At 40.2% G+C, this 62,727-nt stretch overlaps 1 protein-coding gene and 1 pseudogene across 3 annotated transcripts in view; both read right to left on the bottom strand.

The window, feature by feature from the left end:
* Window positions 1–3,423: 3,423 nt before the first annotated feature.
* LOC308196170 (cytosolic phospholipase A2 epsilon-like) lies at window positions 3,424–44,552 on the bottom strand (annotated as a pseudogene). The gene is made up of 25 exons (XR_013956133.1): window positions 44,150–44,552; window positions 43,104–43,830; window positions 41,363–41,397; window positions 40,078–40,202; window positions 39,295–39,396; window positions 38,849–38,935; window positions 32,654–32,729; window positions 21,708–21,844; window positions 20,845–20,973; window positions 20,143–20,183; window positions 19,527–19,569; window positions 19,041–19,104; window positions 17,947–18,116; window positions 17,724–17,822; window positions 17,078–17,115; window positions 15,668–15,803; window positions 13,897–14,033; window positions 13,279–13,504; window positions 11,700–11,814; window positions 11,114–11,251; window positions 9,796–9,903; window positions 8,532–8,720; window positions 7,496–7,662; window positions 6,780–6,966; window positions 3,424–4,246 (listed from the first exon to the last, which is right to left on the bottom strand). The product of XR_013956133.1 is annotated as a cytosolic phospholipase A2 epsilon-like (transcript).
* Window positions 44,553–52,198: 7,646 nt separating this feature from the next.
* The window catches only part of LOC308196175 (cytosolic phospholipase A2 epsilon-like), a 17,873-nt gene continuing 7,344 nt past the window's right edge, over window positions 52,199–62,727 (bottom strand). Inside the window, exons 6-21 of one of the 2 annotated variants that reach the window (XM_080594843.1) lie at window positions 62,417–62,457; window positions 61,685–61,727; window positions 61,208–61,274; window positions 60,846–61,015; window positions 60,617–60,703; window positions 59,565–59,602; window positions 59,150–59,285; window positions 58,266–58,402; window positions 57,609–57,831; window positions 56,801–56,915; window positions 56,283–56,420; window positions 55,389–55,496; window positions 54,498–54,689; window positions 53,830–53,996; window positions 53,267–53,453; window positions 52,199–52,744 (exon numbers count right to left, since the gene is read on the bottom strand). In XM_080594843.1, the coding sequence (XP_080450969.1) occupies window positions 52,536–52,744; window positions 53,267–53,453; window positions 53,830–53,996; window positions 54,498–54,689; window positions 55,389–55,496; window positions 56,283–56,420; window positions 56,801–56,915; window positions 57,609–57,831; window positions 58,266–58,402; window positions 59,150–59,285; window positions 59,565–59,602; window positions 60,617–60,703; window positions 60,846–61,015; window positions 61,208–61,274; window positions 61,685–61,727; window positions 62,417–62,457 (2,058 nt within the window). In that variant the 3' untranslated portion in view covers window positions 52,199–52,535. The remainder of the gene's footprint in view (window positions 52,745–53,266; window positions 53,454–53,829; window positions 53,997–54,497; window positions 54,690–55,388; window positions 55,497–56,282; window positions 56,421–56,800; window positions 56,916–57,608; window positions 57,832–58,265; window positions 58,403–59,149; window positions 59,286–59,564; window positions 59,603–60,616; window positions 60,704–60,845; window positions 61,016–61,207; window positions 61,275–61,684; window positions 61,728–62,416; window positions 62,458–62,727) is intronic. The other variant, XM_080594844.1, reaches the window with a different exon arrangement.

The following is a 62,727-nucleotide window of genomic DNA, read 5'->3' as shown; positions in this document are numbered from 1 at the left end:
CAAGGCGGAGCCGCCCGCATGCCTGGCGAGTTTGGCTGCTGACGGCCCCGGGAGAGCTGCGGGGCGAGCACTGCGCTCGGCAGCTATTTTAAACACGGGAAATTCCTCCTATAGCGCTCATGGTTGGCTGGGGGACGTGCGTAACGTATCTGGCCGTTAGTTTTAACCTTGATAATATGTGTAGCTCCAAGGGTGGAGCACCTTTTCCAGCGGTTTTGCGATAGATTTTAATGGAATACGATAGCACGCTCGCTCAGACACTGTTAGTTTTTCATTTTCCATTATTTCATTTTACATAAATTCATTTTTCACATTAGTGATTTACACTGGTACATTCATTGCATTAGTTCATTAATTTTACATTAGTAAAATGAATGTCACTTCTCTACTTAAAAAATGAAAGCTTGGGCTCCCAGATAAAAAAAAAAAAAGTGGACATTTTTTTGCTGAGTCTGTGTGTAAAAACGCTGTTGGAAATAAAACTTTTGTGTCGCAGTCTTACCTCATTGCATCTTTTGCAATATCCTTACATTCTCAATCCCTTTTTGCTGGTCCAGCACACCTCCTGAGTCACATTTTTAGCTATTTACCTCTCTTCCTTCTAATTTCCATCATGAATATTACCTTATCTCCATGTGCTCTTGCTCTTTTCTTAATGCACCAGCAGGTTTAGATGTGCCCTTTCCCTGTCTGCTTCCTCCTCATGCTGTTCCTCAAAGAAGAGAGGTTAGGCTTTAATACTGCTCAGCCCTGAGCTCAGCCACCCTGTCTTTTCTTGGCTCCTTGCTTCACATTTTATTTAGGGCTGTGCATGTGTTTTGCAATGCTTTGTTGCAATTTCCATGCTGAGTCTAAAGATTTTATACCACTTCATGTAGGGTATGTTGGCCAGCTTCCTCATTTTTTGAAATACCCCTTTTTTGTAGTTTGGTTTTGTATTCCTCTCATTTTTATGACTTTTCCCCCTTCCATCTTCCCCCTGTTACCTCAGGGCTCTTTCAGCCGACATCATTACAAGTAACCTTTACAAATTGCATCATTATAAGTAACCTTTTGGTTTCCGTAGATGCACTGAAATGGCAGATGCCAAGACACTTGCTTTCACGTGAAGGATTGAATTCATTGATGCATTCAGGCTTCTATTAACTTTTTTTTTTTTTTTGTCTGTTTTCTCAGTATTTCTGGACATAGAGTGATTTCCCTCTTCAAATGGTTTGTGGCTGGGTGTAAAGCAGTCTATGTAACTATCATCAGCATTACGGGGCAAAGAGCAATACCGTGTGTTGCTAACATGGTGTAGTAATTTCTTTTTGAACCAGTCTTGTGTCACCACATTTTCAGCAGTTCCAAATACTCCAGAGCGTTTATTATTTGCAAAAATATCTGAGCTGTGGAAAACCTAAGTCTGGGTTCAGGCCACCTGCCCACTAGTCTTATAGCAGCCAGCATCTGGTGACTGGAGAGTGTCACAGAAAGAGGGCAAGAGTGTTGCAATTCTTCCTCAGGCTATCCTCTCAGCCTCTGCGACCTGGTGATTCAGTGCAGGGCCGAGGCAGATGCAGAACCCATGTATTTTTTAGCCCTTAAAGACTGCCCAGTGAATGCACCACTAATTATTTTTTTTTGAACCTACATAAACATTTATCAACAGCAATATCCAGAGGCAAAGTAGTCTATAGCATACTGGCATGGTGTGTGAAGAACTACTTTACTTTGTTAACTTTGAGTCTGTGGCTTGCCAGTTTTGCTTTTTCCCCTTGGGTCCTGTTTTAAAAGAGAGATGGTTACCCCTTTGGTTACCCCTTTCATTCTCCTCTATATTCTTGTTGAATACAGGGAACTCAAAGCCATGAATTATTATTTCAGTCCCACTGTGTACTTTTTGAAATGGGGCAAAGTGTCCATTGTTCTCTGTGACCCTTTCGTGGTAACTGGAAGGCTGCAGGAAGAGCCAGGAGGTGTTTGCACTCACACATCTAGCTCTGCTTGTCTTCAGACTTCCTGCCTAGATGCTTCCTGCTGTCAGCGGGAGAATTTGCCCTTCAGACAATAAAGCTCCAACTGTATATGGGTAACTGGGAGTGCTTCCAGATTCCCAGGTCTGGCTGTGCCCTTTGGTTATGTCCATTCCAATATTGCGATGAAAGCCAGCATGCATCAGCACGACTGCCACCTTCACCCTCTGGTTTCCATGGGAGGAAAACCCTGGGCACAGAGCCCATACAGGAGCTGTGCAGGCTCCTGCAGCACACTCCGAGAGGTAAGCGTTCACTGACCTAAGTGGGAGACAGAAGGGTTACATTTCTCTGCACCACCTGGGGAAGACCCTTGACTTTGAGGGCTAAGGGATTTCTAAGACTTCCATTTTCAACCTACAACAATAGGATCTCTTGCTAAAATAAACTACAGCAGAACAGACGATCAGGAAAGCCTGCAGGAAACATATCAAGGGGCTGCAGGCTGGTAGATACATGTCAATCAATAACATTGAATAAATAATTCAATAACATTGAATAGCAGTTAAACTTACCTTAGAAAAAGAATAAACAGAGACCTGGGATTCCATCTGTCAAAGCACAGCACTCCAATTGTGTTCAGCACTGAGAACAGAGCAACGCTGAACTTAGACAACTAGAAACTCATGCCTCTCTCCCACCCATCAGAGATGCTCTGTTTTGCTCAATAATCAAATGAACTCTTCCTCTCTTTCTCTCTTTCTGCGTATTCCTCTCAAATCTATTCCTGCATAATATAATGGAGAGGCTTATAAATGGCTTATATTTTGTTTTGCAGATAACTTTAAGTTCCTGGACTCTCTCCACACAGAATAATGTCTTTCTCTGCATTCCAGGAGAGCCTGATTCCCACTTCTCACAGGTGGATGAGCACTTTACAGAGTTCAGATGAGGTTCCAGCTCCTTATCTAAATGGTATTAGACCTGCTATATCTGCTTCAGAAAAACAGACTGCTCATATGAAAGAAGCCATGTTAATGCGATGACCAAAACATAAAAGAAAGTCAAAAGTTAATAGTCTGCTAACTTCCACTGGACTGCTCTGCAACAAGTTAAAAAATCACATTTGGGTGATATTAAGAATACAATTTTAGATCAGCTGTGCCTATGTTTCTCATGTCTTTTCAAATGTAATATCTCAAAAAAGTTTAAACTTTTAAATCTTCGATGTGTATCAGTAACACATATCTGGTGTATTGAAATAAATTAGTCAGTTCTTCTAGAGATGATCCTTAAATGATCCTTAAACTCAAATGATCCCAGGATCCTGAGACACTTCACATCTAGGCCTGGAGCAAGTGTTATTTCTTCTTCAGTACTTTTTCAGCAGCTATGCAATAAGTTTGCATGTTGCTGAAGTCACCTTTCTGGTACAGGAAGAAACTCCTAAAAGAAATTGCTCTAACATATATTTGCTGCAAAAAAATGTTTATTTCCTGTAACTCTGACTCAAAAAGAAAGTGTTTTATTATATAAAGTTTAATATTTATTTACATTCACGTAAAGAATCCTTAGCTTACAAATAGCTGTCTTCTTGTTTTTCACTTAGAAACAGTGGATTTTGTTCTCTGTTACTGGACTTACAATCCTCTCTTTTTATAGCACAGGTAGAACACAAACACTGCCAGCATCAACTTCCTCACCATCTCTTGTCCACAGAGTTCAGCCTTGGCCTGAAAGGTCACTTCTGCAATTGAGAGCGTGGCACAGCTTCACCTCGCCACTCTCCTGGAGTTGTCAACGCGGGAAGCACATTAATTTATTAAGGAAAAGCTCTGCTTTCTGTGTTTATTTCCTTCACTGGCAGACAGGCCCTAGCATTTCTGATGACAAACAAAGCTTTCTTAGCATTCTTTAGCTTTTCTCTTTCTAATCAAGATCCTTGTGATTTTTTTTCTCTTAACAGGGCTCACAGATATTTTATTTCATATTCCTTAGGACTGTGCTGTTGGCTAGATGCTGGGATTCCTGTCTCTTGGGCACGCACATACCCTCACCACCAGGTGGTTTCTGCAGTGGCTGCTGTTTCTTTTGCTGCTTTTTCCTCTCCACTGCTGTACGCAAGGCCTGAATAATCAAGTCTTTATTATTCTGGACATTGTAGTAACTTAGGTTCACCAGCTTGTCAAAATCTTCCTCTGAATAACTCAGATTGTTTATGTAGTATGGACCACAGGTATTGGCAACATCAACGTCACCCTCTGCCATCTCCGAGGGACTACGTTTCACCCCTAAGGGACAAACAGGGACTTGGTTAACAAGCAAAAAAGTGATTAGGGTCAGGGTGTTTCTTGGGCATGCACACACTATTGATCACTTCAGTGGTATTTCATTGTTGGGATATTTGATTAACAGCAGGATGTGGAGAAGCTGGTGGTGGTGAGGGGAGCAGGGGTTGTTCTCGGTACTTGTAGAGTTGCTAGGACAAGTAGAGCAAGTACAGTAGCTCCTCTTTTGAGCACGGGGTGTGAGGCTGCATTCCACACTACATCATCCTCCAGCCCTGGGGTGAGCCAGCAGCCTAGTACCCAGGTCACCTTCAGTGCTGATGCACCCCCAGCCTCCCCTTGCTGCCACCTTCCAGACATTGCAGCACCTTACATTTCTATCCAAGGGGGCAAGAATATTGCATTTACTCTTCCCCTCTTTCCTCGCCTTCTCCCAAAGCAGGTAAGTGCAGCAAGGACATCATTGCAGCAGAGTTTCTTTCCAAGCAATTTTCTGTTCCTTCTTTGTCTCCACATCTTATTATTTCCCTTACTGCTGTAAATATGTGCAGTTCTGTGGTTCAGACTTTCCAAAGGCAGTTCTCCCTTTTCAATGACCTTACAGATTATCTTCAATCCAGCACAATCTGCTACAATGACTCTTGTTGCATTCTGGGAAGAATTTGTAAAAGATACAGAAAACAGACCTAAAAAACTATTCTATTGTCTAAACTCAGAGACTTCACAGAGCCATTATCTTGATATAACCCAGGAGCAGATGGCATGAATATTTACCGTAATTTCCTTGAGCTACCTGCTACTATAACTACAAGCCTTATGTAAGGTCAGAAATGAGACTGAACCTAGTAGTCCCTGAATCACTGAATTTTGGAAGGGACACTGAAAAGACTTTTCATGCCCATTTCATTATCCCAGCATTATCAACTCATATATCACTGATCGAAGCAAAATAATTAGGCAAGTAGTCTCACAAGCGTCATCTCTTCAAATTCTAGATCCATCGTATATGATGATTTCAAAACAAATTCCATTAACTTATTTTAATTCACTTAGCAGTAGAGAGCAGATCCAAAGCTAATGCAGAATGCAGTGCAGAACTTCATTTGCAAGCTCTCACAGAGCAAACATTTGTAGGGACCTCTGCAGTGGGTTGTTGGTACTGGGAGAAGAATATCCACAGCTTATCTGGGGATCACAAATCTCAACAAATTTATGGATGCAGAATATATAATGCGCATCTCCTCACTTTTTTTAGCGTCTTAATAAGTCACCATAAGTCAGAACAGCAGCTGATCTCAGCTGCTATGATCTTTCAAGGTCCCTTCCAATCCCTGACGTTCTGTGATTCTATGACATGTTGAGCCCTTCTCAGCTCAGCTGAGACTTCAAGTGTGATGGTCAGATAAGGACCTGTTCTCTCCGTTTAGTCTCAGCTTGCAGCCACCAACTGAAACAGTCAGGCTCGCTTCAAGTGTATGCATGTAAGTATACAGATCTCATGCAGGTCTCCGCATACACCTACACACCTACTAACACCCCTTTTGAGACTTCCTGATGATTTATGTTGCCATATAGCACCTGCACACCATCTGACATACAGGTAGGTAGCAGAGTTAGGAACAACATCCCTAGGTTCTGCTAATTATTGAGTTGAGAGGGGAGGTAAACTCCCTCACAGAGTTTACAGAGAAGTTAATCCACAGAGATAATCCTGCTCTAGTTCTTTCTCCTTTTCTCTCATTCTAATTCTTACTGCAAAGGACAACTGCAGAAACTAACCTCTCAGGTATCCATCTATTGGTTTTCAGTATGCTGTGGGGCTTTGAAGTGATTAAAAAGTAAGTGTTCTCATAGCATGAGTTAGGGATTTTAGCATCTGGAGAAGCAGTAACTGAGACTTTTGGCACCAACAGGGGTAGTATGTAGATCTGGCATACGGTACCAGAATTTAGGATTTGTCTGTTTTGAAGTGACTGGCAATGTTGCTATTTAAACTCTCTTAAGTTTCAAAGTAGGACCCACTGAAGCGAACAGAAACTGTCTGCACGTCTCAGTGCTATATTTTAATTGCTTCACCAGTTCACACTTTTGTTTTCAAGGTTATCTGCGTAACAGTAAGCCTGGAAATGATTTTAAACAATGAAATCTTTAGATTCCCAAGAGTATTCTCTAACAGGAAAGGATGAGAAGTATGAGAGGAAATAGCACTGCTAATTTCTGCCATTGCAGATAAACAGAATACACTTTTCACTGTTTATCTCTAGAACCTACCCATGAAAAGCCAAAAAAAACACACACACAAAAAACTCAAACCTGAAGAGGGGCATTTATGCTCAAGGCTGATCCCAGCTGCTGCTCTACTGTTAAGGAAAATTTATGTATTTAATCTCCCTGATACGGTTCAGATCTAAGCAAAGGGAGTCTGAACCTGCAAGTTGTTTACAGGATGGTCTGAACAACAGATATTGTACAGTAAAAAAAAGAGAAAATAGAAGGCTACTGCCTCTGATGATATGATGGGTTGCTGTAAACTTACCAGGTGCTTTGTATTCTTTGAAGGTGTCATTTACTAGAGGGAAAAATATCACAATAGGGGTCTCTGGACTCTCCTTGTCACCAAGGATGTAGCATTCCTTCAGATTTGGTGTTTCCTGATCATCTGGCACCTCAGTAGGGAAAGGAATTCCTTGGTTTGCAAAGTATTTAGAGGCTTCTTTCAGAGGCTGGTTTGCCATAATAGGAAAACAAAACAAAACAAAACATCAGAACATACCAGGAATACTTTGAATTTGACCAAACCCAATTTTGCTGGGATTGCTTGTGGAGTAAGGGCCAAGTTCTGGCAGATTATGGCATGTACCTAATTTAGGTGTTGTAGACTGTATATGGAACCAAGCTCTGGAAGGCCAGGCAGCAGGTGGTCTGAATCACCCCTCTGCTTTTCAGAATGGGTGTTACAGTAGTTGAAATAATTAAAATTTTAAATGTGTTTAGCTTTATCCATTCTACATCTAACTGACTGCAGATCAACAAAAATACATTTAGGTATAAAATGGGCAGATTCAGTTTACTAAGTGCCTACTTACTGATAATAAAGTACTGCTCAATAAATGCACATGACCCTGGTAAAATGTTAGCTTATTAATGCTGCACAGGTACTGAAAAGAGAGTTTCTATGAGTAGAGGATTGGCCATTCTGGGAACTGAATGATGAAGCAGAGATATCAACAAAGAAGAATGTACAAGGCTCACCCCTGTCTGGGAACCTGAGCTGTAGTTGAAATGCAAAATGACATCCATTTTCCTTTCTGGTCTTGTAAGTGGTGGGTAACTGGTGGCAAAGGCAAATGCAGTATCAATCAAGATGAGGTAGTCTGTTGCTCCTGTCAGGTGGTTGGGCCGAGAGTCAAGCTCACAGTCTAGAGAAGAAGAATTAGTTTTTGAGAGGAACTCAATACAAGAGATGCATGGGTATGCTGAAGGAAGTCAATTGTTGCCAAAAGGAGTATTATCTTTTTGTATGTTTCAGACCAATAGCTGATAGCTACTGTACAGTCATTTCTGGATTCTTCATCTGACTTCCTATTTCCACTATTTACTTTGCCATTTCTTTTGCTTTCATGTAAGTAAAAGGGGTTAACTTGAGGGTCAGGAGAACAGAATTAATTCCATCCCCTAGTTTTGTGTGACTGAGGAGGAGAAATTCTTTAATAGGGAAAAAAATTAAAATAACATCTCACTGTCTCAACAGGCTGAATATTGAAAATGTTTGATGCTGGGTATGCTGTGAGAACAGGCACAAAGATGTTAAGGTAGGCAGCCACAGCTCCTTGGGGAACATAGAAGATCTGGTACCAGACCCAGTACAGGTTCCCAAATGGTGCAACAGAGAATACTGTTATGAACATTATATCTTGCTTACAAGTAAGAAGGTAACGTGAAACAAGGCTCCATCAAACACCCCTTGAGTACTGTCTGGGCAAGAGACACCGTATGATGGCACTAGTCCCATGCCATAAGCATGTAGGCTGGCCAGCTTGCAGGCATATCAGCAGATGTATGCCGATTGACTGATCAGGGCCTATCAGTTGCTAGTCTTCACGAATTTTTTAGGAACTTATTTTTGAAGCCTCTCCTACTGACTAATTTCACCTTTTTCAGTGACAGTTTCAAATATTATGAGAGAATGGGAACAGAATTAAAAGCCAGCTTAATAATCCCTTCAGCATCATTTCATTTTTAAAGGATAGTTCAATATATACCTAAAAGCAGGATGTTGTTACCATACCTTTCCATGTAGAAAACTGGCTCTCTAGGTAGTTGTTGTTCATCTGGAGGCCCTTTAGGAAGTTAGGGATTTCTGAAGCTGCTGGGCGTAACATGACGACATCTCGGAAAATGTCTGAAAAGCTGTCAGTGGGACAAACCACTCGAGTCTCCAGCTCATTTGGTCTTGTAGGGAATAGGGTTTCATCATCTGCAAAAGAAAGGATAACAATTATTTTATTTGCTATCACTGTGGAGGTCAATCTATGCAATCATAATCTGCTTTAACATGTTTGGGAAAACTTTGACTTCTTGCTCTTTTCATTACCAGGATTTCCACAGATCTCAGTTTTCAGCTAAGTTTGAAAAAATTCATTTCTTCTCAGTCCATAGTGTTAAAAGCCTTGCTTGTATTGTAAATGAATCCATTTCTTCTACTATAAATTACTTTGCTTTTCTTTGATTTTACCTGCTACAATATCCTGCATTTACCCTATATTCCTTTGCTACCTCATGTTACAGATAATCTCTCCATCACACAAATAAAATAGGCATAAGCACAATGTCTCTTACTAGCAAATAAAAGCTCCTTGTTTTAACAATCAGAAACTAACCCCTACACATGCAAGAAGATAAAATAAATCACCCTTTTTGCTACATTCCTCTTCCTTCTCATCTCCCCTCCTCCTCCCCCCCAGTATGTCTGTGTTATGTTTCCCCTTGAAATCCTACCCTGCAGATCTTTCTTAATTTGGTAGCAAGTTTTGCAGATCTCATCCTTATGAGTAATTTAGAATGACCTACAATAGTACTTAAGTTTGTCTTTGTGCTTTGTAGACTCCAGACAGACAAGAATGGTGCTTTCTTTTCTTTTTGTGAAGCTTCATGCCACAATCCAGGTTCAAAGAGACAAAATAGAATCCTGTGGATCACCAGGGGAGGCCTCCAAGCTCTCCTACTATATATTTTTTCCTACTATATTTTCTCCTACTATACATTTTTTCCCCAGTTTTACCCCTGTGCTCTGAAAATAGCTCGTATGAAGGCCATTTCCCTTTTTTCCTGTGACAGATCCCATGGATTCTTTTCCTCACACAACTAAAATGATTACCATGTGGTAATACATAGCATGAATTTCCTCCTGGTTTTTCATGTGGATTACAAAAAGCCCAGAAGAGGGAACTCCACAATAGCTTTGAAAAATTCAGTGAGACAACAGCAGCACATAAGAGAAAAAAGAAAGAAAAGGAGAAACTAAAACAACATTATTGTATAAATTAACCCACCTATGTTGGTAATTTTGTCTTGGGTCCATTTGTGCCAGAAGTCTTCTGAATGAACAGATATATACCAAGCATCCATAAGATTCAAAGAAAATACACTGCTCCAGATCCCTGTGGTATAGAATATATTTGGCAGAAAGAAAACCAGTAAAGACCTAGAAGCATTTTCATTCACAATGACCTTCGTTACCTTCTTCATTCTCCAGCAAACTTTTCTCGTTACATTATCCTTGCGGGCAAATAAAAAGGTACTATCTTTCTGAATCAGTATATGAATGCATAATGTATGTAAAGAATTCAACTTATTGGTACATATGAGCAGGACTGGTAGTATTTTCAGTGTATCTGCTAACACCTTCATTTTTGTTATGTGGCAAATAACATTGTGTCAAGTAAATCTAATATTTTTACCTGCCCTCAACATTTCCTATTCCCAAATTCCCAGTATTGATAATTCTAAAGGTTTTACTTATTTGGAGCATAGCCCCGTTACAGGTATGCAGTTATCACGAAGGCCTTGCAGACAGAAAACATTCAAAATTCCTGCAGCAACGAGGAGGCTGACTTGAAGGTTTTGAAAATAGGAAGTGTAAATGTATGAATCTTTTGATTTCTCCTCTGGTTTGGAGGGTGGGGTGTATCTGGGCTATATTCTTGAGTTCTTCCCTCTACTAACTTACATTAAATGGTTAAAAAAAATTAAATCAAGTAGTGAACTTAATGGCAGTCCAGGCTGCCACCTACCTGCAATCTTTCAGGCTAATAAAACAACCACTATGGTTAGATGTGATGGGTGTGCAATGGCACCTCCCTGTACCCTCCAAACAATGCTTTTGCAAAGAAAAAAAAAGTATTTCTTACTAATTTTATTGTTCTCTTGCACGACAGAAAAATGGTATCTATTAGGATCTGCTGGCAATCCAAAATGGAAGTGCTATCCTAGAGTATTAATCAGTGTTTGCTGCAGCAGCAACATTTTGGATAAAGGACTGTATTTTAGAGTCTCAGTCTAAAAACAGACTGATGATTTGAATTTACTGCAATGTTACACAACTTTTGATGCTGTCAAAGATACATAAATATTATGAAGGCCTCATGTCAATAAACATAACCTTATATGACATCAAATAAATCTGTTCAGCTGAACACAATTGCAGAGAAAATAAAAAATCCTGCAGATGATGACCTGTTATCTACTCTAATATTTCACCATATTCTTTTGGCAGACAAAAAAAATACTAACTGCTTCATTTCAGAAGAGGGATTTGCTCAGGATAGACTATAATAAATTGCATTTTGTTTCCCTAGATTGACAAATCACCTTCCAAAAAGCAGATTCTCGATTCTGGGATTTTCTTCATCAGATGACCCATGAAGAACTCACTACCAAAATCTTCTGCGCGAATGAAGGCACCATATTTCAGGAATCCTACCTCGTAAGGAGTGAACTCTACCCATTCTGAAACGAAAAAGCACATGACAGACTGATTACAGCAGCAGAGGCTCAAAATAGTTGAATAAAACCTGATACTAGCCAATTTAAGACAGACTGGTTTCTGAGCTAACATACTTTGAAACAGCCATTTTCTTCACTCTCCATTTCACAGTGTTGGATATGAAGAGTAAATTGTCCCCCTACATCTACATATGTCTGCAAAGTTTAGATTTCTGACACTTTCTACAGAAATGCTTAGCAGGTAATTTCATATTAATATCCTCCATCATCCTGTTTTTGATCCTGTATACAGATAGATATAATAAGGCCTTCAGAAATTTAACTATTAAAAATTTACTCTTCGGTGGATTGGCCCTTTAGAGGATTTGTGCATTGAATCAATTTGTTTACCTAGTCCTAAATGGAACCCTACTGAGATTAAAAGTTAAATGCAATTCAGGAGTATTATTACCTCTAAAGTCCTGGTCGCTGATTTTATCCTTCACATTGAGAGAGAGGTAGATGGGCAGGGGATTCTGACCCTGATTTAGTGTCTGCTGCTGATCTGTGAGCTTATGGGAGTCCTCCTGTTTTGAAGAAGGACAGTAGCTGAGGACAGTCAGATGACACAAAGAGCCTCCCACCTCACCTAAGCCTGGGCTCTGACAAAGAAGAGCATACCAGACTCTGACTAGGATGTTCCCCACCAGTTTAATTCAGAGAGATGCTGTGATCCCTATCTCTGACCCTCCTCTGCCTCAGCACTACAGCACACAAATAGTCCTTGTGATATGAATACTCTAAGTTCATATGCTGAAAAAAGTATGATATTCCAGCAGTAGGTAGAAAATAGTTATTCATGTTATTTATTCCATGAAAAAGAAAAAAAAAAGAAATATTTGAAAAGCATTCTTGGCATGGACTATTTCATTCAGAAAGAATGAAATTCATTCATTCAGACCTCTGTCCTTACAGCCCAGAAAACCCTCTTTTCCTCAGACCTCTGACAGAGCCAAAGCTCAGTCAGAGTTAATGTTCAGCATGGCTTGACCCTTACTGCATCTGCTGTGGAGCATTTTGTGCGGTTAGAGAGGGTAGAAAAAGCAGGATGGTTTGGGAGCGGTGCCAAGGCTTGAGAAGGAGCTGACCTCAGCTCCTCCTGAAAGGGGCCCTTTCAAGAGCTGCAGGTGCCCTCCCCTTGCTGGAACAGCCCTTGGAGGGATGACTGTGCCATCAAGGCCACCGGTCTTCCCTCAGCTGATGCCGGTCCAGGGGGCAGGGCAGTGGCACTGCAGGGACACTAACTGTCCTTTGCTGAACCCACCCCTACGAGGTCTCTCCCACTGTGCTATGTGGTTGAAATTTGGATATGGTGGGGTTATTCATAATACGGTGGGAGTATTTTCCGAAGTATAAACGGGAAGGAAATATTCATGAGTACTAACTAAATCAGTATTTTGCCTTTTGGTGGAAATGGTTACAGGGTGATGACCACTAATGACTCAGATACTTTCTTTAATTTTCATTTGCAATTTTTCTTTGCCTTGTCACACCGTATAGCGTTTTTAACAAGAACAGCAGGATTCTCATTTAAATATTTACATGTGAATTCACTTTAAAGTTGTTCATACTAGAAGTTTTCCATTATTTGTCTTTATTGTCACCCTATATATTCCAGGTGTGATGTTAAGGTTTATGTAATACAGTCAACAAACACAAAGAATGACACTGTCAAGGCACATACTTTTTGCATTTATCTGAAAACCAACCAACCAATCCAACTTCCCCCTCCTTTTCTGTAAGGGTGGTCAGACACTGGCACGCATTGACCGAAGGTGTTTTGGAGTCTCCACCTAGGCAGATATTCAAAACTTGACTGGACAAAGTCTTGGGCAACTTGCTATATAGCTGACCCTGCTCAAGCAGAGGCATTGGACCAGATGACCCCAAGAGGTCCTTTCCAACCTCAAACACACCGTGATTTACAGTCTGCCCTCACTGATACGTTCTCTAAATATGCAAATCTGAAGAGAAAAGCACTTCTCTTGTACCTTTTCATGAAACATGGTTTCAATGATGAGTCCCCACAGGTCTGTGAAACTTATCTGATGTCCTTCCTGTTTCCGCTGGCACAACTCTTTCAAGTAGTATTTCAGACGATCCGGGGCAAAACAAGTAAAGAACTTATTTTTAAGCACATGTCTTCGGACATCATTGAGTGTTTCCTTAAGGTCCTTTTGGGACCAGTCAGGATCCTCATACAAGTTTGCCATGGTCCTAAAAAAATAAAGAAACAGAACGAAAAGTGTGAATTCTGAAGCTGAGCTTTGGAAAGTTGTGGAGGGTTTTGTATGATGCCTTGATTTACATCACAAAGCGCACGTGTGTGTGGTACCATCCACATCTTTAATCAGGACTACTTTAATTCCAGATGCTAGCAAATAGCCAATGAAGGAAATGAGGAAAAAAATCACAGCAGTAAAATGAAAGCCCTTTCTTGATACTGGCCAAAAATATTATGAACAATGATGGCTTCTGATTTTGCAGATAATAACCACTAAATATTTAACAAGGCTCCAACTAACACCTCACCACTCTGACTCTTTGGATCACTTCTCAACAACATGTATAGAAAACTCCTATGAAAACTCTGCAAATGTTGGCCTTACCATGTTGTGCCAGATAAACCAGTGATGTATGAGACACAGTCCAAAATATTCAGTTCCTGCACACTCAGAAGGTGAGCGTACATGGCTGTCAGAGCTCTGGTTCCACCACCCGTTGTCATGATTGCCACCAAAGGTACCTGTTCAACCCCAAAAACACGTGCATTTAATGAGGTGGTGGGGGAAACGAGATAGATGTCAGTGATTAGAAAAGAGAGCATTACAACACTGATAAAGTAATAAGGATGCTGCGTGCCACTGGTCTGCAGGGGCAAGCAAGGGTTGAATTTATAATGGGGCATAGATGGAGTAAGAGATGCCCAGAAAGGTTGCGGAGTCTCCATCATTGAAGACCTTCAAAAGCTGCCTGGATGTGCTCCTGGGCAACCCTCTCTGGGTGTCTCTGCTTGAGTAGAGGGGTTGAACCAGACGGCCTCCAGAGGTCCCCACCACCCTAAACCATTCTGTGATTTTTTCCTCTACCAAGCAGCTGTGCAACAGGACATGAAATCCGTCATCTCAGACATCAAAATTTCAGTGCTCTGTTGTAAAACCAATAGCACAGATGAGCACAAAAGGGCCCCTCCTGCCATCTGAACCAGATTTTTACCAAATACAATAGACCAGAAAACAAGGTTGTTGTCTCTCAGTTTCTGTGTTAATAGTAATAATCTCTCTGTTACTGAAGTTTGCTAAAGCTAATTCCTACTACTGCATAACTATTTCACAGACCATACTAGATGTATTATGACTGGTGGGTTTAAGTAAGCATAGACCAATTCAGACCATATGAGACAAGAAGCTGGCGACCCCATTCCCTTTTATAACTTCTTGAGGGAAAGAGGAGCCATATTCACCCTTCCTACCATGTATGTACACAAAATATTAGGTATACAATTGAGTTGTAAATACTTTTTTTTTTTTTTCTGTGATGATACAGAAATCCAGGGTCTGGTAGTCTTAGGGGAAGTTTAATATTTAAATATGAATTAGCTCAATTAACAGTAAAGACAGACACCATACACTGGGGTGAGTTCACATCTCATTGCAAATCAGGAGACTCTAGGAGGGTGGTTCTGCAGGGAAGTATGTGTGCCTCTAAATCTGAGGGGAAGGAAATGGCAGCTTCGTGCTAGCATTTAAAAGCGATGTCTTGTGTGTGAAAGGTCCAGCTGTGCAAAAAAAATTGCTGAGCTCAGTTTGGGGCAAAACAAGGAAAACTTGCCATCTCTGCATCTGAGTTCAGGCTTCACAACACAGTCTTGGGGCTATCATTAAAAAAGAGAAAGAGAAGCCTGATTTTTCCCTGCCTTAGGTGCTCTGCTGTCACTCCCATTTATCAAGTAAGTATATGCTCTAGCTGCAGCAGATGTTAAAGTTAGACTAGCAGCATGCTCTGCTCACAAAACAGGAACCTAAATGCCAGCACAAAATGCAAAACAATACAAAACGCAGTCTGAATTGCGAGAACTGCTCAATCAATGGGTTAGGTCTGGCAGAGATGATTGTGAATCCTAAAAGGTTTGGCTTCAGTCCTGAAAGCACCTAGCCCACCTCTGCATCATTCTGCAGACTGCTATTCCATGCAAAGATGGATCCTGTAGGAACAAGGCTACATGTTTTTTTTATTGATCTTGCCAATGAGTACTCATTTCTTCTCTAGAATAACAAAGCCAGCTATAGCTTGCATAAGAAACTTCCTGATCTCCTGGAAACAGTGAAAATTGAACAAAAATGCTACATTTTGACACCCAGCTGTGGAGAAGTCATCTACCTCATCATCCTGCAAGTCTTCCTCCAACTGAAGAACGTCCTTCAGAGCTGCTGCAACAACCTTCTTCCTTTTGCAAATGAAATCCTTTTCCTGTGTACACAGGTCAAATCCCAGGCGTACGTCTAAGTCTTCCTGGCTGGAACACAGCATCAGGTACCACATATCATGCTTATAGTCTAATTCAGTAATTGAATGGCTTCTACTTCAGAAATAGACATGCTTCACCATCACATCTATACAAAGCAGAATAGGAAAGGATGAAATATTTGAGTTTGTTCCTAGAGAACAACAGTAAATCTTCCTTTGGACTGGGGAAACTTCCCCACCCCTCCTTACTGAAGATGCCTGAAATTAGATACAGCTGCAACTAATAAAATTGCTCCATTTCAGACATGAAGCCAAAAGCCTGAAGAGGGCAGTATTTTAAAGATGGCTTTCAAACGCACTTTAAAAGTTGTGCAAACGTCCACTGATGCCTGTGAAGCAAGGACTGAAGCCACAGACTTTCAAGTTCATTTTTCCTGGGGGTGTTTAAAGTCATTTATGAGTATTTATAAGTACTACAGTAAGAGTTTGGAAGCTGCTATGAAAATCTTTCATAGGTGGGGTAGGGGAGAGACCTTTAAATGACAGCTGTAAACTGCATGTCTGTCTCATAGAATATACGCTGAAAATAGCATGATAGAAGATGCACCCAATTTTGCAAGAGAAAAGAAGCTTCTAGAAAACATAACACATTCATCCTCTGAAGTTTACTAAGGCTTTAAACATACATAATGCATTTTCTTTGTTTAAAAATAAGCAATCATTTGATTGAGTTAATTTGCATTTATCTCTTTGAATAGCTGCTTAAAATATACTTGGTTACATTTATTGTGTCAATTTTTTCATATCCTAGGGTCAGCCAGGTACTCTGGCTTTGGTCTTCTAGTTCCCTGGTCTGTGCTTGGGGAACAGAAGTGACTTCTTTCGATTAGTTTTGAAATGCTGATTTTCTTGCAAATCAACATTTGGAAATAATTTCTAGAGGTTTCAGTGAGTGCCTACAGTGGGCCTTAGTGAATAACTTGGATTACAGTAAGATACCAACAGAAAATTTGTGTGTTCTTGATAAAAGCCTTTTCTTCACTCAAATAGTCCCACAACATGAAATTAGAGGGCCTGAAAATCTCTGTATTGTGTACTATGTCTGTTTTATTACATAGTCTGAAATGAAAACAAGCCAGCATTCAAGGCACAGGTGGCGGTAACAAAAGAATTGCAATTTGACTGGCAACTTTCCAAATGCAAAGGGACGTGGCTTAGTTGTGGACTTGGTAGTATTATGTGATGATTGGACTCAATGATCTTACAGGTCTTTTCTGACCTAAATGATTCTATGAATCTGTAAAGACAAATAAGATATCTTACCATTTTTTCAGCTTAAAGTGGAAATCAAATTTTCTGTGCTGAAATCAGAAAGGAAAAATAACAAATATTGATATTTTGTTTAAAACAGTCCGGTTTCCCCAATCAGAATGAGACACAGTTCTTTTAGGTCACCGTTACATCTACAAAGCTCCGAACTTCAGTAAGCTTAACTACACAAATAAGTAAGAGAAGAGCTACAGCAGTACACCTCCCTGAAATGCTCCACCATTAAACACTGGTCTAGAAACTGCAGTGTTTCACAAAACAATGTGAGATACAAGGAGAAGCCCAAGAGGCTGCGCATCCCAAAAGCATGGCTGAGGAGGCTGTTTGGTTTGCCTCCTGGGGGGGGCTAAGCCTCACACCCCAGTCCCAGTGGCACCCAGTGACCTCAGCCTGGGTAAGAACATGAACCATACAAGGAGGGTGAACAGCAGCTGAGGCATTTTTCTTCCTCCTTCTCTCCTGGATTTTGTATTTCATTTTGCTCCAAACAATTTACTTCATTGTGCATCACACTATATACAAGGGTGGTTAGAAAACAACTGATTCTGTATCAGAGAGGTGATCTTCAGTTTCTTCACCTATGGAACTAGCAACAATTTTTGGAAGTTTGTGAAGGAGCCCCAGTGACCAGCAGACATACCTCACCAACTACTTCCCACTCAGAGGGGAGAGACTTCAGAGGGAGAGTCAGGGGGATGCTGCTTCTGCTCCTCCTTGCTCCGCATGACACACAAGCACACTGAAAAGGAGCACGGAGGTCCTTTTGGTTAAGACAGAAACATTCTTCTCTTGCTGCCTACTCACACATAATGTTCAGTTTACAGCACTGTCTGTGTTGACTACCATGTTGAGAGGTAACGTACAAAGCTGGGAAACCTCCTCTTCTTTGGGAGTGTGACATCCAGTGAGGGCTGCTTGTATTTGGCGTAGTGGAAGAAAGTGGGATCTGGGATAGGGGAGCAGGAGCCACAGCCCAGTGAAACTCTCTGGGTTTCTTCAAATGATCCTCTCACTGTAAACATTAGCTCATTCTCTAAAACAATGAGATAAAACACACACAAAGTTACCTTTAATTGCAAGAAAGAGACAAAGGGAAAAAGGAAGAAAAATGTAGATTTGAACAATCCCCTTCTCCTCTTTCTACATACTTGGAAAGCTGACATCTGAAAGTGATCCAAGACCCAAACACTACAGGTGGTTTTATCTTTATAATGGGCTGAACAAAAAGCTGGACATGAGTGTGATGTGAGTGGCAGCGAGTTTTAGACTGCTGCACTTCTATTGCAGCTGCATCATGACACAGTAAACACAGCGAGGTACCTTCCTCTGCAAACCATCCTCATCCCAGGCCAAGTAAGGAGCAACAGAAGATCTCAGTCCCCTAAAATAAGATTACACTCTGCAGTAGATGGCCCTGTTCATCTGAAGAGACCAGCTAATCCTGCTGGAGTGTGTTATGCATGCTCTGAGATTGCCTACCAGATCCAGACCCTCAGGGGAGGTTGGTAGAGGAACTTCTAGATTCTGGATCTTGACCAGGGTCAGGCGTGAGCCAGCTGCTGAGCGGCTAACCCCTGCAAAAAATGAGGTGTTTCTGTGCATGTGCAGAAGTCCAACTGTCAGAGATCCTGAGGAAAGTTAAGGTCATGGACTATCGCAACCAAGGCAATAAGCTTCTTCAGGGATTAGCAGTACAACAGCACAGATTTTCAGGATCTCAGCTTGGGGCTTAGATGCCCTCTGTACAGGCATCTGGTGTCTGGCACAAGGTTCCCTGGGCAGTCAGAACCATGAAACTACATCTGCTGCAGCACTGGTGGTGTTCCCTACTGCAAAGATTTTGCGGATTGCTTTAGATGTGGTCAGTTAAAGCTTTAGCATTTAGATGATGCAATTACTAGGCACTGTTAGAGAGGGTAAAATCACTAATATTCAGTTAAAGAATTAGTAAGCTTACCTGCAAAATGCTTCTTTTTCATCCTGCTCTCCAACTCAACTTCCAAGCAGGCTAGTTCACGACACTGCAACAAACATGACCAGGACAGAGAAACAGATTACTCATCCAGCAATCTCACTATCAGTGCTGGCAGGTGTTGGAAGGGTCATTTGTTGAATGCGTGCGCTAAACCTGTTGGAGGATTATTCCATACCCAGTGAAAGAGAGATTTAACTTCACTGTTAATGGGAAAATGTTGCTATGCTAAGCACACTGTAATTTTCTATGGGTGCAGAAAAAAAAACAAGAGGAAATGATAATAGTCTGAAGACTCCTCTAAGATCATGTTGGCCTCCTCTAAGGGAAAATAAAGCTTCTAAGGGAAGAAGTGTCACTGAAGAATGACAACTTACAGTGTTTCTTGCACTACCATCATAGTCAGCTAAGGTAAGGAATGATGCAGGAAACAAGGCAAGAGAACAAAGCAAGTAATATTTTATGTTTTACCACTATTGCCCCATTTGTGGTGATGGTTTCAGGAGGATCCTGGCTAGAAAACAAAAACAAATAATATGTATATAATAAATGAAATCAGGATATTGTTTTAAACAGGACATATTTTTCTCTCTTAAACACTTTATTTTTACTTGCTTCTTTCTATTGTCTTTAGAAGTACTCTCACATTTTCTCTAGAGGCCACATAGCTAACCTACCAGAAATTATTCAACTGCAATAAAGCACCTGGAAAGTGCCTGTAACAGCCTTAATAACACATGTGCCCCAGATTGGGTAGCAATAATATCCTCATTCATAAGCTGCCCAGAGGATCTATATACTCCGTTAAATCTATAGACTTACTGCAGTGAGACTCACCAGCCCCTGAAAGCCAATTTTGAACTATGTAAATACCACTTTCAAAAGAAAGTTATGGAATTAAATATTACGATATTATTCTCTACACCATGGCATTTTCCTTTCTAACAGCGATTTTGCTGATGCACACCACGAGCTTGGAAAAAGGGAAGCTCTGTCTGTTAAGATGATATTGGGTATACAGAACATTATCTGCATTGATGCACCTCTCTCTGAGCTGCTGCTGCCACAACAATGGGGTTTTACTCACATGCTTTCCAACAGAAACTCAACTTCTAGCTCCTCCTTCCCCTGAAAATGAAAGAAAAAAAGAAAGAAACAGCCTCAGTATGTGCAGAAGTTTGCAAAGTGGCCTTCAGTTTTGCAAGCACAGTTTCCTTTATTCTTTAATAAGTAACAACATTCTGTTTCTTGCTTGCTATTGTCAGCATTAGAGAACAGAGGCAGCTTTTTCTTCCCCAGGGAAAAGATCTCAGTTGTACTTGCAGAACAAAGGATGTTTACAAGTCTCCCTGCTAAACCTTCATTTTTCACACTTTCTTGTCTGCCAGCTACCACACACTGAGCACGACATGCTAAGACTTAGTGTTTAGAAAAATATTGTGGAAACAGGCCTGGTTTTGCTGTCCTTGGATTGTTTTTCTTTTTATAATCTTTGTGATGATTAGATAAACTCTGTTGTTTTCTGTCAGCTTAGTCAAAGTGCAAAGCTTCCCTAAAATTGCATCTGTTTTGGGGCATTTGGCCAGAACGTATGCCGGATGAAACCAACAGGAATATGAGAAGGTTGTAAATTTTGTCACCAGTGTACAATTTCCCAGATTTTAAGTAATTTTGTTATCCTACTTGGAATCTGTTCCTGGTTGTAAGAGACAGAAAAGACAGCACATTTCTAGTATGTCTAGATGTCACTTTCTTTCCCCTCTGGTTAAACTTCTGGCTGAGTTCTTACCTGTGGATTTAGTGGGAATGCCATAAATACAGTTTTTCCAAGGGAGATTTTAGCTACATCAAAAAGAATAATTGCTTGGTCATCATCATGAATGACATCATCATCAGAAACAGTAATTTCCAGAATATTCTGGGAAAAAAAAAATAAAAACGTACAATTCATTAGAACATCCTCCAGAAGTATGGCATTCTGCAGCTATTCCAGGTTCAGCATCTGCTTTAGAGTGAGGAAATAGAAAAGCATTGATGACAAACTGTCACAAGGAATAATAAGATAAAGACCGCAATCTCCTTTATAAATAGCAGCTTCTAGTCTCATCAATTAAGGCTGAAATGAGATTTCTTTTGGGTCATCATTTCTGCTTGGAAGTAACTCTCACCAAAACTGTAATCTTTTAAGAAGTAATATGGATAGCCTGAAACCCTACTTTGCTCCATATCAACAGGAGCAGCAGTGGTCACTTCATACTAATATCTTTCAAGGCCACCTTTCTGTGCTCTTCCACTTTTAGCCAGCTTTGCTCATAGGTATTTGGGAGTAGTGTAATTACCAGTACCAAACTGAATAAAGATCTTAATTATACCAGGATTTAGTAGCTTCCTGGTTTTAATATGTCTTTATTTCACGTCCTCTCAGTGAAAGAGGTGTTTTTCTGTTCTCATGCTGCTTTATAGTTTTACGTCACTGTTTCTCTGTGTTGTCACTCTGTCATTAGTCCCATCAGCTTTTGTAAGGAGGTCTGGCTGACAATACTGATATAAAAATAATAAGTATCTGTTAGGAGGGAAGTGGATTCCAGCAAAAGCAAAAACTGTTTCACTCCATCTTGCTACTGCATGCAGATGAGACAGAGTTTTTGATACCTTGACTTTTCTTTGTATCCGGAAGTAGAAAGTTTCATTCCACACAGGATTTCTGCAGTTCCTGATGGTTTTGGTTTGGAATTTGTCATCTGAAGCGGTTGGCAACCAGAGGCTCACGTAGCAATCAGATTGGCTTACTGTGGAAACATAGACACAAAATATCTGGCAGTGGAAGCATGACACAAGAGATGGAGGCATAGAAATGTTCTGTAGTTTGAACATGGATAAGAAATGTCCATTACTTCCTGATATACAGAAGCCAATCAAGGAAGATAGGAATCATACAGCTAGATAAAAACAATTTGTTGTTCATCACAACACTATTTTAATAAACAGAGTATTTGAATAACTATGAACAGTCCCACACATTTAAAAAACAAAACAACAACAACAAAAACAATTCTAGACAGTGGATACAATAATATGAATAGCCAGAAATAGTTTGGCAGGAAAAGAAATTTGCCACCTAGAAAGCTGTCTGCATTTGGCCACACTATCAACCTTTGAAAAACTGTGAATACTTTCAAGTGTTTACTAGATCTCAAAAGCAAAAATCCCCACGCTCTGCGCATCCCATCTCAGACTCAGTGGTGTGACTGATGGAGCAGAGCCTCAGACTCTGAGAGGAACTGGATATGACCTGTCTGAATGGCAAGAGCAGACCATTGCTCATCCAGCCAGATATCTGAGGGTACCAGCACTGACTAGGCCAGCCTGGCACTAGCAGGAAGCAAAGAAATTAGTGTCAGCTGAAACGGTGAAACAGCAACAGAAGTAGGTACCAGCACCAGCAAAGGAACCAACTGAGGAAGCTTACATGTACGTGCTTACATACTTAGCAGAAACAAACATAATGCTGGCTTTTCCTAACTTTACCTACTTTACTTTGTAAATGTTTGTCGGGACTTTATGCATACAAACATTTTGATATGTAATCCTTGTGTGCAGAGCATGAACAAAATTAGAATATGATCTAAAAAACTGACTTCCTGAATTCTTACTTCTGTATCTGCAATAGAACTGTGAGAAATCTTAAAAGAATCAGAGTTTCAGTCTGATTCAGATAATAAATGCCAGGCATACATAGCTATTAACCCTTCACGATGGAAAAATTAATTATCCCTCCTACCTAGTGTATTGTCTCCTTAGGTGGGGTAGGAAAGGAGAGACCTACTAGCAGTACATTTATATACTTCAGTAGGTCATTAGGTAGCCACCAGGTCCTTTTCCTGGTGTTTGCCGATGCCTGAAAGACCTGGATAACAGTTACTACTCCACCTTTCTTCCCGGAGAAAAACTAAGAGGCAGAAAGACTTTGGAGCTTGTGGATGAAGGGAGAGAGCCTGCATTTAATATAAGGGACCAGATCCCATATATTATGAGCCAAGCGAACACCAAAGAGATTCTCTGATCTTGGACAGGAACTTTTCCAGAAGCTACTGGAAGGGCTGACAAACTCTGTGGTGTAAACACAGGCTTTGGTGAGAAAACAGGAGAAGGGGAGAATTCTGGTCCCACAGCAATCACTAGAGCTACCTATTCCATGGGCAGAGAGAAAAATACTTAGCTTCTGTTAACATAGACGAAGTCTTCAGTAAGTTCCTCAAGAGAGGCTACTGCCTACCCTCTGATAAAGTGCTGTAAGTCACTCAGCCCTCTGAAGCTGGCAGAGACATGATGTGTGGGAGGAGAAGTACAGGCAAGTAGTTTGAGGTGTTCTCTCTCAGGCTGGGATACAGTCAAAATTGCAGGCAAAATGTACCATGTCCAAAGTTAAAAGAGTTAGTCCTAGTTTCTGTGTTTGTAATATCAGATACACTGCTTTGGGATATTTTGCGTAGATTTAAGGTATCACTTGTAACCCAGAGGCCACTACAGGAGTGCTGGGACATCCCTAAAGGACAATGTCTCTCTGGTGGGGAAATACTTAGGTAACACTTTACACCGAATCTGAAGGATTTTCTTGAAAATGCCAGGTGACTCTCCTGCAAAGGATATAAGTTGCCTTTCTGTCTGTGAACCTAATTCTTTCCACAGACAATATTTCAGCATTGCAGTGTTTTACATAGTTGAAGTAAAAGGATACTAATATTGACTTTGGCAATGATCAGTGTGGGATTCTATTTACAACATGAAGGAGGGCTGTAATTACCAATCTGTCTGATACACTGAAATAGCTCCCCTTACTAGGCCGTCTGATGGCCTGCCAAGCTATGTACTCATCCTGATATGGGGCATCACTGGCTCTGATCTACAGTTTCTCAAGAGCACGTAGGAAGCCTGTACAAAAGCCTAGATCTAAACATGACTTCAGGCCATCCAGACCTTCACTCATCTCATTAACGCCTTATCACTGTTGATGTTGAGTGTTCCAAAAATACGAGTCCAGCCTCCCTGAAATCATCAAAGTAGTTGAGATGCAATGTACTTCAGAAATGCTACACTGATCTGAGGCATTTGCCTCCTTTTTTTGTTTCTGGTCATTGCAGGGTACAGAAAGGACACATTACAATATTTTTGCTGTAACTGCAAATGCCAGTTCCTTTCTTTTCTTCTTCTTAATGAGAACTGAGATGCTCTATCCCTTTTTAAATTTGAGGCTTCAACCATACAGTGTATAAAATAAGACTCATGATAAAACTGAGAAAGCTGAAAATGCTAAGTCTGAGCTGTGCACGAATGAACTGCCACAACATTTACAAATCTCTTTTGTTACTGTTTCATCTGGAATTTACAGATTTACTGGAGCATTTCCTGACAAAACATTTTCATGAAGCTACTTTCTGAACTTATTTTTCCATATAAGTGTTGTTTCATAAATATTTACTTAAAATAAGCTATTGATGATTCTTTGACAAAGTATAGAAATGTCAGCGATATAAACAGACAGTGAGATGGATTGAAAACTGGCTGAACTGCCAGGCTCAAATAATTGTGATCAGCAGCACAAAGTCCATCTGGAGGCCAGTCGCTAGAGGTGTACCCCAGGGGCTGACTCTGCAGCCAATACTGTTTAAAATCTTCATTAACAACGTGGATGATAGGATGGATTATACAGATGATACACAACTGGGAGGAGTGGCTGACACACTAGATGGCTGTGCTGTCATTCAGAGGGACCTGAACAGGCTGGAGAACTGGACCAACAGGAACCTCGTGGAGTTCATCAAGGGAAATGCCAAGTTCTTCACGTGAATGGGAATAACCTCATGCACCAGTGCAGGCTGGGGGGCCAAATAGCTGGAATAAAGGCCTGCAGAGAAGGAGCTAGGGGTCCTGGTAGATACCAAGTCGAATATAAGCCACCAATGTGTCCTTGTGGCAGACAATACCAAGATCATTCTGGGCTGCACTAGAAGGAGTGTTTTCAGCAGATGGAGGGAGGTGATCCTTCCTCTCTACTCTGCACCAGTAAGTCTACATCTGGAGTTCTGAGTACATTTCTAATCTTCCTAAGAAATATGAATGCACTGGAGCAAGCCCAGCAAAAGACTACAGAGAAGATCAGGGAACTGGGGCCTCTGATATATGTGGAGAGGCTGAGACAGCTGGGACTCTTTAGGCCTGGAACAGAAAAAGCTCAGCAGGATCTTAACTTATAAAAATACCTGATAAGGATAAGGGGATTGAACAAGTCAGATTCAGACTCTTCTCAGAAGTGCCCAGTGAAAGGTGAGAGACAAGGGGCACGAAATGAAATACAAGAAATCCCAATCAAACACAGTGAAAATATATATTTTTTTTTCCTCTTCTGTGAGGGCAGTCAAACAATGGAATAGGTTACTCAGAGAGGTCGTGGAGTCTCCATCCTTAGAGATGTTCAAAACCAACAGAACTTAGGTCTGGATAACCTGCTCTAGCTGACCCTGCTTAGAGCAGAGGCTTTGACTGGATGATGTCCAAAGGTGCCTTCCTACCTCAGCCACTCTGATTCTGTGTGTGATTCTGTTCAGCTGGTCACAGACAAATTATGTATAATTGTTAGTAACTATCAAGTACAGATTTAACCTTGAAGGTGAGGTGAAGGAACTAGGACAGAACACATCCTCTTCCCATGGACAAAGGGAACTGTGCCACATTTGTCTGTGCCACAGTTTATCTGCAGTCCCTACCGATAGTCAGATGCTGTTGTTTCCCACCAATTCCTGTCATTTTCTGTTTTCCTTGAATTGTACAGACAATACTAACTAATGCCCATGATGTGACATTAACTGAGCTTATGTATTTCTGTAGAAGTGGAAATTTGCACAGTCAAACTAAGCCGTGATGGAAACTTTGAGACCAACAAAAATAACAGGATAGTAGGATGGTTGATGAAGACTATGATACCCTCGTTACATAGGAGTACTTGAAATCGATGAACAAGCTTTGTTACTCCCTCTTATCCTTGCAAAAACATACAGAACAGCTAAAAAAATCTTCCAGTTTATTCATTGCTACCTGTGAGCTAATAAAAAAAATTATATTTGCATTTTCTTCATGCTCTAATTTTAATGTAACTTTGTATTGCTGGGCACCATTAACAATTTCATGCCATACCAGATTCTTATGTCAGTGCACATGTTGCAACCTCATTCCCTGATGACATAATGTCACCCCATGGGCATGTTGAGACATCTGAACTCATGGTCTCTTTAGATGTCACTACTGAGTGTCATTTATATCCTCTCCCCATTTTCAACTTCTAATTCAGTTGCATTTGTGTGCTGGTGGACTATTTCTCAACTCTGTCTTCATGCTAAAAACAGACTAAACATTCAGAACTGAACATGGATGTTCAGAACCACAACCAGCTGTTTGCTGCACTGTGAAAGTACAGTCCTATGATATATTCTTAAAATTAACCATCACATGCTAAAATCATTCATTTCTATGGCAAGTAAGAAAATTAGAGCACAGAAAACGAAAGCATATAAGAAAACCCAGTCTTGTAAGAACAATAAACGTAATCTATAAAATCACATCTGTCCTGTTACCACAATGACAAAAAAAAAAAAAAGATTACTCCTAGTGAATTGCATGGACACAGACTGGTTTCCTTTGAATCTAGTTTACTGCAATTCACCTGACAAGAAGAAGAGAGCCATACACCACATTTCTCAATGAGCAGACGTGGTCTCCAGGGACATTTTCCCTCACCAACATAGTATAATACAAACAACATTAGAAGTTACTTCCAACTTTCATCTGTCTGAAAGCTGATTTGAACTGAACTCTGTCCTCTACAAGTATCCAGATGCAATGCTCATCTGTAAGTATACAGATTCTCTGCAGCTTGCCTATGGAAATAAAAAAGGCTCACAGATCTACCATACTTTATCAGTCCTTTACCAGAAATGGACAGAGTCCCCACGTGAACAGGCCTTACACCCTGCACAGACATATAAGCCAAGTGACAAATCAGGATTTGCTCCCTGGAGCACAGGCATAGTGGGTGCAGTACCTGCCATGATCACAGAGCAATGCTTCTGCACCCTGGGTCACTTCTGCCTCCTGCACCACTGGCATCACTTACATTCGTGGGGCATAAGTGTCACCTGCACCAAGCATATTCACCCTAATTTGCCTGCATTTGGTTATTTTCCTTAGCAAAAATAACCACTTTGATTGCAGACACTGTGACTGCAGCGATACCATTCCAGAACTGATGCATTTCTACTGAATGGATAATACAAGGGCTTCCACAAAATACATAAACTGGAAGAGAAGAACGGCTCTGAGCTCATTTTAAAACATGCAAAGTCTCTATCTAAAGGTGAAAAAATGAAATGATCCAAAAACAAGAGGAAGGTTAAAGGAGCAGCACAATTGTTCTGACCCCCCAGCTCAGACAAACAGGCATCCTCTTACAGCTGAGAAACCTAAACATGGCCTTCAGCACAAACATGAAGCAAGACACAGGTTCACTTCCAGCTTTTTAAGGAGGCATTTAACTGCACCATGCTTTGTTCCAGCTTCCACATGCACCTGATTTCTACAGTTAGAAAAGACAATTGATAAACACAGTCACGTTTCAACCCACCCAAGATTTCACCTTCGCCTACCTCAGCTCTGACAGCCACGTCACGGAACCCACCTAACCACAGCCTCTTGAACCAGCAGAACCTTACTCAGCAGAAAAGGTGCTCTCTCTGGGAAGAAAGCATCTGGCAATCTGAAAATCAAGCCAAGTATCTTCTTATTACGGGACACAGCTCAAATTCACCTCTGCAGTTCAGGTGGAGTTGCAGACACTTAGCACTGATAAGGCTGATTACATTAAACCAGACTTGACACCTCCTCTCTCCACCCATGCTGCATTAATGAGCTTGATTGTGTTCTCCAGCAACAAAGATCAGCTCTTGGCCTGGTGTATCAGTCAATACCCACGTTATTGAGCACGGTTAAGAGACCTGTCTGTCACAGATACCTTTCTTCAGGTCTTCAGGGTTACATGAAATCCAGTGGTATCCAAGAGGGTTTTCATCTTTCACGTTGTACTAAATCATAGTGAGGAGGGCCACATTACTGCAGGTCTGTGTCACTAGCACTACCTGAGTACCTGGGAGAGATCTACTTCCACTCAAAGCACCTTAGGTCTCTTCCCTTCTTTTAATGTTGGGGCTTCAGGTGTGCCAGATGAGCCCTCACCAACTGTGTCTTTGTCTACAGGAGTGGATTAGGAGGGTCAGCTCCAGCAGTGTGCTTTAACAGACACCGTAAAACAAGTAAATGTTAACAGTAGTGAAGGCAGACCAGGCTGGGAGCACAGGGGCAGCTCTGCATGGACACCCAGTAACTCATCTGTTTCAGAAAGCAGCTCGAGGGTGTTAGAAAACATGAGCCACAACACTCCTCTCCAACTGCCTGGCTCCTTATCCTTCTGGCAAACAAAGTCATTGGATGAGGTGTTAGCAATGAGGAAAGCAGCTAATGCACTGTTTCGTCCACCCCCTCATCCTGGCCAGATATTCCTCCTAACTGCGGGGAATTCTCTAGGAGAAGTGATGCCATTGATAGAGTTGGGAAATAAGAGCTTTTGTAAAAGCCTCTGGCACTCATGTAAAACATCTGCCTTTCCCTCCCTGAAGTGAAATGTTTTTGGTGGCTTTCTTCACTGCTTCCCCCTGTCGGGTGGACTCCGTTTCCTTGCTGCCTACTTTCAGCTGAGGAAGAACAAGTGAACATCCCAATTAAAAAAAAAAGCCATTCTTTTGTCCAAGACTGTCTACAATCCTTGGGCTGAGGAGGGGAATCCCACTGCATAGCAGGTACCAAACTGTAAGGTCCCACAAGCTTCATCTATATTGTTTACTGAACTGCCCACCACCACCCTAGCATAACTGCATAGGAGTTTTAGAGCCTGATGTTGACAGGGCAGCAGGATAAGTAGAAGTGATCATAACTTAGCACCTCTCAGTGAGATCAAGGAGTGTCAGAAATTTGTGTTTCAATTTAACCCATTATTATGAATTGACATAAAGGTCAGCTAGGAATACAGTGAAAAATAATTACCTCAAGTCTGTCAAGAACATCTGCATAAGATAAGCCAGAAACCAGTTGCATGAATTAAGAAGCTAACGTCACAGCCGAGCATTAACTAAGTATAGAGGAGCCCACAAAAGTGGTGGAGCAACAGCAGGTATATGAAAGGAGATAATCGATCCATTGAGGAGGAGCGGGCTACTTTCTTTTTCCTTTAGATTTGTCTTTGTGCGTAAACAGGTGAAATCATTGCCCAGATCCACCAGCATGTGCTGTCCACAGGCAAAGGTGTAGCAACAGATCTCAGGATAAGCTAAGACTCCCTCCCAGGCTTATGTAACACACATCCCACAGATTTCGAGATGCATGTTTGATAAACACCTATGATGAAGCTGGGTGCTTGCAATAGTGAAGAACGTCAGTGGAAGTACATAGAAAGCGGTGTTCCCTGAAGCAAGGATTTGGCAAGTCACAGAAAAAAATATAAAAACTCTGACGACTTAAGAGCCTGGCATGACTACACTTGTGGTGAACAGAGAAAAAAAAATCAAGAAAATAGCATGTTTTAGCTAAGCAGAGGTGAACAGAAATGTGAGCAAGCTGATAACTGTGTGTAGTTAGACTGGAAGCCAGCATGCTGTCAGAAAAAGCATCATAGAAGCTGCTGCACTTTGGTAGAAAGGTAGTTTGTTCCTGGATTTGGCACTTGGAAGATGACAATCTAGGGAAATCTGAAATACATCATGATAAAAGTTTTCAGCCTTCCACTGATATCTCACAGCATGAGAGTTTCTGTACCAGCTGCTTATATTCAGTTTTCCAGGGGAAAAGATCATATCATTCAGATGAGGCTAAGTAAACAGCCTCATTTTCAAATTCTCATCAGTACACAATAGCTTATGTAGCTTAGTTTTCTGATGCTTCAAATACTTTTAAATGATAAAAACAAAGCATTAAATCAAAAGGACATGAATATGACTTCCAAATCAAGCTCTCAAAAATTACAGGCTGTCTGCATTATACCAAAGAATTTAAATTACATGGTCACATACAGTTTCCCCTGGGAGACTCCAACTTCTTTGCGAGCACAGGCAGGTTGCTGCTCTATCAACAGGGAGCTATTTAATATTGTTTTGCTTTCCTTGTTCAACAGCATGCTGGCTTACAGTGCTCCATTTTACATAAGAAACACACCCAAAGCCTTGCAGTAGCTGAGGAATTACTGACAGAAAATTTAGGAAGTTCCTTTTTGTCACCTACTATTGTCACTACTGGTCTCTAAACCTTTTTTTTTTTTTTTTAGAAAAGTAATTTACAAAAGGATCTAGAGATATTTCTCACTGTTTCTAAGACTCACAAGGTGGACATAATGTCTGTAAGAGCACATTTTGTTATCCATATTTCATAGACAGGGAAGCATAGGCACAGAGTGTTCAGGTGACTTGCCTACACTTATTCAGGAAGTCTATTGGCAAAGCTAAAAACCGAGCTCACGCATCTTGATCCCTACTTCAGTGATGTATATTTTAGGTGATAATGGGAATTTCCTAAATGTCTTCATCTCATCATGCAAGATTTTCTCTGAAATCCTACCGTCCTCAGGATGGAGGACAAGGTCACCCTTTTCTGAGAACACAGCGTCATCTTACTTCATACGCTCCCTTTGCATAATCTGGTGAATCATGGTTCTTATCTTGTCATTCCATTGCCATTCTAGATCAAAGGTGATTGTAAAAGAAAATAAATTATCACTTCAAAGGAATAAAGGTAAGGTCTTGCAAACATGTGCAGTGTTTTTATAACTTTGAAGAAGTATAGACATTAATTCCACTTTCTTTGCTATCCTATGATATTTCTTCTATTCTCTGCCACCCAGAATTACAGACCATACAAATCAAACACTTCTTTCCATTTGGATAGAAGATTGACAACAGTGACATCCATGTTCTTGAAACTCCAAAGCAAATGAAATACAAAAAGGTGGTGACAAATCTTTGTAGAACATTGTTCCTTCAAAGATGAGGTTAAAAACGAGTGGTAATATTTGGTGTGAACATGCTGATATCCTTGAATTATCCAGGGGAAGTCAAGTAGCACTTGGAGAAAACAAAAGTCATCCTGCCATGTACTTAGCCTTCCTTGAAGGCTGATGGTCTGATGACCCGCTGCCTCATGAGGAGGAGGATCTTTAGAGATGGATTTTATCTTTGGACCAGACTCATCACTAGAGGACAGGATCCAGGAGTCTTCTGAAACAAAAGCTGCTAGGGTTTCCAGGCCAAAGTAACCTGGAGCAGAGCTGCCTGGTTTCCTGGCAGTATGGACGCTTCATCTTATTTCCTCGGAAAAGTTGTGACTATCACAGATATTCTCAGAGTTTCTAACTTCAAGGAATGTATCAAGACAATCTGAAAGTCCTTGACATGCAGTGTATAGCCATTTCCCATGATGGCTTTGGTAACTGCACTGAAGCTATCACATTTTATAGCATCATAGCTAAAGAATTGACCTTGCTCTGTGCAAATGGTAATTATAAATTACTTTTTACTCTGATGGATCTTCAGACTGTACTAAAAAAGTTAAAATGTAGGAAGACAGAGTGAGGTAATATGTTATACAAGATGCTGGGCAGTGGAGAGGTTGTGATGTTAGTGAACTCTTCAGACCCATCTCCAAAAAGCAAAGAATGCATAGTAAGAGGAGGAAGAACAGTATGGTAAGGGGATATGCAAGGCTGTGGTTATTAGTGACATGCCAAGTTCATGAGGCAGGCATAGGAATTGCAGGAGAAAATTCTGCAGAGAGAAAAGCCCCTGTGGAAGAAGAGCACCCAGGAAGGGCTGGACAAATACCATACATTTTCAGAACACTTTGCACGTAAGTTATAATGTGCATTGGACTTCAGTCCCCAACAGATTTCTGTTATACATCGCAGTGTAGGGTCAAAGTTAGAAACATTCATAACATCATGGCTGATGTCATGATACTTGGGACATATACACAATACAGTTTCACTGGACTTCCGAGATGTGCTCTAAGAAATCCCACCAAAGAGCTGAGAGTGAAAGATGTACAAGGATTTCAGACCTGTATTCTACATATTTGTTATAGACATATGATGTAAACACCTGGGTATTAAAACTAGCGTTAAAATGTTTTCATCTCTTTGAAATAGCCAACATGTCAGAAAAGCAATGTATAATTCTGTGCTTTGCTGACATGCCAGTCTTCAAGTTTTAATCAATACCCAACCTGTCATTATTGACCTATTGCTAAATTTAAGAAGACAAACAAAAAAGACAACACACCAACAGAAAAAAACAACTCTGAAAGTGGAAATAGATAATCTGTGGCAGAATTTGACTTTGTGAATTCTTAGATAGTATGACCTCTGCAGTTTGCACTTATGTAGTGGCTAGCACCAGCAGGGATCCAGTAATTTTAGACCTGTATAATATCAGTACAAAGAATCAGGTACTTACAGAAGTCTGCCTGATGAGCATTTCTCATCTTTATTATTCTTACAGTGAGCAGGGAGTAAGGTGACATTTCTTCCTGCTGAAAAAGATACCAAAGATGTGGTTTAAAGCTCGGTTCTCGTTACAATAAATACACATATTCCAAACTGTGAAGAAACCCAGGTTCCGCTCAAGTCCTCTCTTCTAATTGGTATTACAGCACTAATACAGTAGGCAACAAAACACACTTTCTTCACCAATTCCCAGTCTGCAGTCACCTAAATATCCATACAGAAACTGTAGAAGGTAAGGGTGAATAAGAACATGAAGAGTAAATAACCTGAGAAAGTTCAGTTAGCCAGATACACTAAATCATACAAGTGTTTGCTTGCATCCAATACAACAACACAAAATTCAGTGAATCCATGAATCAAAGATGCCCTAATTTTGGTGAACTATTGAGCCTGTGTTGTGCTCTACTAAGAATCAAATCTGATAGAAAAGTTTCTGCTTTTAAATGCAGTTCTTGGATGGAGGGAGGAGGATGAGGTGTGTGTGGGGGTGGGGAAGAGACACCTTTTTTAGATTCTCTTTATTTTTAAAAGGGAGGATCAGTTTCATGATGCAAGGCTGTTTAAAGATGCATTAGCTCCTTAGAGAGAGTATTAAAGTATCAGGCCACCAGGACAACCCACAAATTCTGAGAAACATTCCCAGCTTGCTTTGTGAGAATACAAGTTTTCCTTACCAGATGCAATTATCCCATTAATGGATGGTCAGTTATCCCATTAATGGTGAACAGCTGGACTAAATGATCTTAATGGTTCTATGATTCAAAATATAACAAAACACATGGTTGTTACTACAGGCCAGCTCAGAGAAGGTTAACTCCAATTTCCTGCTGAAAATATTAGGCCTAACCAACTGGGCCTATAGAAGTTGTGCCACTCACATGTGCTTTAGGGATTTACATCTTCAGAGAACATGACCATCAGCAGCAGCTAAAGCAACTAGGATATCAGCATCAGCAGAAACATACAGAAAATGGGCAAAGCTTACTATAGCTGTAGCACAGATGGCTATCTGGAGTCCCTGACAATGGGAACCGTTGTGGAAAATTTAGCAAAAGCTCTGAAGTTTATAAAAATGAAAGAGTTGTACCATGCTTGTACACAAGAAACTAAATGAAAAGGATTCATTGGCACAGGGGATGGCTACCTGTATCATAATTTAGGAACAGAAATAGGGGGAAAAAAAGGAGAAAGTTCTAAAAATTCAGCCAGTATTGAACAGGTTTCCAAGCTGATGTGTAATTATAATAGGAACTCTCATTAGGGAGTTGGTGTAAATGCAGTAAGACTGTAGTGAACACCAGAGGAAAAGGCTCTGTACAAGAAAGAAAAATACAGTTTCAAAGTCTGTCAAATCCCCAGGCCTGACTGCTACCCTCCATAACGAGGATTTAACTACATACAAAGTTATTATCAGCAGATTCTGGATTGAGTACCTCCAGTAAGAGAGAAAGATATAAATAGAATAAAGCATACATTAAAAAGTGACTTTGAGACAGTCAAGAGTACAAGATAACAGTGATTTATTTGACCAAGTAAAGCATCAATAGAAATACAATTTTTGGCATTACAGTGAGGTAGATTTGGGAATAAGGAGATATTAGCTTACAGTTCTAATAGCAAGGGCTGGTGGAGGTTATAAATAGACCAAACTAACTACAAGGAGACCTGTAAAATTTCAGAAAGATATTCCTCCAAATAATACTGTAGGCTCAGTATGCATCAAAGTCAAGCAAAAGGTGGCCGCTTCATGGAGGCTTGAGGGTAGTCGCTGATATTCACAAGGAGTAATTTAGATAATTTCTGAAGACAAACAGATCAGTAATTCTTAATAAAGTCACTTCAAAAAACAACAGGGAACAAAAGAAAGAAGCTGTTGTGAAAGCTAATGACCAGAAGTTTGAAAAGATTATCTGAAGAGAAAATGGAGGAGTGGTGGTGGAAGATGATGAAATAACTAGGTGTCATCTATTAACTGATAAACATTAATTAAAACAACAGGGAGAAACTCTCAAGTGAAATGAGAGAAAGCACATTTACTGCTGCTACTGTGATAGAAGTCAAAGACTGCTTAAAAGGTCAAAGTATAAGAAATCAGTGAGACAAGACAGTACCTCAGCTGAAGTGTGTAAAGCATTGGACCATGAGGAATTCATCATGAAAAAATTTTGTTTAATCTAACAGTGTTTCCATCTCTAGAAAGATAAAAGACATGAAGGTCATAAAAGGGATTTGCAAAAAATTACAGAAATAGTTAAGCTATGAAGTTATCCCCTGAAATGGCAAAAATGATTTTTTTTAAAAAAAGTGCTGGGTAATGTGATGACATATTAAAAATTAACCAATGCCTAAAATAACCATAAAGTTTTGCCCATGAGCTCAAGCTTATAACCAGCAATCTTGACTTCAGAAGGTAATTAGGTTGAAGGTTCAGTAAGTTGACTTGTTAAAATCCTGATAATTTTTGCTGTGATGTACAGAATCAGCACACCCAAAACACCAAGCGGGCCATGAAGTGCTGAAAAAACACATTCTCTTTATCAGGCTACTAGGAGTAGAAGATACACATGCACTTACTTAGCTTCTGGTTGGGTTTATACCAAAACTAAACAGGAAATTGATAACTTGTCCTAAGTAGGGTGCTCATATTTTATAGTGCTGTTTGTTTTAATCCAGGGAGTAAAGATCTCAGCACTATCAGATATTGGGCTGAAACAGCTCCACACTATTCAACCAAACTGCTCCTTTTCCATCAGCTAGGAACATCTGTCTTCTTACCTGAAGACATTCTTCTCACCTCTTGTTTTTAAAGAAACCTACTGAGTCATGGGGTTTGTCCATTTGTTTAAATACCTTTCTCAAAAATAGTTTTCAAGTTAGGGAAATATATAAAAGCTTCAGCAGACATATTTCAAGACAAAGAAATGAGTGAAAGGAAACACTAAAACATTTAGCATTGGTACTCTCTTAGCTTCCTTTAGCATAAACTTGTGGCATCAGCTCTTCAATTAGCATTTTGGAACCCATGTTTTTATAGGCTGTCAGAGATGCATATAAATTACCATGACTATTTAAGAGTAGAGTGATAGAAACAAATACGTATTGTATGAAAATTTGTCTACATAGTCATATGCTCATTCCTGAGTGTCATGCACGTATCACTGCAGTGGTCTAGAAGAGAGGTTATGTGAAGAATCCTCCATAGGGACTTCATATTGTGCACATAATGAAGACAGACTGATAGAAGAGCTAGCATATGGGAGAATTATATTAGGAAGAAAACAAACAGAACATACATCTATGAAGATGTATTAAGCATTTCCATGAAGAGTAAAATGCTGCAAAGATTAGATAGCATCAAAGATGGCACAAGGCTTCAAACACCTCTTTTCATATGGAATCACAACAAGAATGTGGATGGGGATATTTGGTGTCATAGGAGGATTGCTCAGTCCAAGAGAAGGAAGAAAATTATGAATTTTTTCTGTCTTCCAGAAGGAAAGCTCTGAATGGGTGCTGCATAAGAGAAAAGCCAGTGAGCTGTTTATGGAAACACTGCACAACAGGAGGTAGGTAGCCAGTGTCACAGAAAATCTCACTGTATCAGCTGAGAAATCTCAGTCCTGTGAAACAGCAAGATACAGGCTTTGTCAGTCAGCGCATACCCAGCATACAGTCACGCATATACAGCACAAGTAGGAGACTGGGAAAGAAAAAAAAAGATTCAAGGAATTAACAAGAAGAAAGAGCTAGTGATGTGAACCTCAGAAAAGCAATCAAGTATCTTTGGTTGCTGCTGCTGATTATCATTTGTGTTACAATAAAAAAATAAATTAATTCAGGGAGTTGGTAATGTAATCAACTATTCATGAGTGATTTATTATCATAAATAGCCACTTTCAGCACAACTTCCTATATTAAGCCAGGAGCAATTCCTGATATGAAGGCTGAAGAGAACAGTACCAAAATCTGAGTACCCATAATACACAGACAGGCAAATCCTCTTGCAGTTCCCGCTAACAAAGATAAATCTGTGTACACTGAACCTTTGAACTCATGCCTGCAAAGACAGGGTGATAGGTAGACTCAGCAGCCTTCCTTAAAAACTCATTGACACCTCTGGAAAACTTCATTTGTTTTTAAAAGGGGAAGGATAATGGGGTCCTGGTAATAATGCAGTGCATTTTTTCTCATTTTGTAGCAAACCATTAAGAGACATGCACCACTTTTTTTTTTTATGAGTATCACCTATATAAATCAAAGCGATCAGAGTTCTCCTAGTTCTCTGGTTTATGATTTCGTGCCCAGCAGAATACCTTGGTGATCCTCCCTGCTCAGTGTTAATACTAGTACTCTTGAGTTGAGATTATGCTTACTGATTTCTTGCCTGCATTACTGTGTGTTTTCTGTGCATTTACAGATGAGCCAACATCTAGTCTTTTTAACCTGATAATTTGTTGATCAATTTTTGTGTTTTTAGAAACAGCAAATTATTCTGTAGAGGTCTGAGAAAGACAATGCACTAACAGATAATAGTGATAAATTTGCTAGATTTACTGTTATTATTGACTGGCTTACTCACAACTATTTATGATCTTCTTTTAGCATGTTTCATCTTTCCTGTATTCATGACTAAGGTGCTAGAAGGCAAACTGTCAACTCAGGACTCCCAGAAACAGCTACAGACATGCTCTCTTGACACTCATTCATTTTAAAATCTGAAGGGGGTGGTGGGTGGGGTGTGTGTCACAAAGTTGATACATTTTCCAGATATTTTAGCAGTGGGGGATTTTGAACTTTGTGCTGTAAATAGTGAACAGAACTAAATTTTGTGCAGCAGCCCCTGGGCATGTTTTCCTAAACCAGTCCAGTATCTATTCAACATATAACTGTGTGATAAAAAGTCCTCTCAAACTGAAGCAAATACTCAGGCAAATGTTGAGAATTAACATTAAAAAAACATGTTGTCCTTTATAATACTTCTCCATTAATGTTCATCCTCTTCTCATAGATGGTAAAACTTCAGATTACAAAAACCAAGAGAAAAGCCAAAAGCTGCCCAGGAAACCCAATGCCAATAAGAGGCAGAAATTGGCCAGCTCACACAAGCCTGTGTTTTTAATGCCAGTTTGCTGCCAAGCTTTATTACAGGGGATAGAAGACATGTTCAAGAGCCAGCAGTCAAAAAAAGAGTGACTGAGAACGTCTGTTGTCAAACACTCGCAGGGAGCAAAAGAACTTCTGGAGGTTGACTCGATAAGGAAAAAGTATTGCAAGAACAATAAATTCAAGCAGTACAAATGGTCACACAACCCCCATATGCAGCGGCCTTTGACTACAATTTTTTTTCTGTTGCTTTACATATGTTCAAAAGTGTGCTGAAGTCTAACAACCTAATATACATATAACTACATCAGCGGTAAAGGAGGGCTGGATGCCTTTAGCTATGGCTGTTTCAAAACAAAAACACATCAGTATAAATATAGTAAATCATTACAGAAAAGCAACTGAGATTGGGTCATTGCTCTCCTGAATAGCTGCTTTTCCTGCTTTAGTGCACTCCCTTTATGATCTTTAGCATACACACAGAGAGCCAATTCTGAACATCTCAATGCAATGTCAGTATTGGCTATGCTACTTTGCCATTTACATCAAATTTCACACCCCAGTGTGAGTTAGACACCATTTCTATATTCTGTTTTTTCTTTTTTTTTTTTGTTCCTTCCCCCCTCTGGAAATTGGCATTAATGATGAAAATCCAAAGGATTACTAACAGTTAAATTCTGACTTGCTGACACTGGCAACATTCTCCATTCATGCAGAGCTAAAACTCCATTAAAGTCAATAGAGTATTAAAAGAAGGCCAAACTCAGTCCCATTTTAACAACAAATTGAGTACATTTTCCCTAAGGAATTTCTCTAAGGAATAAAACTATGTAAAAATACACTTTGTATAAATAGATAAAGGAATGGAATGTAAAAGCAACGGAATGCAGATGTTTCAACTAAAGAAAGATTTCTTCCATGAAGTGTTCCTATTTCTAAATAAGCATGTGAATCTGATAAGAACCAAATACGGAAAAAAAGATCCTGCCCTTCTCAAAAAAAAAAGTTTTTTGTCCCATTGCTAGTTTGTTGAAGTTAGTACCTTAGCATGAATGTCACTCTGTGCCATAGCCTGCATCATCCATTTTTTTCCTTCATTTTTCAATGGGTTTGATTTGCTGCTGTGATGCTGTTGAAAGAAAGAGGACAAAGGATCAAAAAGATAGTGAAAGTCTATATTTCCACATATTTAAACTCCTTAACGTTGAATTACAATGTGGAATGGACAATATACCTGCCTCATCATTCACATCAGCAAGGTGGCGGACAGAAGGAACATGTCAGGAGAGTGGCAGTTATTTCTGCGCTACATCGAAAGGTTTTAACTCCAGATCCTCACAGCTGTAAATAACCAAGGAAGCGCAATCTTGCTTTCTTGGAGATTTATGTCCTACTGATAAGGAAGGGCTTGAGCTGCCTGTATTCTGGGGACAAATCTGAATCAAATTCTCAGAGACTCCTGCGAGGTTTATTCTGTTTTCCACTTACCTGAGGAAACGCAGATGTTGATGCCATAGAAATCACTGCTGCATTAAAAGCAGGTGCTGCAAATGACACCCGAATATTAGGTTCCACAGTTGCCAGAGTCTCCTGAAACATATTTACAGCCTTGAAGAGTGTCAGAAGTTGCTGAACAGGTGTTTTATTACCTTGAGTCAGAGCTCCACCCCTCCATGATTTCTGAAACAGGAAAAATTTCCACCCACATTATTTGTCCTAGGAGTAAGTTTGTTGTAAGATGCAAACATTCATCTGCAGCTCTTGTGACTGAACTGAGTGTGCTGAGGCCAAAGTATTCTCACTTGGGGGCTTGCAGAAATGTACTAACAGCAAAAAGCTGATTGATGACCTCAATCCGTGAGAGGAAGCCTTACAGTGTTAATCTAAAAATGATGACCATAACAGCCTAAGAGACAATTCTAACTAGAGTCTTCATGAAAAGACCCTGAGAAATGCTGTACATTAATGCCTCCACAGAGAGATGGAGGGAGAGAAGTCGAAAGGTAGCAGGACAACTTTTTTGTTTAAAAAATTCCAGGGGACTTTTTGATTGGCAATATAATTCACATAGTACCTTATTTAAGGACTTACAGAAATGACCATGAAACAGTGAGCTGTGGATAACTGTTACTACACTACTTACTAGGAAGAGGATGGAGACCTAGAGACAGATCTTCTGGAGTGACTTGCCCTCTCAACCCACTTGTATTCAGCACCGTTTGTGTTCCTTGTTCCTCACACATCTCCTTCCTCATTACACAGCTCTTTTACCTCTCTTTACCTGACAGAGGTTCCTCATTCCCTCTGGTAGGATGGAGAGGAGCTAACCAGGAACAGATTTAGTCTGCGATCCTGTGATTTGGAGCTGAGATGCAGTCCTGAAGAGGCATACAGCTCTGGACGACAAAAAACAAACAAACAAAAAAAACAAGAACAATTTATTAAGACATACACCTAGGGGCAGTGTGGAAGGACACAGTCCTTCCTGAGGACGCACAGTGAGGGAGTAGAGGAAGATGGGAATAATCAGAGAAAATTCTTAATATTTTCATACATAAGGAATTTTCCTGAAGTAATATTTTTCCACTAAAAAGTACAGTTGCATCATGATTTGTATACTTTTATGTTTTAATAGCTTTCCACTTCAAAAGAAATAAAAGGGAGAAATTTGATAAGCAACATTTCTGTGATCCCTAAAACAATGTATCACACTTCCATTTGAAATGCCTTACTTATTTCTGCATTTTATACTTAATATAAAATGCATCTCAGAAACTTTAAATGAGACTTAAATATTTCACCTTAAAAAAAACTTGAAATATTTCAGAAAATTAAATTTCATGTCTTAGGAAAGATGGATGCTTCATTTTTCTTTTGTTCAGTCCAGTTTTTTTCAGCTGTTTTTTCCTTATGCAAAGGAAATTCAGATTTCTGAGCAACCATATCCAAATCACCAGCCAGCTGGGCCTTACTAGCAAGTTATTGGAGTTTAATGGACTGAACCTCCTCATTTTTATGAACCTTTTCCGTAGTTAGGATCTGCATGTATTCAGCACACATTGAGGAAGCTCGGTGATTAAATTTTCTAATCCATTATGCAAGCATCATTAGGTACACATACATTTATATTGAAAATCCACTCAAAAGATTAAAATTAGAGCTTATGAAACAACTTGAGATTAATAGGATGACAAAGCATGATGCTTCCTATTAGACACCTGCATAAGTATGAAATCACAGCCACTCTGGCTGTAGTAATAAGTGTTGTACAAGAACCTGGGCTGACAGAAACTAGACACAAACCTAGTCACTTCCAGCAGTCTTGTTGCAGGCACTTCCTATATGCACAAAGGAATTCAGATGAAAAGCTGGTGTTGCAAGGAGAACAAGTAAGACAGTTTGATCATCTTACCCGCAGTATTACATAGTTGCAAAATTCGATTTCTTAGGTTTAATTTTATGCCTGCATTTTCTGATGTTATATTATTAAATGACTACTTTTTTTTTTGATTACATGGAACAAGGGAATTTTTTTTCTATGAACTTATTTTCTCACCTTTATCATATTGAAACTTTTTGATGGAACAGGAACTGCTTAATTGAAACTGAAATTAGATAAACTACAACAATAAACGAAATAAAATAAACAAGTGCACTTCCAAGCCCTTGAGTAGAAGCTTTTCAAAGCAGTGATTAGAAGCCTCTCCTACTCCTTGGCTCATGCTTTGCTTCATGTGAGCTCTTACACACATCACCTCTCTAGATAGGAAAAAAATGCCAAAATTTCCTGCCTTGTTTTTCCCCCTGTAAAAATGATCAGAGAAATTTAAGAGAAGGGCAAATATACACACAAAAGTATACAGTTTTTCAATTTGTTCTACAGTCTATCTGTATTCCTGATGGAAGTACACAGAACAGCCACCATATCAGGATGGAGCCACTGGAACATTAGCAACAGTTTCTGTAATTGTACCCCACAAAGATTATTACCTCCAGGTCTTGTTTCTGCAATGTGTGTAAGCTAATGGGTGAGGCTTTTGCTTGAAAGCTGGTTTTCATTTGTGTCAGATTGCACCTTTGGTTTTAAGGGAAAAGGAAACAAACGGGATAAAAACCTCCAAAATCCCCTAGGAGCATGACTAAGGATTGTTGTTGCCTAACAACTAACTTTTCTCTCGTGACTCAGGCCTTCCATATATGAAATACCTCTTCTTTAAGCTCAAGTCAGATGCAGCCAAATGCACCTTTGACTCAAAGCTGGTGCCGATACTGAATTTCCTAAATTTGTTCAAAGTTCAAACTCCCTTTTGCTATGAAGTACGACTCCTTTAGAAACAAGCATAACCTTTCCACAAAGCACACACTGAGGATAGGCTCTACCTTACCTAAATCTAGTCATCTAGAAGTTAAACTTCTGGTCTAAGCCTGTTGTCTGTGCTCCCTATGCACTGAATGGAGAAAAAAAAGCAAGTACTGCATCTCCAGGTAGTGACTAAGCCCATCTACATTATGTTCTTCTCTCTCCTTTGACTGGAAAAGCATCCAGGTCACCTAGCTTCTGAATAGCTAAGATATGTGAGATGAATTCCACCCTGAGCAATCAACATATTCTCTTCAATCACTCATTTCCAAAGCTATTGATGCTTAGAGAACCTGACATGGAGGAACTCCGACCGTGTTAACGCGTGATTCAGTGTCGCAAGGTGAAGCTGCAAAACAGCCTGAGGCAAAAACTCTATCAGCTTGTAAATGAAAAATCCTCTTACAGGTTCATTGGAATAACAATAAGTTCTATGACAACCAGGGTAGTGGAGAATGCTAAATGCCATACTGCATGTACCACTATTTTTTTTTGTCTCGAGTACCAGCTTCCCTCCATATTTCAGTCTGGGATGGCCTTAGGCCCTGTGATTATTTTTAAATTTTCATCATCTTAAGGACTTCTGGATTTTTAAAATTGTTACATTTTAATAGTATTATTATTATTTAATCATTTAAAGATAATTTTAAGGGCAGCTCGAGATTTGTGGTAGCTCCAAGATCCCCTCCCCACCTCATTTCAGGAGCAGCTTTAATGTTAGCAGAGACCAGGCTGTGCAGCAGTAGGTAATGGCCAGGGGATATTGGGGGGAGGGGGAATCATGAAGTTTGTTTTTCTGTGGTATCCCAGGCTGCAATCTGAGGAAGCTTAACAGCTGCTCCATGAGCATCTGAGACACATTTGGGGCAAACAGGGAATTAGAAAGACAGAAAGGAGAGGAGTGTTACAACCTAGAACCCAAAGGTAATGCACTCACCACTTCTGGGGCATAGCCCCAGGGGTCAGATATTAGATTTAGTGCAGCTCAGGGAGCCAGGCCACCCTTCAGTACCCCCACTCACAGCAGTTCCAGGGCCTGTCAGTCAGTTTGTGAGCTCCTGGCAAGATGCAGAGCAGCCAATATTGATTTGCCTCAAGGTAGTTGTCATTTGAGGCTCTTTCCTGTTTTTTTCCTTTTTCCTAAGGAGTCTGATGACATCTTAGACTACCATCAGCACAGTTCAAAACTACTACCAATGACTGAGCTAGGCCAATTATAATATTACTGCTCAAACACTGAATAATTAACTCTGATTCAATTCATAAGATGATTAAACTCATAGCTAAGAAAAAATAAAAAATCAGCTAGATCGTGTTTTCTTTTGCCCTTTCTCAGTCATTCTCCCAGTAACATGCTTCAGCATCTTTTCCATCCTTTCCAGCTCCTCTTTTTTGTCTCATCCCTATTTGCTCTTTCACGTCATACCATAGCAACGTCACCAGCCCTTCTTGCTTCAGCATATCTTTCCCTCAAATTTCCTGGGCAACCTTTCTGAACGCAGTAGAAAAGGAGGATTCAGCTTCCCAAAAAACCCTTCTGTTTTACTCCTGATACTTATCTTTACTAGGAACAGCCATCTTCTACTCCCCAGGGATACAGGAAAGTGCAGCTCCTGTGACTCAGTGATATGAAGCTTCAAGCATATCAAAATTACTAATGCAATCTAAATAAAAGCAAAAATTTAAGTTCATATCAGAAATCAAGAGATCATACAAAGCTCTATGAAAGCAATGCCAGATAAGAACAAGAATCAGGCTCAAATATGTTAGTGAATGTGAAATTCTGCCTGATCAACATCACTGCTGTTGGTGACCATATACTTGTTACTTAATAAGATAAATTGGTCACCATAAGTACATATGTGTGTATATATATATACACACATGATTCAAATATGACTACATTAAAAAAGAAAGTGAAATAGCTTGAGAAAATTTGGACAATAAAGTTAGATCACCAGAAAAAGGGATGTTTCAACCTACCAGCATTATCCAGCTTTTAAGAGAGCTCTATATGTTCATTCTCAGGATGAATATTGGCTATAGATATTTGTTGTATTATGTATACTGACTTTACTAGACTCAGAGAAAACTCAGATTCACAAATATTTCAGGAAGAGTTTGAAAAGTATTAACATCCTGGAGAAATACTGGCATTAAAGCAGATTTGTAACATCCTTTAGTCTTCAAAAAGAATTTTTTTCCCCTTTCCTTGTGGAAAACATTATCTATTTTCTGCTATAACTGACTTGTGCGACACCCTTCGTTACTGAACTAAAATATAAAGTTGTTAATCTTCCTTCTCATAAGGCATGCTCTAAGTAGGAGCCTAGTTCTCACCAGTATCACCAAAGTCTCCCACCAAGCAGCAAAAGGAGTTGTAACAGCTAACACAATTTATCCTGAATTAAAAGGTTTCTAACCATTTTCAGCTGTGGTAAGTTAATTGTGTCTTGGTATCCCAATACTGACCCAGCACCTCACCTGAGGCCTTTGAGTCCTCCTCTTCTTGGCTAACATATCAGACATTATATGCTATTGTCAACATCAAATTTTCAGTGACTACTTCAGTTAGCTCCAGGAGACAAAGTACATTACAAGAACCTAGTCCATGCATAAAACTGTTGTTCCCCAGTCCATTTTCTGACTACAGAGAGAGAAAGGTGGTTTCCCATGAGGACTCTGGTTTGAGAATCCCAGGCTGGATCAGGGGACCCCAGTGCAAGTGAATGGATTGCCCCTGGTTTTGGCAGTTTCTCAAAGCTTTCCCCATTGCTAAACGGAATCCCCTTTACTTCCTCAGTGTAAAGGCCAGCATGGCAGCTTTCTGACTACTTTGTGGTTTCAGCCCAGACTGACATAGGCAGAGTGTTTCACCACACAGCAGGAGACTGCTTTTCTCCACATGGCAATGGCTCAAGTTTTTGTATGATCAAATTCCTAACTTTTTTGTCATTTTTGTGTTACAGAAGAGGCTAGGACAGTGCCAGTGCACTGTGAGATCAAGGCCCACATCTGATGCAGTACTGCAAGGGAATAAATTCCATCCTAAAGAACTGAGACGGACAGAAACAACCAAGAGATTCTGCCCTAAAAGATTCATCCCCCTCCTCCTCCTCCAGCTGTCAGCCCCTGGGAGAAAGCGCAAGCTATGGCAAAGGGAGTTCCCTGGGGAAGGCATACCCAGCCAAGGCAAGGGTGTCAAGCTCTGGGAACACTTTCTATCTCACCCACAGACTGAAGAGGAAGCAGATGCAAAGTGTTTGGTGATGCACTAACTTCATCTCACCTGAAACTCCCAGTGAGGCACTCACTTCATCCCACTGAAATTCCCTGTCCACTTTCTTGTGACAAAGGCAGAAAAATTTTCCCATTTCCAAGCCTTGTGACCCATTATGCAATCTGAAGATGCGTGTATAGCTCTCTTTCTTGTCCTATATACAGTGTGTTGTCACCAAGAGCATGGAGTACCAGCTTTTCCACGGCATCTGGTAGGTCATATAAGCAGTGTTTAACACGTCCACACTCTGGTGGGAGTCACACAGTCATTCCATCTACATTTTCATCTGAGATTGAGCTATCATCCGCGACTTGTGCCAGCTGTGCATGGGATGTGCTCTCAGTGATGCTATATGCCTGACACCACACAACTGATAACAAAACAAAGCCTTTTCTCAGGGAGTCCTAGAAGACTCCATGGTTGGCTGGGGAGCCAAGTGTGGGAGAATTCAGGGCAGGCAAGCAAAAGAGTCCAGCTATCATTCCACGTGCTCCCGCTGAACAAAATACAAACCTGTGCAGGAATCTAGTGTGGCAACTTACTCACAAAAGGGCTGATCAAAAAGATTAAACTATGTTAACAGCTCCACATGGAAAGACTTTAAAGAAACAATTGCAAAACATCCTAAGGAAGTGTTTCAGAAATGCGTAAGGAAAGAAACAGTCTCCAGGAGATTGAGATAGGCAACTATATAAGTACATCCTATTACATGCTGAGATAAATCACCATTGCAAAATGATATCGTGCTATAGCATAAGGACATCAAAGACAACCATAACTCTTAGGTCAAATCAAGAAAATAGAAATTAAAGAAAGACAAATTCGTAGGGTCAGGCATTGCTGAATCTCCACTGTAATAAATGTAGGGGAGCCACATGTTAGTAAAGCATGTGGAAGTCTGTCTAAACAGCTATTACATGCAATTCTCACATGTTTTTGATATTTTGACCCTATATGGTGTAATTACTGAAATCTACTCAGAACATGTTGGAGAGATATGAGTTGAAAGGAAAACAAATTATTACTTATATATCCAAAAACACAGAACGATAACAAGGTCAGACATGCTGTTGATAAAAACCTTGTGTGATTGACAAAGAGGAATCCCTGTTGCTTTGGAGGCTCAGCATTCCAGCTGCGTGCTGCAAACCAGTGGGAAGAGTCAGGGTGGGCTAGCAGAATTGGATGTCTTAGGGGCACAACTATCTGCTCCTGCTGCAGTTGAGGAAATCTCAGCAGCATGATACGAGCTATCCTAATTTCACAATTTTGGCTGAAAGCCCAGCCTCTTTCAGAAGTGGTAAGAAAGCAGCAGCTGGGTGTCAAAGAGCAATGCACAACACGTGGGAAATTCAAAGTAGATCATAAGTCATTAAGTATAGAAAAAACATGATTTGTATGGTTAACAATAATAAACATATTTGTAAATATAAAAGAAGTCTATGCACAGAAAAAGCAAAATCTCATCAGAGGTCCAGACTCATTATTTCATATAGATACCAAAATGATTACTAACTGCAGCTAAAGCAGGAATGCTAATAAAACACTCTTGTTCTATGTTGGGAAAAAAGAAACTTAACAAGTTCCATCAACAAATATGATGAACTGCTTTGTGACACATAGCCACTAAGTGACATACATTAAGACTAAACAGAGATCGTTCATACCAATTATTTCTAAAATTGTAGTCTAGGAAGATTCCTGACCGTCCACAGTTCCTCTATTTTAAGTCTTGGGATACTGGAGAGCAGCAGAACACTGGAAGAAACTGAATGTTGTGCAAGTTTTCAAAAGTAGCAAGAGGTGGTTATAGGGTGCTATTAGGTTGGTTACCCTGGTGCCAGTGGAATAGTGGGCATGATATCTGATTAAATGAAAATCAGTTATCATGTATTACCACTCTGGGTTCTCTTGGTATTCCTCAAAATACAGGCTGGCAGTTTTACATGCTGAATACATCATCATCCCTGAAATAGTGAATAGTGATGCTTATTTTCAATCAAGAGCTAGTTTCAAGTTACATATATTCTTCTCATTTAGTCTTCGTATGTTTTGTGTAACATGTTGATGTATGCTTTATATGAAATACAAGTTTCAGCATATAAAGCAATTATACACTGAAGACTGCACTGCACCGCACAAGGGAGTGTTTTCCCCAAAAAAGGGTTGATGATGTATGAGTTAGCCTTAGGACAGTCATTAAGTAGTACTGTTTACTGTCTGGACAGGAGATGGTTCCACCCAGTCAGATTCCATACATGTGTGTGTATGTATGTATAAGGACACCTGGGGAGATTTGCAGTAAAAATGATGTCTCAAACCCTTTCCATTAAGGCAGAAATAAGGGACCTATCTGGCTTGTATAAGAACTGAATATCAAGCCATGCGGTTTGGTAAACAGCTTAAAAAGTTCAGAGCTATGAAATAAAAGGAAAGAGAAGCTGTTGAGAGCTGATCTTAATAAAGGTAGGCCTAATTGTGCATTTCTTTTTATTTTTGTAAATCTGTTTTGGAGTTGGACTAGATGATCTTCAGAGGTCCCTGCCAACCTTGGCCATTCTGTGATTTCTATTAAGCTTTGTGAAAGTCTAACTTTTATTTGAATAATGCACAGAAATTCTTCTTTAATTTCCTTATCCTAGGTATGTACTGCATGTGATGCCAGCATATTGCCAAAACCAAAGTTAAAAGTTCCTATGAATGCACTGATTTTGCAAACTAGGGTACTGGATCTCTCCTTCAGTGACCAGAGTGCAATAAGACTGTAAAGGAAGGTGAAACAACTACAGGGTGTTCCACCAGTAAGGTGCATGAGCTAGTAAATTGGTGATGCAATGTGATTGCATGAAAAATAATAAACCTTTCAGGGATTATCATTAGCAGCTTTGCTAAGCCCTGAGCTACCTTCTGGAAGCCATTCAATGTAAAACAGTGTTTTTTTTTGTTTCTTTTTTTTTTTTAATAAGAAGAAACTGATGTAGTTCTATGCTGTAACTCTATAGTTTATTGCACAAAGACTTTGTTATGCAAAGATTGAAAGAAGTATGTATTACCAAGGTTAAGAGTTTGTTAGCTGATTTCATAATTAGTCCTCAGTGAGAAACATCACTGAAAAAAGTTTGTTTGTTTGTTGGGCCTTAAGAATTTTTAAGAGTTTAACAGTCTCAAACTGTCTTCAATGTATTCACGAGTGATTTGGAAATAAGCATGACATCCTGACTGGGCAAATTTGCAGTAGAACAAAGATTAATGGAGTGCTGAGTAATACCGAAGACAGAGCAATCAAACAGAAGAATCAGACCTTCTTGATAAACTGGCCTGATAACCACAGTTAATTCTGATGCACTGAAGTGTGAAGTTATGAGTACAGGAATGACAAATGTATGCTACAATTTACTCCCCCTTACGAAAGGGAAGACTGTAGTTTGGAAAACAGTAACTCACCAGTTTATAGAAGATAAACAACTCAGCAGAAGTCTCTAGTGGCAAATGAGGACAGCTGGATTCTGTATGTATAACTCAGGAAGTCATTTATGTGTAAGAATATAAGAATAACAAGGTGCTGTTCATCTCATTATATAGCATTTGTGGGAAAGGTACTGGAATCTGCACTGGATAAAGGGTCAGTGAAGAGTTGGAGGGAGTACAAAAATAGACCTACGGTTGGATATAACAAATAAAGACTTTTTATAGGGAGAACTTAAAAGGCTGAATCTAGTTGTTTGAAAAAAAAGATTGTGATGTAACCTGGGCATGTTTTATAAACTCAATCCCAGTGAAAAAAAGTGGTTATGCAATGGCTTTTAAGCTACTAGAAAAAGCTTTAACAAGAACTAATGCCTACGCTCTGGCTAAACTAAATGAGGCCAAACCCACAGTGTTTACTGTTTTCAGAAGACGATCACCCATTAAAACATAATTCCATGACATGTGGTGACATCACCATTCCTGATATCTTTAAAAGAAGAGAGGTTATTTTCCTTCAATAGAGGCTTTGGTTGGCCACAGGTGATCAGGATTAACACTGAAGTAACTGCATGGCAGGTACAAGCTCTGACGTCTGACAAGTCAGGCAAGATGATCCGATGGTACTTACGGCTCTGTCTATAAATCTACTGGAAGAAATAAGATGAATATTCTTGTACAAATACAAAACTGTATTCATTGTTTCACTTCATTCTTCCACAGCCTAGCAGAAGCTAAGTGGAGCTAAACAATTCAAGAGCTTTGTAAAGTGTTATAAAATGAATTGTTTAAATCAGTACAAGCTGGTAGGCCCATTCAGCAAACAACACTGGCAAAACCATGCCCTAGAAAACTCAAAGTTTTGCTAAAGACTTAATATTATGGACTTACAGACAAGGATTGCAAAGACAAGAGGATCCAAACAACGTGACTATCCCTCTAGGCTTAGCTTGAACCTCTAGTGCTTCAGTCTTTCCTCACCTCTCCTAAGGCCTTCCAGTCTTATCTACTGCAGCTCCCTGCTGAGCCTCCAGTTTTGGTCTCACATGTGAAAGGTGTAAAAAGCCTCCCCCAGCCTTGTTGACTCTTGAGGTAGGCTCAACTGAGCCTTGTGTAAAAAGCTTAAAGTCTTCTACGTGAATTACTGTCTCAATGCACCTCTTGTGCCATACAGAGAGAAATTTCTGAGGGCTTAAGGGGAATAAAACACCCACTGAAAGTGCCTTGGGAAAGGCAAGTTGTTGGCATCAGGAATTGGGGGTTTTGATGAGTGGCCACTGTACACACAACACTTTGGAACATCTCAGTCTTAAAAAAGGCATTTTATAAATGACCATAGTCATTTAAAAGAGGCTATCAATTTGAGGGGGCATTGTAAAAAAAAAAGGGAAAGCACAAAACTATGTCGGAGATGCCCAGCTCCCCACTGATGTGTGAGCAGACAAGTCTGGAATCACAGGTAGTTTGCTGAAAGGAAATGGCATCTGTCCTGTTTGTGGTGGCATGAACAATCTCTCGAGAGGCTCAAGCTGACTTTGTAAATAAAGTGAACTGGTTGTGAGAAAATCCACCCAGCCTGACTAGAAGACGACTAACTGTCAGTTTCATTCCAGAGGGATAGAGGTGAACCAAAGAAGAGCTGAGAGCTTAAACCCATTCATAACCCACAAAAATGTCTTTTGAGCATTTACCTAGACAAACCACACTGTTGCTGCTCCAGCTTTTCAGAAGTACAGAAATAAAAGCTTGACTGTATCCAGAGAAGTCCCTTAGAAGAGCAAGGCAGCACTTGATGGCTCCCTCCCACTCTCTGACACTCCTTCTCCCCTGTGTTTTAAAGCAGGGAGTTGCACAGAGCCCTTTTGTCCTTGGCTGGCATGTCATTACAGAAACAATGAGTCCTGCTCCCTCTTTCAGGTTCTGATGATTCTGTTTAAAGCTTCAGAGTGACATAACTCAGCCAAGCATGCTGCATGTGCCTTTATCTACTTGTTTGGAAAGTAAAGATAACATCCTGCACATGAGTCTTGAAATGTGGCTGGAAGCCACCCAGGCCACATCTGCAGCACTCCCCACAACCAAAACCTTTCCATATGCTTTTAGTAGGCTGCAAATTGTAGCTGCTGTACTGTTACAATTTTAGAAACTCAACAAACTTTTGCATTAAGTGCAGTAAAAATTAGCCATAAGTGGCAAAAGAGAAAAGATGGATTATGAATGGTTAAGTTATGAATGGGAAGCAATTAAACACATAATTGACATTTTCACTAGTATATTTATGTATTCAAAATTGGCCTGGTTGAAAAGTCACTGATAATTCATAATAGGTGGTCTGGCAGAATCAAAAGCTCTGTGTAAAGAAGCTGTGTTTTTACCTTCCAAACTAATCTTCTCAAAATACCACAGAATAAACAACAATAACAAAAAAAAAGATACATTCATATGTCAACAGGCAAAAAAAAAATCAAAAATATTTTGAGATTTTTTTACATGCTGTAAACGTCACCCATTGGTCCTATTTTTATTATGGCTCTCAATATTACTTCTTTTGATGAAAGAGATCTATACAGACCTAGGAAATTTCTTTTAGAAAATGTCTTCTAGAAACTGAGAGGTTAGATGCTCCAGGAGAGACATAACTCATTCAGTCTGTGAAGTACTGTTGTGTTTTATGTTATTAATTCATCCTAAAGCATGGTTTACCTACAAATAACTTATTCAAAGTAGGTTAATTTGCATGTTAGGACAGAAATACACTTGCAGTCTCAGATTGCTATGAGTCTGTGATCTAGGTTTGCATATTTTTACACCTCATTAGGCTATTTCTCTCCTTTGCTGAGCTCATGACAGACCCAGCCAACAGTGAGGGCAGACAGAGCTGAAAAATTCAGGGGCCTGCACATACTTGCTTTCATTTTCATGGGGATTAAAGCCAGCAGAGTGTTATTCTGTTCAACTTGTACTTCTACTTGCTATGCTACCACCCCTCACACCAGGAGCAGGAAGGAGGGGGGCGTAGCCAAGAAGCAGGCAGAAAGTGCACAGAGAAGCTTGGTGGTCAAGCAGTAGAACCCTTCAGCAAACATTGTTTTGCTTTCTTCATTGATCTGGTACTCATAGCCCATGCCTCCTCTGCCTCTGTCCAAAGCCACCCTCAGGGGTGATGTGTGCCCTCAGGATGCTGTATGACATGTGCCTCTCTTTAGACACTTGTCTACCATGTGCCACAGACCTGGCCCACAGGCTGTTTCTGGCCTCACCACCACCTCACAAACACAAAGCACAAGTTGTGTTAATAAAATATGCCTTTAATGTGGTCTGCCCTGAACATGTTAGACTTAAGCATTTCGGATTTTTTCTCAAGGCTACTAGCACTATGCTCATGATCATCTCCGCAAATGCTTCCTCCTGATTCTCCATATTGTGCACCATGTAACAAACTGTTCTCCACATAGCTCAATTGCAATGAGTTGTTGCAGTGAAATTCTTTGGGAAATAAAGTGTCTGTTCAGTCTCCTCTTCATTTGAGCAGGAATTCCTTGAAGCCTGCTGGTTGATTGTAAGGGAGTCTCAGTCTTTCAGGGGGTCACAAAGGAGTACAAAAGCATCATCTCTTTTCTGCCATTATTTCCTCTTCTGTCTTTTCCTTTCCACTGCTGTGTGCAAGGCCTGCATAATGAGGTCCTCATTATTCAGGATGTTGTATTCACCCAGCTGAACCAGACGGTCATATGCCTTCTCAGTATATGTGACTGAATATGTTGAATAAGGGGAACAGCGGCCATAGAGATCAACTTTGCCATCCTCCATCTCTGACTCAGAGCGCTTCTGACCTAAGACAAAGAGGTGACAAATCACTGCTGAGAGATGGGAATTACACTGGTCATAAGAAAGCAAGCTCACAGAGCAGGGAAAGGAGATATCTCATCACAGAGTGAGTTCATAATAGAAATTGTTCTTGTGTGAATGTTTGTTTGTTTGTTTAATAACTCTTTTTCAAACTGACAGCTCAATCCCTGGCTCAAGTGGATATCATCTGCTTCATATGATGATGGCAGAAAAATGGTAATTATTGCTCTTACTTGGGTCTACACTGCAGTTCTGAGCTGTGCCTCTGCACATGTAGATATATCAATGCTAACTGCAAACTAACCAGCTTGGGGATTGAAACAGTGCAGCCAAGGCAGTAAATCTGTCTTGGGTTAAAAAAAAAAAAAAAAAAGTAACCTTAAGCAACAGAGAGGTTTGATTTATTGAAACGAACCAACTGTGAAGTTTAGGAGTTGGAGTATTAAACTCCTTTAATAGACTGACCGTAACATCAACCTATTTTTTTAACATGCTTGATTCCTTACCTGGTGCTTTGTATTTTTGGAAGGTATCGTTAATTAGTGGGAAAAATAACAGTATCGGTGCTCCTGGAGACTCAGTGCCTTCAAAGAGGTAACATTCCTTCAAGTTTTTCCTGTCTTCTTCACTCAAGTCCACCTTGGGAAATAGGATGCCCTGTTCTGAACAGTACTTGCAGGTCTGGTCCAGAGCCTGGATCAATGAACAGAGCAATACCAAGACTTAAAGAAGAAGATAGGCTCATAATTTCTTTGGCATCCGGTACCAAAGCGGACATTTTCCATGCTGGCTGTGAGAGAGCTCTAAAACCCCCATGGCAAAGCATTGTAAAAGCAGAGAGAAGGTATTTGTTTTCCCCGAGTTCTTAGCACAAAACAGTCATTTTGTACAAGAAAAACAAACGAGAATATGTACAAACTATAAATGGAGTATTACACTGCAGAATTAAGCTAAAAGTACTAGCAGTTAAGACTTCCAGTAGAAGCAATATAGAAAGCATCTAAGTGTTAAAAGATTCTAGATATGCAGTAGTTGAAGAAAAAATAGAGACTGCTTCAATTTATCTCACCAGTATCTGTGATCCTGCACTGTAATTTAAATGCAAGATGACATCCACCTTTCTCTCTGGTTTTAGAAGCGGCATGACGCTTGTATTGATGAAAAATCCTGTATCTACTAGAGACAAGTATTCTTCTGATTGTGTCAGCTGGTTGGGAAATGTGTCTAACACCGTATCTAAAAAGAAATATATATATTATTGTAAGTGCAGTAGGTCAAAACTGGTTAACCTGTTTTCTGCTCTTAGACCACAACTGCAGAGCCCTAACTGGTGACTGCCTTCTGGGAAGGGGGATTTGTCATATCCCTTCTCTTCTGCTTTCCCACCTCCAGCCACAGCTTTGGACCTGCATTAGCAACATCAAATGGAGGTGTTTCTTTTGCCTACCACCAAGTGTGTCATGTCTTCAACCAGAGGAAGCAAGGACCACCATCAGATCCTGGTGTCCCAACTTCACGAGATGTGTGCTGCTGGCAAATTCTTGGGGTGGAGCTCAACTGCACCAAGCTACATCCCAGTGTGCCACAAATGACTGACTTAATAGCGATTCTGCCCAAACATGGTCTCTAGCCATGAAGAATGGGTTTAATATCTAATCTGTCTTTTCATTTTTTTTTGTTTGCTAATTCTCTTCCCAGGCACAGAGGTCCTCCCCTGCTTTTCTCAGCTGTCTCCACCTTTCCATCTGCGGAAATGCTTGTTCTCCAGGTAGTCGTTATGCATCTGAAAGCCCTTCAGAAAGTTGTGCTCCTGGGCAACAGAGAAGCGGTCAGTGAGAGCGTCACGGATAATGCTGCTGAGGGGGCCAGCGGGGGTGAACAGGCGAGTCTTCAGCTCGTGGGGCTTCAGTGGTAGAAGAGGTTCTTCCTCTGCACAGTGAGAGACAGTTAAATTTTACCTGCCTAGAGCAAGGTAACCCCCCAGAATATCAAAAATAAGGAATAAAAATCAGTGTTTTCTTTATTTAAAAAGCCTGGGATGAAAAGACTTGATGAGCACTAATGACAAAGTAGAAAAAGAAAATGAAATGCTACTCCTGCCAGCAAATATCATTTCCTTACACAGTCCAGATTTGGATAGAAAACAAGACCCAGCATCAAGCAGCAATAAAAATCTGTACCAGATATCCTCATGGAAAGGACTGAAGGCAGGCTTTGGAAAAGCCTGTTTCCAAAATTTTGTACAAGAAAAGACAAGATAAACTTGTAAAACAAAAAACTGTTGTACTTGTTTGCATTACAGTAGCTCCTGCTTAAGGTAGTCAACATCCTTTTGCTTTATTAATAATCTACAGATCAATCTCATCAATTCCAAACATTTTACTCTTCTGCCAAATCAGTGTTTAGCCCTCAATGAGTACATACACAGGACTGGAGATTTTTTCTTTATGCTTCACCATATGAGACTTTGAAAATGATTCCTTTGGAAAGACAAAGTGACCTTTGAAGAAACATGTCAAAAAATGCCAAATATACAGTGTATGTTTCACATAGCAGATGGGTATGACAGTTTATCTAACATTAAATCTAACAATAAATGCACAGTAGGGAAGAAGTATGATAACTAACCTATATTGTCCATTTTGTCCTGGGTCCACCTGTGCCAGAAATCCTCTGATGAATGGGACAAATTCCAGATGTATAACACATTCAATGAAAATAAACTACTCCATATGCCTGTAAAAGAAAAGAGTTTTCTAACTCCAGCATTCTCACATCATAGATCTCAGAACTGTTATCGTGAGATAAAATTCACAAGGTTTATGCTTTTCTTTAGCTTGTTTTAAATAAATGCTGCATCATTTTAACTTGTCCGTTGTTTTTTAAGCTTTATTTTGGTACCCAAGTTTTGTCGTATGGACATATTTTATTTTAATAGATGGTTACATTTTTATGAATTCATGTGACTTAAGAAAAATGTATGCATTAGGCTAAAACAGCACAGTTTCTCCCTCACTCAAAGTCAAGTGGCCAGAGAAGACTGCATTTGAGCCACTGAATGTGTGGCCAAGGAAGGCTCTCTGGAGCAAGTGTGACCTAGCATGCTCAAACACATCATGATACAGTGAAGAACCTGCATGAAGACTCATGTAGACTGACAATAGGAAGCACACAAATTACTGGCTACCTGTGAAACAGGCAAGAGGCAACATGCTTGGAGCTGCTCTGGAGGTCACCCTTTTGCAGTGGATTCCCGGGGACCTGGATTTTATTATTGGACTGGAAGCAGTACTATATTGTTACTGAAAACTAGCTTTAAAAAGGCTGTCATTCAAAATTTTCTATTTTACAATAAACTGAATCCACTATACTAAGCATTAATTCATAATGAGATATATATTATCTCCAGTGAAACTACATTCCTGTCATGCACCTGTTCTTTATTTTGCCGCTTAGTTTACATAGCCCACAACTTAAAATAAATAAATAAATAAATCAGATGTTTTCAAGACAATAGCTTACCTTCTAAGAAGCAGATCCTGGATTCAGGGAGCTTCCTCATTAACCGACCCATGAAGAACTCACTGCCAAAATCCTCAGACTGAACAAAAACTCCATATTTTTGCAATCCTACCTCATAAGGGGTGAACTCTACCCATTCTGTGAAAAGGAATGCAAAGAAGAAAACAATGTTTGATTACAGCCCCTTAACTGTGGATAAAAAAGTTGTCAACATGGGAATGAAAGGATGTAAAAATGAAAATCATTTCTACAGTTCGTTCTAATATTTCAGACAAATAGCAAGGAGTTATAAGCATGATGACAATGAAAACCAGTGCACATGAAAAGTCTTTGGAATATTTTTGAGTCTGTTGTGTGGAAGGTCAAACTACCCAACCACAAGGACGTTATGCCAATATATACCAGATGAGGTTCTGGTCTTTAACAGAGAAGGGTTTTTTTAGTCTACCTAAAGAGACTGTCCTGGATTGACCAGTTTAAATATAAAGACAAATGGCTCTCAGAAATCTCGTAATTACCTTTGAAATCCAGAGTGCTATAGTTGTTCTTGACATTGACTGCAGTATAGATAGGCAAAGGGTTCTGACCACGATCAATGGCCCGTTGCTGATCAGACAGTTTATGGTTGTCCTTCTGTGATTCCAGAGATACGGTTATATTGAGACAAAAATTAGCAGAAGACTGTTTTCTCCGGATCTAAACTTGTAGGGCAATAAAAGCCCTGCCTCTAATATATTACATGTGCTGGAGTTAAATTCTGAGATGTTCTGTATTTTCCAAAATTCCTGAGTGAGCACTGTTACCGAAATATCTGCAGGTCCTGGAGTGCCAGATTATTTGATGACCATTAGGATGAAAGTGGAAGGAAATGCTCGAGAGCAGAAAGCAATACTCAAGGCATAAAGCCACTTAATGTGTTATGCTACAAGTGTACGTAAGACTTCTCACACATACTTCAAAAGTTTGCAGGTCCATTTGTTAATACCTTACATGGGCATTAAGATACTGTCTGTAATTTTGCTATTTCTAAACAAAATATTTACAAGAATACGCCAACAAATCTTAAGGTATTTTTTTTCAAAATGTTAATTTTGCAGTTCTCTCAGAAAAAGATATTCAAAATATCAAAGCAAGAATGCTGTTTTCCACCATGGATGGATAGCTAAAAGAGTGCCACCAAATGTTTTGAAAATATCTGGGTGCTTGCATACGCACCATTTTGTAACAAATGACTTTTCTCAGAACAAATAAGAAAACATCATCTCTAGAAATTAATTTTCAGAAAAATGTAAACCAATGTAAACTCTGCTTTATGACATACTGTACCCCATCATGCAACAAAGATTCCAGGACAAGCCCCCAGAGATCTATAAAAGATGTTTTGCGGCCCTCTCTTTTCCGTTGGCACAGCTGCTTTTTGTAATACTTCAAATACTCCAAGGAAAGGGAACTTATTTTGCATTTTGTCATATGTTTTCGAGCCTCGCTTATTTGCTTATCGAGATCCTTTTGTGACCAGTCAGCATCTCTGTACAAGTTTGACATGGTCCTAGGAAGAAGAAATATACATTGGAGAGGAAAAAACAAACAAACAAACAAGGTTTGATTAAGCAGCTAATAGCTAAATTTCATGCTTCTATTTTAAGATCTTTTTAAGTTCTATTTTAAGCAAAGGCTTCCACTCTGTAGTTGTGTGCTCCCCAAGAAATTATTGCTATCTCTTTTAAAAGTCACAATCAGTATCTCTGTCAAAATGACTTGAGCAATTTTCCATGAGTTGTTTTTAGACAAACACTAATTTTCAAGCTGTTGTAAATTATGTGACTTTCCCCCATGAAAAGATTTTAATCTGTCATTGGAAGAACTAAAAACAGGGTAACTGAGCAGGTATCATAAGTGGACCACCGCTGTCAGCCCTGGCCTACCTCAGTGCATCAGTGTCTAGAGGAAGAAGGCCATGAGGAGCTGCCCAGTCCCACCTACCAAGTTGTACCAGACAAGCCAGTTAGGTATGTGGCACAGTCCAGGATGTGGAGTTTCTTGAGCCCCCGAAGACTGCCGTACAGTGCGGTCAAAGATCTCATCCCTCCTCCTGTAGTCATGATGGCAACCACTGGGGTCTGAGCAACACATGAACAGAAAGGGCTGGTGTCAGGCAGCGGTCTGCAGCCGGACTGGGAGCTGCGTGCCCTGCCCTCGGCAGAGACCTCCTGTTATGGATAGCCTGATGCCATCACAAACACCCAGTTACAAATAGCCTTCTAACTGATTTCTACTGAAACATAAAATACGATTTATTTTATAAAGGATGACAGGAATAAAAATAATTACATTTTTTACTCGGATAATTGACACTTGTCTCTAATGCATTTAACACTTGCTTGGTACAAAACAAAAGAAAATGCATTAATTCAAAACAAAAGTCGCAAAAGAGAGAAAGCATCAGTTGTAAATCGGGAATTAAAAAGAAATCTCACAGGCCAAAGAGAGGTTGACGGGAAATTTCAAGCATAGGTTGATGGTAAATTTTAAGCTAGAAATTGTAACTCATTGTCAAGGAAAACAGCACTGGAAGAAAAAGCAATACACCTGGACTGGAACAGTGACATAGCAAAGGAGAAAATCAGAGTAAACCAAAGTAAGCTGCATTATTTGGACCCTTCATTGCCATGGCAGTGAGAAGCAATCAAGAGAGGGGAGTGCAGATTTTGCAACTTATCCAGGTTAGGTCTAATGCAGAAAAAAAAGCTTTGACCCTTGGTGCCTCTGAGCCACCCAAGCTACTAATATAATGAATATTCAATATCAAACTAGGTGTTCCCACTGCAAGGCATTCATTAGATGTTTTGAATGTTCACCACACAGACCTCATGGTCCAGCAAATCCTGTTCCAGATGCAGGACGTTCTTCAGAGCAGCAGCAACACACTTCTGCCTTTTGCACAGAAACTCTTTCTCCTGCACGCAGAGGTCAAACCCTAAGCGCACGTCAAGGTGGTCTGGGCTGGAGCACAGACAGGAAAAAAGCATATTGAATTTTATTACTGCCAGACAATCTCATAATCTCTAATACAAATAAATCTACTAAATTCACAAAGTACTGCATTTACAAGAAGATTCTTTCCTACACTCAAATAGGTACTCAGTGCCACATGAAATAATAATTGAAAGAGGAACTGCTAAATTTCCAGGCAGTTATTTTTTAAAAAAAAAAAAGAAGAAGAAGAAGGGAAGACATTCCTACAGATAAATTCAGAGAAACCTGCTGTCTGAAGTCTCTTACCAGTCTTCTGTCTTCGCATGTAAATCAAATCCTTTATCCTGGAAAGCAAGAATGCAAACAATGTAAGTGTAATAATCTGCTTCAGCACTCCTCCCTGCTACCTCAAAAAGAGTTTTATCTTGTGCTGTCTTAGCGATGCAGATACAAATCAGGTGCTCTGAATAATTCAGCAGGGTATATGAATTGACTGCAATGTGTCAGGGATTTTGTTCAGTAGTTCCCAAAATTTTGTAGTGAATGTAAGATCTGAGGCCAACTGCTGTTTACAGAGGAAAGTAATGATAATTTACACCTTACAGCCCCCTGCCAACATTACTTCTTCTGGGCTATCAAGAGGCAAACAGTCAGGTTACAGCCACACTAGTTTTATACAGCAGCATTTATTCCTCCTTTTCTGCAGTTTATGCCCTACAAAAGCTGTGTTCCTTTGATTCTAAATGGATTTTCTGTAAGTATGGATCTAAAACTGCTTTGCAAAGCACGGTCAGCATGAGCAAGAGACTGTTGCTACCTCCGTTAGTTCAGGTACCCCACACGTGTGAGAAGAGGAAAAGCAGATTATCCAAATTTAGCATGAAGTAAGGTCAGGATGGAGTAACAACATCCTCTGTATTCCCACATCCATTCAAAGAGAACAAGACACAGCCTGGCATTATTACCCAAAGACCCACCAGTACTCAATTGTGGCATTGTTTTTCGCATGCTTTCATCCCTGAAAATACCCTGGTAATCACCAGAGCATTTCAAAATGATCAAATGGGTCAGGAGCTCCCAGTTTCCTCAGGTAGAAACTGAGGCCTCTGCTCTGCAGACCTTGCTTGCCTGATTCCCATTACCCACACCAGTGCTGAGAGGGTGGGACTCCCAGTCCCATGCAGAGTCACCAGGCTGTCCTGCAGTGAGACCAGTCTTCCCAATGGTAGGGAGATGCCCTGGCAAGGACAGGGAAGAGCTGGAATAGACCCCTGCAGGTGGAGCTCCAAGGGACTGTTCACTGGGGGTGCAGACTTCCAGGCTCAGGCTCCTCAACCCTCAAACAAGCAGGCACTCACCTCTGCTAAGATCATGCTTTTTCCACTTGGAAGGGAATGAAGTTCCATGTTTGGAAAGGCTGATTTTGTACCACACAAACGAGAGTGCTGAAAAGATATAAATATATCCAAGTTTATAATATAAAGCAACGTTACTCTCTTTACACAGAAGCAAATGAATGTTACTATTTATGGTGCATGTTATTCTACATGCCACTGCTATGCTTTATGAAGTCCAGTAATAACATACGTAGGAGGGAGGTGGTTTCTTCCCTGGCAGCGTAACATCCAGCATTGGCTGCTTGTATTTGGCATAGTGGAATTTGGCAGGATAGGGGGAACCGAAGACTAGATCAGGTCCCAGCCTAATGCCTTGGGTGCCCTCGTATGAGCCTTGCACCTTGAAGGAGAATTCTTTCTCTAGGGAAGTGACACAAAAGCAGACACAGCAGTTTTGTTATCAAAACCAGTAACACAAATCCTTACAACACCTAACACAAGGCTGTTCTCATCTTTTGATTTGATTTTTTTTTCAGTCTTACAATAAGCCATTTGCCTTCATAACATTAGCATGTCATGATTTAAAAACAGCTGATGGAAAAGTAACCTCACTTGATTTCCTCGCCTTTTTCTTCTTCTTCTCCGTCACCTGAACTTCCAGGCAGCAGACTTTGCGAGACTGTAAGAAATATGAGCAACAAAATACTTCACCGACAGGGAATTTTCCAGTTTGAGATTCTGCTTCCCAGTCCAAGCTCATACTGATGATGATACAAATGCTACATAGGCAGTGCAGTGTCCCAAATAAAACATTTTTCTAAACCACAACCTTGATTTCAAATGCTGGCTGGAATAGCAATCTCTGAGAAATCAGACACAGGGCAAGGCTGGCAGTGGTGGTGTGGAGGAAGAGGGCTTGCAGAAGGGAGAAGGTAAGGATATGTACCATGAGGCAGATGACGATGAGGGAAATCACCACCTTTCAGCACCAGCTTTGTTATGTCAAAGGGTACGTTGGCCTGATGACTGTGAGTCAAGTGAAACAAGTGTGGCAACAGGACAAGAAAGATGACGAAACATGACACTCACCACTAGTACTCCATTAGTAATGATGGTTTCAGGAGGGCCTGAACTAGGAAACAGAAAGAAAAACACATTTTTAATAACTCAGTATAATTACAGTTTAATTTATGAGCCACACCCTTCTTCTCATTTTCTTCTTGCTTATTTTTAGCTGTGTATTGGATCTGAAAGAAAAAAATCCAGGAGACTTGTGGCACAAGTTTCCTCACTGTGCCGTCAATGCACAGTTATTGTACCAGCTAGTCCAGTCCTGGGGCTGAGCAAACAAAAAAGGGTACTGCAGGGCCAAACTGTGCGGTGACTTTACGCTAAGCCCCAAGATGAGCCTGCAGATAGTTTTGCTGAATCCTGTTTTTGAAGAATTGCAATTTGTCTGAGATCAAAAATCCACTGATTATTCCATGTTCTGTTATGCTTTGAATAGAGGCAAATCTCCCTACAAATCTCAAAGGAACACATTACAGAACAGCAGTCCCACTATTCTGCTCTTAAATAATATTCATTGAAGTAGGCAAAGAAAAGATTTTAGGGTACTCTCCCTGCCTGCCTGAAGTTCATGGAAGGTCACCTGGCATGCACCAGTTTGTCAGCTCATACCACAGATTCCATGGGAAACCTTGTTAGTCATCAGCATCATCAAGGAATGATGCACTTCGGGCAATTATGCTAGATTAATCCGTGCCTTGGAATTGCTTTTTCCTTTTGCTACAGATTATGTTGCATTTCATGTTTACTCACATGTTATCCAATGCAAATCCCACCTCTAGTTCCTCTTTTCTCTGGAAAATAAAGAAAGGAAAAAGCATTTGGCACTGGTCTACTGGCACTTCTCATAATACAAGTCTCATTCTTATAATGTAGGCAAATACATTGTTCATGACTAGCAGAGCATTTAAAAAATGGGCATATACCACCTCTGGCCTGTCTGTCTTGAGCCTCAGGATTCTTTATAGCTGCTGTCTCTCACCAAGTCTGCCAGCAGGGAGAAAGAGGGTTTGCTGAGGTGAGCAGCCAAACCCTTCTGGTGCAAGGAGGGAAAATGGAGGCAT

This window comes from Anser brachyrhynchus (assembly GCF_964034855.1).
Source record: "Anser brachyrhynchus genome assembly, chromosome: 5".
In the NCBI taxonomy this organism is placed as follows: Eukaryota; Metazoa; Chordata; class Aves; order Anseriformes; family Anatidae; genus Anser; species Anser brachyrhynchus.
This window is presented reverse-complemented; position numbering and strand designations above follow the sequence as displayed.